Raw genomic sequence first — 72,089 nt, 5'->3', positions numbered from 1 at the left:
ACATGCCTGCCCGCCATATGCTCTTTTAAAATATGTCATTTAATAAAGAGCTGCGGCCATTTCATCCAAGTACTGCGTCATTGTTTGTTGTGGTATTTATAAGAAAATATCTTAAAATAACTGTTTACATAAATATTCAAATTGGAAATGGGTTTTTGGTGAACCTGTCTATTCAGTTATTCCGAACACCAATATTAACGTAAATAGAGAAAGAGATAGGGGCCGGGTGGGGAGAGGGAATGCTTGAGAGAGGAGGGGCCAGGGAGGAAGATAGGGTGAAGAGATAGGGAGACAGAGGCAGAGAAAACCCTAGCAGAAATTATAGCACAATAAAATGTTTATCTTTTTGGACAGTGCAGTTACCAACTTGAATGAGCTTAAATGGCTTTGTGATCTGATTTTAATACGTAATACCAATGTGTTAACCACCAGTTACAATGAATAAAGAACAGTTCATAGCCTAAAGTAATTTGTTCTGTTTTGTGTTCTTCTTATCTTCTCTCAGTGACATCAACCAGTTTGTCTGGATCCAGGATCATGTGTTCAATGATGTTGAAGTTTCTGGCAATGTCATGTATTCTGTGAGTGACGTCGACACAGCGCTGGACTGTTCGATGTAATGCAGTCAAAACCCAGACTGTCTGTCGTTTTCTTACAACGCTGATCTCACATGTCGTCTGCATTATGTGAGACTTGCGTATTATGTCAGTTCTATCCCTTCTTTAGGATCGCGCCACTACTACCTTTTCGCAGGTAACCCATTAGTTTTCCGTCTTATAACCGGAGCACACTGCTTACAAAACGTGTTGTACTGAAAACGAAAATTGATGTTGTAGCTGTGATAAATGTAAGGCGAGGAAGAAACGTTTTAACGACAACCCAACACATAATCAACTAGGTTCTGTTGAATTAAATCAGTTCCCATTGCAGATAATGTTAACATTTTATAACAAAAGTGATATAAGCAGCGTATCAGCACATAAATAAAACGTGTGACACCTCACATTTAGTATGTTTGCATTTACATTGTTCTCCCTCTATAGCTCGATCCAGCCAGTGTTCCACGACTGGTATATCAAAAGCCGTGGTATGTGCTATCCTGTCTGCGGGATAGTGCATATACAAGATACCTTGCTACTAATGCAACATTTTTTTTTTTTAAATTGCTGGTTTCCTCTCTAAGACTATAATATATGTCAAAATTACCGAATATTTGGTATACAATAGCCGATGATTAATAAGTCAGTGTGCTCCCGTGGTGTTGTTAAATAAAACAAACTTTAACTTTTTCTCTCCCTCTGGTTACCCTAGTGATTAATAAATGTAAATATACATATGTTAGACCTATCTGATAATTTTAATATCAAGCAAATTATTAACAAGCAAATGCCGATGATCAGAAGCATATTGAATATTTAGATAATTAGTGTCTCAAGTAAGTTAAAGGCATATTGTCACAGACAACTCACAATGGTCTAACAAAGTATTACCTGAACAAAAATAATTTGATTTGTCCCTAAATGTACTTTATTCAACCGTCTTCATAGCCACCATACTCCATTTATTAATGACATTTTGTAAAAATAATCGAATTATGGCAATGGTCCATAATTTGTAAACTAAAATTGCCGAGAGGGATGACATGGATTTGACTCCATCATGGTTCAGTTAAGGCGATGCGATAGCTAGATTTGGTTTCAAACAATTAATGTAATTTTTATTTATTATCCATTTTTTAGAGAAACGACAGTATGCCTTTAATGTAATTATGAAGTACATTATGACAATGTACCCGAAAACGTACTTAATATGCAATTTTGGTAGTTAAGATAATTTTCAGCCGAAAACGTATTACATGGGGCAAGGGAGTTAAGATGGTTCTATGAATGACAAAACAGACTTTTAAAAACTTAAAGTGACAAATCTTTAAAAAATGAATGTATTTTGAAATTAATAGTAACACAGGTAACTTTATTGACAGGCGACTGTCCAATTAAAAACGGGTACGAACTGTTTCAAGATCTCAACTTGTGCTTCAATGTGAATCTGATACAGCAAACATGGCACCAGTCACGTGACCTTTGCAACCAATCGGGCTCCAGGTTGATTGTCTTGGACACGGAAGAGAAACATACGGCTGTCAGGGAATACATCAACGCTAATTTCGGTAAATCTGAATGAAAGACCGTTACCGTATATATTATTATTATATCTTTTTTATATTGATATTCACATATTTTTGTACGAGTCATTCATTGATTTCAACTTATTTTCTTGCTTATATCCAATTAAGGTTCAAGCACGCTGTCCTGGGCACACCTCAGCTATCTGGCCTGTCTGTCCAGGACTGTGGGTTAGTTGTTAGTGGTTAGTGGTTAGCGAGTGAGAAGGTGTAGTGGTCTTATGCCTACCCACTGAGTAGTTATAACTCGCTCTGGGTGAGAGCCGGTACCGGGCTGAAAACTCTGTACCTAGCAGTCTTATGTCCGATGACTTAACCACAACACCACCAAGGCCGGTCATTATGATAAATTACGTTTGATTCGGCAGGTTTTGGTTTTGGTCGGAAGAATTTGTAGATTGCCGAACCAAATATCTGGCGGGAATTTCAGCCAGGAAATAGATATTCAGCTGTCTAATACAACAACCCGGACGGTAGTGATAGCACCGAGAGATATGATCTGCGAGCTGCAACCAGTCACTATTGAAGACGAAGCTTTAGAAGAATTTAGTCCTGATGCATCACATCTTTCTAAAGTTACTTTGTCGACTGACATTTCCAAAGATCAACTGGAAGAAGGAAGACAACTCATATTACAGTATAAAGATATGTTTTCCAGGGGTGATGATGACATTGGATTCTGTCCACATGTTAAACACTTAAAACAACTTCTGGCTTGTGGAATAATTAGAAGGTCCTTTGGTCCCTGGGCTTCACCTGTGGTCATAGCCAGGAAACCTGATGGTAGTCTACGCATGTGTGTAGATTATAGGATGTTCAACCAACGCTCTATCAAGGATGCATATGCTTTGCCAAGAACAGAGGAAATTTGTTATCGGTTGACAGGTTCAAAGATGTTTTCTGTCTTTGACATGAAGAGTGGTTACCACCAGGTTGATATTTTGGAAGAGCACAAGCCTCGTACTGCTTTCACCGTTGGACCTTTGGGATTTTCTGAATATAACCAAATGGGATTTGGATTAACCAACAGCCCAGCTACCTATCAACGGTTGATGGAAGACTACCTAGGGGATTTGCATTTTGATATTTGCATGATTTTCATAGATGATTTGATTATTTTTTCAAACACCTACGAGGAACATATTACCAGATTGAAACGTGTATTTCAAAGGCTTCGTGAGAATGGTTTAAAACTGTCTCCGAAGAAATGCAAACTCTTTCAGTCTGAGGTAAATATCTAGGACACATCATCTCTGGTGATGGTATTAAGCCAGATCCTTCCAAGGTGGACAAAGTTTTGAACTGGACTCAGCCAGAAAGCCCTGAACAGGTCAGACATCTCTTTGGCTTTGCCGGCTATTATAGGAAGTTTATTCCAAATTGTTCTAAGATCTGTCGACCACTGACTGATCTGTTACCACCGACAACAAAGAAAGACAGGAGAATCAAGAAGACGAAGCCTGATGTCAGATTTTGTTGGGGAACAGATCAGCAGCGGGCTTTTGAGTTACTCAAGAAGACTTTAACAACACAACCTGTACTGGGGTATCCAGATTACTCACGGCCCTTTGAAGTACACACAGATACCTGTCACCAAGGTCTTGGAGCCATTTTGTACCAAGAACAACAGAATGGTAAAAGGGTGATAGCCTATGCAAGCCGAGGATTAAGCAAGACAGAACGGAACTATCCAGCTCACAAGTTGGAATTTTTAGCACTAAAGTGGGCAGTGACTGAAAAATTCCACGATTACCTTTATGGACATAGTTTTACTGTTCTTACCGACAATAAACCAATCACATGTGTTAACCACAGCTAAACTCGATGCTACGGATCATAGGTGTTTAGCTGCTTTGTTTGCGTATGATTTTGTAATAAAATACATACCAGGTAAAGCTAACACTGATGCTGACGTGTTGTCACGACTGCCAGTAAGGTCATCAGAAGACAATGATTCAATTAAGGCGATTTCTTTAGGTTTACAAGTGCCGAGTCTGGTGGAAAGTAACTGCATGTCTTCTGTGGTTGCAGATGCTGTAGATGCAGATGAAGCTGGTGATCTGAAACAGATGACTTTCCGGGAGTGGTGACACGCTCAGATGAGAGACCCTAGCATTAGTCCCATCCTTAGGGATATTGCCCAATGTAAACGACCAAGAAGAAAGATGTTTCTTTATCAGTGCATTTGGCTCTGTTGAAGGAATTTGATCATCTGTTTATCCACAGAGGTGTTCTCCATAGGAAAACAGTGGTCAATGGTCTTGAGAAGAGACAACTAGTCCTTCCCACAGCGTTTGTCAACACTGTTCTTCCAGGTCTGCATAAGGACACAGGACACCTGGGTAAAGAACGAACCCTAACTTTGGTTAGGGATAGGTTTTATTTTCCAGGCATGGGGAAAGCTGTGGATGCTTGGATCAATGGATGCGACAGATGCCTGAGGAGAAAATCTCCAACCAATATTCGAGCACTTTTGGTGAACATCCGAACAAACCAGCCGCTGGAATTGCTGTGCATGGATTATTTAAAGTCTTCGAAAGGTGGTTTCCAAAATATTTAGGTTTCCACTGACCATTTCACCAGATATGCACAGGCTTTTCCAACAAAGAACCAGACTGCCAAGACAACAGCTGATATGCTATTTAATCAGTTTACTGTACATTACGGTTTTCCTCAGCGGATCCATACAGACCAAGGCGCCAATTCTCAAAGTCAGCTTATGAAGGAATTGTACCAGATATCCAGGATAGACCGATCCAGAACCACACCCTATCATCCAATGGGAAATGGGATGTGTGAAAGATTTAATCGGACACTACTGGATATGTTGGGGACTTTGATGCCAGACAAGAAGGTCAACTGGAAAGCACATGTTGCACCATTTGCCCATGCATACAATAGTACAAGACATGAATCAACATGAACATCGCCTTTCTTTTTAATGTTCGGTAGGCATCCACGTCTTCCACTGGACATTGCTCTTGGCTTGGATAGCAATGATGATCGTCAAAATCATACTGAGTTCATCAAGTCTTTGCGGAAACGCCTGGAAGACTCGTACAGACTTGCCAGTGAGGCTGCTGATCACAGTCGAACTCGGCAGAAGAAGCAGTACGATTCCAGAGTCCGCGGGGCGGTTCTTCAGGTTGGAGATCGGGTACTTGTCCAAACATTAGCCTTTGATGGAAAGCATAAGTTGGCAGACAGATGGGAGGAGGATGTTTATGTGGTGCAAAATCAACCAAGCATAGATGTTTCAGTGTTTGTGGTCAAGAAAGAGAAAGGATCTGGAAAGTCACGGACTTTGCATCGAAATCTCCTTCTTCCCGTCAGTTCACTGCCAATTCCCGCCAAAGGTGATATTAAGCCTGTACCGCCACCACGAATCACCAGGCCAGCGACACCCGTAAAGATACAAACTGCCACAGATCAGCAAGATGGATCAGCTCCATCTGAAGATGACGAGTCGTTAGATGCTGATTCTGTGCAGTTTATGGAATCTGGACAGAAGGTAGTTTCAGCAGGTTTCGGTGCTCCTATAGCAACCGATGTTATGCCTGTTGAGGAAGTTGCACAGGAGGACACTGCTCCAGTTTCTGAGAACATTGCTCTTGAACTTCGAGACACTCCTGTTCAAGAAGATCCTTTACCAGAGGGGGACACCACGGAGGGATCACATGATTCAGACAATGAGGTACAGGAGAACCGTGCGGATGTTCTCAACGTCGATAGAATACCTCCAAGACCACCACCAAGAAGATCACTGAGGGATAGGAAACCACCTGAGTGGATACGGTCAAGCGACTTTTCTATGTCTCAGTCTGCACAAGTCCAATCATCTAATCGTAGACCAGACTGGAAAGAGAGGGCAACATTTCTAACGTCTCTAGCAGCCACTGGTGTTCTTAGCAGTATGCCTGACAGTGCTCGAGAAGCACTGTTGTCATTAGTGCTTAAGAACTAGTAAATAACGAGGACGTTATTTTAATTAGTGTGTGTGTGGGGGGGGGGGGGGGGGGGCGCGAAGGAGAATGTAACCATGTGGGTTTTATTGTTTTAATGATTTTAGTATGCACAAAACACATGCACCTAAACCTTTGGCTAGGAGCTGTAGGGACATGCATTTACCTGTCTAAATATCTGACCTCTGACCAGGGACAGTGACGATCAACCAATAGACTGGCCAGCTGTGTTTGACCCAGCTGGTGGCTATTAATTGTCACTCACCTGACATTCTTTCACCTATCACGAACTGCACAAGCTAGCCACTCTCTATCTGAATTTAATCTACACAGTGATAATTTGTGAGTTATATTTCTACTTTTCTAATTCACTTTACTATTTTACTAACATATATAAAGTACAGTTTATAAATTACAAATAAGGTTTAAATAAATAACTACTTCAATTAATATTTACTTTGATAAAGAAGTAAACTGAATTAATGTAAGTATTAGAATTTGGGCGTGGCACTTACGCTGTAACAATAATGGGTATTCCTATAGCCAAGCTACAATTAAATGAGTCGTTATTGTTTTAGAAATGTTTGTGAATAGTGTGTATGTGTGTATATTAAATTAGAATAGTATTAGTTTTATTTTACTTGTTTCTTGTAGACGTTTTGATGGTTTTCATGATGTTACCGCCAGGTAATGGTATTTCAGTGTCTAGGTAAACCGTATCACCTATGAGGATAATGTTTTGTGTACCTTACTTTTATTTTATTAAACTATATATCGCCATGTGTGCAATTGTTTGCTGTAAATAGTGATTTAAGATTATCGACGATTGATTAATGTTCAGTCGTTTAATGTACGGTAATTCTGTACTGTGTATTATGCCTATATTTAATGCTTACTGTAGCGATGTTAAATATTGCTCAGTGTATGATTGTATATTTGGTTTAAGCGATTTGCTATTATCTATAGATAGTAACTGAGGTCAGGTCAGGTCATAGGGTTTTACGTGCACGTTCAGAACAAGCTGTTGTAGCGCACGCCTGTCGTAGGCACAAGAGCCGGCCTTGGCCAGCTCCTCCGTCCATGACAGGAAAGTTAGTAACGTACCGTAGCGTAAATTCTATTAACATGCCTATATCCAATTAAGATTCAGACACGTCTCTCCCACACCCAGTCTCTGTTATTAACTGGACTGCAGAGTTTATTTATATATATTTTAATGCGTTTTAATATGGTGTTTTAAGACTGTTTATGTATAGTTGTGAATGTATTTTAATAATGCTATTTTTGCTTATAGGGTTTGTTTGACTATTTATCCGTATTCTCTGGAATAAAGAACCCTATAAAACCATCTTTACCGAGTCCAGTTATCTGTTCGGGGGTAGTAACAATTCTTTTAATTTTCGACAGTTGTAAACGATGTCAGTAATGTGGGTTGAATGGCACTATATTTGGCAGCGGTTGACTCTTAACTAGCAGAATTGCAGTGGCGTGACGTCACTAATGATATGTTTAACGCTGAAACAAACACAGTGACGTAACAAAATATTGTCTTGTGATTACAGTTTGACCAATTAAGATTATAAGAAGCGATATCTCCAGCGGAGAATATTGCAGGAGATATCACAAAGTATAGTGCTAGCGATATTTCCTACCAAAGCCTTTAATGGGTGATAAATATATATACTCCGCTTCACTATTGAAGGGTAACTCATATTGTTAGTACTACACATGCTAACCATGCCCGTCCAACACACTAATTAAGAAAGAAGAAATATGTGGCCTTCGTGGATTAGACCCAGAGTGAGGTTTCCTAAGTAGCATTTGGATTTCAGTATGAGTAATGGTACTTCCGGTTAGAGGCCACAACAAAATGATAACATTTATGCACACAAATATACCTACTATCACCCCAACAAATGGGTTGTCTCAACACATCCATGTCTGAAATATTGTATGTTGTGCCCGTGCAGTGCGTTCTCAGCATGGATATAAAAGTGGGCATGATTGTCATCCACATTTTCACGCACACTTCAGTTGAAAATGAAGCAGCACACTTTAAAAAACATTATCTTTTACAAAGACACAGCTATGCAAAGTGACAGGTTGAGATTGCCACTGAAAATTCCCAACCCCACTTTCTTTAATGCAAGTGCGTATTCCGTACAGCAAGGTCAACAGAAAAACCAAAACGATTTCTTCCATAATCTATAACTAGACTAATTTAAGTGTGGACTATTATTTTCGTCTGGGTTTTGCTGTGATTTAATATAATATCCGTGTCTAGAGTATCACTCCACGCCACGTGTACATACATTTAAATTTTAATTACATCACTGATGGATATTACACAGATCTGATTACGATTGAGGTATATAAATAATATGTTTAAATATAACCAATATGTGCCTTACTGTACAGAGACGTGTCATGCGAATTAAATATTCCTAGTCTTCTTCATAATTTATAAGCGGTATATAAATGTTGGTTTTTTTTCATACTTTTGTTTTTGTCCAACCGTGATATTACACTTTATGTATACATAATGAGTGTGTCTGTGTATGTATACATGTAGATATATTATTATTATTATTATTATTATTATTACTATTATAGGTATATAAACCAAATAACTTCTGGCTGGGTCAAGGTTCGAGGTGCAACCAATTTTTGATAGAGAAGTGAACACCATAAGTCCTGTGATTGATGATAAATGTGAGTGTGTTGGTTGTAAAAAAATAGTTTCATCTGGGCAAAACATGTATGCAATCTTATTTCATCTAGTACCACTGTGTCAAGTAGCCTTGTGCTTGAAACGTGTGGTGTACCTGTAAAAAAAACGTACTAAAAATGTGTGCAGAACTAGGGTAATAATAGGTATCTCAGAAATGAGCAGCTTGACCCGCATGTTTTCTGATTCACTTTAAGGGAGCAAGATGGTATTATTTATATCCGTGGCGTTTATGCTGCAGGTAGGAGTTTTAGCCACATATGTTACTATTGTCGTCTATGGGATTTGATTTGGTAGTATACACCCTCTAGAATTATTCATGTAACCAGTATTAATGTGTTTGGTTGTTGTTGCTTTTTGTTGCAGTTGTTATTTTGTTTTCTTTTTCTTTGTTGGGATTTTTTCTTTTCTTTTGTTTTTGGAGGTGGTAATTCTTGTTGGTTGGTTTGTTCATTTATTTAATTTTTTGTGAGGTCTTTGTTGTTGTTATTGTTTTGTTTGTTTGTTTGTTTTTTTACAGAGGCTGTTATGTTAAGTTGTTTACGAACGATTGTTCGCAAAAAGATTGGTCATGCAGACATTGGTATATATTCTAAACAGAAAAATGTGTTTAATATGTAACTTTAGCTTCCAAAAAGGCTCTTTTAGTCGAAAACATGTTACAACGGTGCAAACTCAGGACAGTATCGTTCAGCCATGGGGCAGGACGTAGCCCCGTGGTAAAGCGCTCGCTCGATCTGGGATCGATCCCCGTCGGTGGTCCAATTGGGCTATTTCTCGTTCCAACCAGTGAACCACGACTGGTATATCAAAGGCCGTGGCATGTACTACCATGTCTGTAGGATGGTGCATATAAAACAAACTTGCTGCTAATCGAAAAGAGTAGCCCATGAATTGGCGACAGTAGGTTTCCTCTCTCTCTATCTATGTGATCCGTAACCATATGTCTGACGCCATATAACCGTAAATAAAATGTGTTGAGTGTGTCGTTAAATAAAACATTTCTTTCTTTCAGCCATATTTATTCTGCAAAAGGATCCTCCACCTCAGTGTGAGGACTGTCGGTGTTCTCTGACGGTAGAGTGCAATCATCTGGGACAAAAACTAGAAAATATGTATTTGGTAGAAGAAATGTGATGGAATTATTTCGATTCCATCCAGAACTAATACTGCAATTTCTTCGTCATACAGCATTTTATTATACATTTTAATTTTACTTACTTGTGATATTTGCATTTTTTGCACAGGTCTTTACACTGTGTTTTAATTTAACTCTTGAATTTTTATATTGATTTTTATATCACTTCATTTTTGCATTTACCGTAGTTTGACATTAGACATTTATTCATTCATTATTTCTTTAAAGGGACATTCCTGAGTTTGCTGCATTGTATGATGTTTCCGACTAATAAAATATTTCTACGATTAAACTTTGATATTCTAAACAAGAAAATACATTGAATATTTGTGTCTATATATTCAAGGTGTTTTTGGTTGTCTTAAAGGGACATTCCTGACTTTGTTGCAATGCTATAAAGTTTTCGGCTAATAAAACCTTTTTTAATTGTTAGAATGACAATTTACTTACATTTCCTTGTCCAGAATATCTATATCTGTATATTCAATGTGTTTTTGGTCCCCCAAATGTTCTTAGTTGCACAATATGCATTTTTGCCAAATATTTTTTCGTACGTATCAATTTATTTTCCCCTTCAACCGTCAAATAAAGTCTATTTTTAGACGGCGGATTCCCTTCGACTTGTCATGCATTTGAAGCGCATCACGTGACCTTTTTGTGACGTAGAGCACATGTAAATACCATGCTGCCTGGTCATTTCGTACCCTAGTCATTTCGTACCATTGCAAAAAGTCATTTCGTACCTTAGTTATTTCGTACGATTGTGAGAAGTCTTTCCATACCATAGTCATTTCATACCAGTATATAAAAAACGAATCGACCATAGCATAAAAGCAGTGTTTTTTGGTTTTGTTTTTTAAATTTACTTTGACAGTTTGAAAATCAGAACACATTATTGTGCAGCATATCGTTATTGATTTACCATAACACCTGTCAACTGTTATTTCCATTTTACCTGACATGAGCCGTATTTGGTATGTACTACTAACGGCCAAGTTCGATGTTTTCTGAAATTGGCTCCAATTGACCAAAGTGTGCTTTTTTTTACATTCATAATTAATAAATATGCTAATAATAATAAATAAATAAATAAATATGAACAATTTTTTTCAGTTACCAGCTGAAATGGTCGAATATTACTTATTATTACTTATTATCTTATTTGTTTAAGAAATAAACAATAACAACCACTGAAAACATTGACTACCCTATCGATTACCAAATCAGCCAATTGCTCATGTTTATTACTTATACACAATGACAATATTTTTTATTTTTTTTTGCTGATCAGAAACGCCCTTAAATTAACAACAAATTTGTTTCAGTGTATGGTACGAAATGACTTGATCTTATTTTAGGGACAAAATTAAATATTTAATGATTTATAAAGTCAGTTGCAGGTGGTGTTTGCATCTTATATACGTAATTAGATTGGGTACGATATGACTTTCAATTTTGCAATGGTACGAAAGGACCAAATTAGGTACGAAATGAATATGGTACAAAAGAACCAAGCTACGAAATGACTATGGTACGAAAGGACCAAGGTACCAAGTGACTAGCAACCGGCCGAAACGACAAGATACCCATAAAATTGCACCATCACAGTATTATGAGTATAATGCTTGGGTTGGGGCGAGTTGACTAATGGACAAAGTTCCGATCTTTCCAACATCTATAGATCTCTATAGCTATAAGTACAAGTGACCCCCTAACCCTAAATGCTAGAACGATCAGAAGGCTTGCCAAGCCGAAGGCAATAGAAAAGAGACAAGATCAAAAAGTTGTTGAAGTTGAAAAAAAAGAAGAAAAAAAAGAACATTATTATGAAATCTTGGAATTGTTATCGGCATCATTTCTACTTGTTTCTTTTAAAATGCGTCCATTCGTATCGCTTAGTTTAACGAAAAAAAAAAATTGTAATACTACTTACTGCAAAACGTCAATATTAAAAAATAAATAACATTAAAAACGTGCTTTCCATACGGTTCGTCCACTGGACAATTCGTCCACGGACGATTGGTCCACTCAATGACTGCATTTTTTTCATACATATTAATAGTTATTTCTTTGACATTGTAATCGTTTCTTAACATTATTTTGTGGTATACTATAACCAAAAAAGTAAAATAGAGTTAGGTGTAAATCTGAAAGCAGATGAATTTTACTTGTAGAATGCAGGAAATTGCATTTCAATATATCTAGTTTTCAAATGTTTACGGGGGAGCATACCTCCGAACCTTTGCTCCCTCGATGTTAGTCAGTCCCCCACCGCCACCACCACTCCCTCCAATGTCTACTAAGTAACTTGCTTCCGCCGTGCCTGCAGGATCGTGTTCACCATGGTTGTTTTTTCACAAGGGCACCACGTATAGTGTATGTATATAGTGTAGGACCTCGTAAGTTGTCAAACTTGGGCCCGATTCCGTTGTTCTTTGTACAATGATATATGTTTTCAATCACTCGGTCACGGGCTCCACCATGGTTGTTTTTCACAGATGTATTTGTGTCTGGCACCACAAGATATGTCGTACCACGTCGCCTTCCACGGCGTTAGCAGCACACAGTCCTCACCGTCGAGGGCGTCGTTGGGCTCCCACTTATCCCACTTCTTGAACACAGCGGTGTTGCCGTCCTCCCACACGAACACGTTCTCGGTGACCACGTCTCTCAGGCCAATGAAATATTCGCCTGGATCTGAAATATAATCAAATTAAATTCTACCACCAGTTCAAGATAAGCATTACCTAGGTATGAGTTATAATCCAATCACCAGTTTAAGATAAACATTACTCGGGTATGATTTATGCCGCAAGTCTTAAGCTTTACAGTGGTGTAGGAAGGTTCCTACGCCAGTGTCTTACGCAGATGAGAGCTATCAGCTTAGCAAAACGTTACTTGAGACCTTTTACTCAGCTGTTAGCTCATAACAATTTCACCGCACTCGATCAGCTAGTAGTCTAGGGACTTATGTTCATTTTCTGAAGGTTGCATTTTTTTTTTTTGCTCAGGTTAATAAAATTTGGGTCATATGTTCCCATGACCTACCTGAACTAGAAATCCATTGGTAGCATTTTTTTTTTACCACTATCATGTCAGCCATCTTGAACTTCAAAATGGCCGTAATTTTCATATAATTTCTTTATATTATATCTCTACTCCCATTTAACATAGAAACATATATTTGGGGTCTAGTTAAACATAGTATGTAGTGAATTAATTTTGTTTTATTATTATTATTCATCTCACATGGCATACCATCTTGAAATTCAAAATGGACGTCATTTCATTATATTTTTTTCTCTATCTTTTCTCCCATTAAACACAGAAAAATTATTTTGGTGTCAGCTCAGATAATTATTTTTTGAAAAAGGAAAATTGTTGTCTGATCTTGGCAGCCATCTTGAAATTCAAAATGGCAAACACTTTAATATATTTTTCAAATATCTCGACTCCCGGTTAACGTGGAAGCATAATGTTTTGTCCATGTACATTTCTGTATTCCATGCATTGGATGGTATTCATTTATATGGTCACTGGATCATGAAAACAATCTTGAAATTCAATATGGCTGCCATTTTAATACATTTGTCTTATGTTTCAACTTATGGTTAACGGAGAAGCACAATTTTATTGTCTAGATGTATATTTCAGTGGTCAGTTAATCTAATTCATTAGATTTATAGTCATCAAATTATGGCAAACATCTTAAACTTCAAAATGGCAGCCATATGTAATCATTTGGCAAATACTTGTTTTCCTAGTCTACATACAAATGCAACTTTTGTACATTTGTAGGTCAAATAATTATAATATTGCATACTAATGACACTAATGAAATAGAGGAACATACCAACTGTAAATTGTAATTCATAGTGGCATATTAGGCATCTACTTCATCTGTAATAGTTTGCATATTGCAGCAGTCCACATCAGTTTCATGCTTGCAACGCTCTGTGCATTGAAGGTTGTGTCGCTTACACTAAATTACAGTACATCTATCTGAACACTTACTGGCACCACAATTGCATCTTATCATTTTTACCACAGCTTCTGGTGCAGCTTGCACCTCCAACAGCAGTCACAAATATACCAACCCCCTTGACCCAACCAGGTTTGCGTGGATCAAGAATGTCCAGATGTAGCATGGTATCTTGAGCTCAGAAATGTGCTTGGAGATGTGCTTTTTGGGTATGCTGTTTTCATACCCCAAAGGTAGGTGGCAGTGTTTCCACACTTTGTTTTGGTAATGATTTCTTGAACTTCTTTCATCTTAGAGTAGCTGAATCAGTTGTAGAAATTACCCTTGTGCTTGGTTCCATGCAGTAAAATCTTCACATTTTCCACTGACCTCTTTGCATGGTTCATCACCGATTCCAACCTAACTTTGGTGTTACTTATAGGTGGAGCTTTCGTGAATACATTGAATTATTTTTATTGATGTCCACCATCACCAATTGCCGTGTTGTTTCATATTCAGTTACAGCATGAACATCTGGTAATCCGAGTATATCTCTGGATACTGTTCATTATACAATGTTTGCAGGTTGATCTGGTTGTGATTTACATATAATTATGTGTGTAACCTAATGGTGATAAAAGCCCAACAGTCTGTGTCTTTCATGTAGAAATCCACCGCATTGCCTGGTCTGATTACTTCACGAGTAAGAGGAATCGTGATCATGTCTGCTTCTTCTTGTGTCCTGACACCTGTGGTAGGATGATATTTTAGTACATGTTTTGTTGTGTTTGTGACTGTAACTAGCGTTTTACATCAGTAAATAACTTTATATGCCTTTATATAACTTTTATCAGATGATCATGTGTATATCTAATTGATGTCATTGGTAGGAGTAGGCTTTCACATGTGTCATTGTCACATCATAGCCTGCAATAGTTTTCGATATTGTAGCGCTCATTTGTCATAAATATGGTGGTAAAAAATAAACCTTACACCCATGTAACCATCTAATAGTGAATCAAAGCATGCAGGAAATGCTTCCGATCACTGACAACATATATGACAGATTAGAAGTGAATTTCTGCACGAGACACAGACTTAGTCCTTATCCTGAGAAGATCACACACACTGATTCCAATAATTATCGGTACAGACGTAAGTCGCAACCAGATCAACATGCAACTAATTGATGATGAACTGGGTTCAGAAAGAAAATCAACATTGCCAGTGTTGTATGTAGTGACTGGATGTGGCACAACAGAACAAATTGATGGTATATGCAAACAAATGTTATTGAATGTATTCGGAAAATCTTCACTGGCTATATCTGAAGCTCTTAGCCAGCTTGGAATTACTGATGAATCATACAAAGAGGTCAGTACTCCATGGTACTAAGCTCAAGGTGCAATTGACGCAGCTATTCTGAGAGGATAGAAGTTCAAGACACCATCACTAAACCAAAGTGTGGAAACACTGCCAAATATCTAATAACAGCATACCCAAAGAGCATGTCTCCAAGCAAATATCCTAGCTTAGGATTCCATGCTACATCCAGTGATTTAGACCCATGGTTGGATCAAGGAGGATATATGTGTAAATGTGGTTGAAGGTGCAAGCTGTACCAGAGGCTGTGATAGAACTGATCAGATGCAACTGTGGTATCAGTAAGTGTTCAGGTAGATGAACCTGTAAGGAATACAATCTGCCATGTACAGAACTCTAAAGTGGTGATGGTTGCTGCAGTACACATGCCACTACAGACGAAGTAGATGCCTAATCAGCGGTCACACTGGAAAATAATTAGTTTTAGCCAATTTTCAGATACATGTATATAGGATATTTCTTTAGAAATTATTAAAAAGTGGCTAATTTAAAAACATTCTATTAGCCAGATACTAAATGTTGTAGCCACTTTGTATATATATATATATATAAAAAAAGCAATTGGCTAATTTGGCAAGAGCAGGGCGAGCCCTGCTAATGTGTCATTGTGAATTATAGTTTACAATTGGTCTGTTCCTCTATTTCATTAGTTTAAAATGTAGAACATGAAAGTCATTAGTAATGCAATATTTTAATTATTTGACATAAAATGTATGTGGACTAACAGGAAAAGTATTTGCCAATTGATAAAATAGGTGGTCATTTTTAAATCTCCATATGGCTTCCATTTTGAATTTTAACATGGTTCCATGACTGGAGGATGGTTATAAAAATGTCGCCCTTTAGTTCATTGATCCTACAAATGTACAGACAAAAATAATTGTGCTTCTGCCTTAACCGGAAATTACGATATATGAAAAATGCCACGATTGGATGACTATAAAAATATTATCAATAAATTCATGGCTACGTAAATGTACATACAGACAAAAGATATTGTGTTTCTATGTTAACTGAGAGTTGAGATATATGGTAAAATATATTAAAATGGTGTCCATTTTGAATTTCAAGATGGATGCTTAGGTCAGACAACAATTTTCGTTTTTACAACATCATTCACTGAGCTCATAAATATAAACAGATACCTAAATAGTTGTTGTGGGTCAACTGTGAGTATATATATATATATATATATATCTATATCTGTGTGCGTGTGTGTGTGTGTGTGTGTGTGTGTGTGTGTGTGTGTGTGTGTATTTAATTGGCGGCCTTTTTGACCCCCCCCCCCCCCCTGCATAATGTCCAGCGCACATCCCTGCTTACGTTTACACTTCTTTGTGAAATGCTCTTCAGTCGTAGATTTACGTTTACGTGCAAAACGTAGCTTACGATGTTTAGTGAAATTGGCTCCCTCGACCACAACTAGTCGCACACGTAAATTGCTACATCCACTTCGATAATTCATAAAATGGTCACACTTGATTTTTGTAAAGTGTTTAACAAATTAACTCCCTTTATTAATCCAGTGTTAGTCAGTTTTGTTACCTGTGTCATTTGATCCACTTAGGGCGGGATTTAACCCAGTCGGTTGAGTGCTCGCTTGAGGTACCAGCGTCACAGGATCGAACCACCTCGGTGGATCCATTCAACTGATTTTTTTTCTGGTTCCAACCAGTGCATCACAGCTGGTCAAAGGCCGTGGTATGTGCTTTCCTGTCTGTAGGAAAGCGGATATAAAAGATCCCTTGCAGCATTAGGAAACAAATGTAGCGGGTCAACTCCAACAACTACTTGTCAGAATTACCAAATATTTGACATCGAATAGCCGATGAATAATAAATCAATGTGTTTTAGTGGTGTCGTTAAACAAAAGCTATATATATATATATATATATTTTAATCCACTCAATTTAAAAAAAAAAAAAATTCAAATAGGCTGACAGCGTTCTATTAAGACGAGTCTGCATATTTTTTGATATATGCAAATGTATGCAGCAAAAAACCCCAGACGATATTTCCCCCCAGTACCTATTGCCTGTACCAGTTCCCATTAAACGCAGGGCCGTACCGTGGTCTAGACATGGGGGTGTGGTAAACTGTCCTGAATACGCGTCTATTCTTGTCTTCATTACGAATACTTCGGACCTCGGCTCATTTGCCTTGCACAAACTCAACTTGCTCCTATTACAATTCTGTGACACCCCTCTCCCCTTTACAAATGTCTAGATCCGCCCCTGCTATCAAATGTATTATTTTAAAACTTATATTTGACGCACTATACCATGTTTTACTTTCATCTTTTTAAAATTCAACATCATATTTTCTCTACAATTTAGAAATAAAAGATATATCCATGCACAAATGACTGCCTGGTCAACTGACTATTATTTTGATTGGGGTGAAAAGAAAAAAAGAAACCCACCCATAATACACCCGAACAGTGGCGTAGCGTGGGCGGGGCCACTGGGGCGGTCGCCCTGGGCGCAAAATTCTGGACTGGTGGAAGGGACTCGGGGAGTGCTAACGGTCCACTGGTTAGGGAGCGCAATACTTGTCTTGCCCCGGGCGCTGGCAACCCACGCTACGCCACTGTACCCAAACGTCATCTTGCATTTTGCCTACACAAATAATAAACTCGTTTATGACCTGGGCAAATTTTAGTTTCGGATCCATGGGGTGGACATGCCTTTTTTTTTTTTATTATTCTTTTTTTTAATGCAGACCCTTTTTGCAGTATATCTACTACTTTGTATGAAAACACGAATTGAAATCATCATAATTTTTTTTTTTTTTAAAGTGCATATCGACTTGTCCAAATCAGGCCAGTAGGAACCGAAGGGGGCCTGGGGGTACGTCCCCCTCACCCCCCCCCCCACACACACACACACTTGTGAGACTTTTTTTTATCACATTAATTTTTACCATTGTAACCCAAAATCTGATATAGAGTTTTGTACCCGATCCATCAGTGCCCCCCCCCCCCCCCCCCCCACACACACACACTCCTAAAGCAAATATAGGGAATTGACCCATAATATAGTATTTTTAACTACATAGGTTAACATTGTCACCTATAGAAATTTATTTGGTACAGTACAACCGTTGTGTTGGTATACCGGAAACGGTTGTTTCCAAACTTTATCAAGTTTATTCGTTCTTTCTTTTAAAAGTTATAAGTTTGTTCTGTTGAACGACAGTACTAGAGCACATTGATTTATTAATAATCGGCTTTAGATGTCAAATTTATGCTAAATGAGCTGCAAAAGAAAACAGACGTAGATTTACGTGCAAAGTAAGTTAGTAGTATTTCTACGACCGGCTTCGTGAAACGGAGTAAACGTACACGTAGAGGTAGACGTACGGCAGGTGTAACTTTTACACGTAAACGTAAATTTACGATGTTTAGTGAAATAGGCTCCTGGACTATAGTGCTGACCTAGTTTGCTTATGACTGTCACAATGATGTCACTCTGAAGCAATGTTCGTGTTTCCACAATCTGATTAAAATTAGCTCTACTGGGTCTACCAGTAGATCTAACAGCATTGCGTGGACTCCCATGTCCAGGTGACATTTCATCTATAAATAACAATTTAAATATCGACCAATTACAATTCGCCTTTTATAGCATTATTCGGGAGCATACAAATCAGTCTATATGAGCATTAAGACAATCTATATGAGCCGTAAGTCTATATGAGCCTTAACATAGTCTATATAAGTCTTAAGACAGTCTATATGAGCCGCAAGACAGTCTATATAAGCTGTAAGACCGTCTATATGAGCATTAAGACCATCTATATGAGCCTTAAGTCTATATGAGCCTTAAGATAGTCTATATGAGTCTTAAGACAGTGTATATGAGCCATAAGTCAGTCTATATGAGCCTTAAGACAGTCTATATAAGCCCTAAAACAGTCTATATGAGCCTTAAGACAGTCTATATGAGCCTTAAGTCTATATGAGCCTTAACATAGTCAATATGAGTCTTAAGACAGTCTATATGAGCCGTAAGACAGTCTATATAAGCTGTAAGACAGTCTATATGAGCATTAAGACCATCTATATGAGCCTTAAGTCTATATAAGCCTTAAGATAGTCTATATGGGTCTTAAGACAGTCTATATGAGCCATAAGTCAGTCTATATGAGCCTTAAGACAGTCTATATACGCCCTAAAACAGTCTATATGAGCCTTAAGACAGTATATGAGCCTTAAGTCTATATGAGCCTTAACATAGTCTATACGAGTCCTAAGTCAGTCTATATGAGCCATACGACAGTCTATATGAGTCTTAAGACAGTCTATATGAACCATAAGATAGTCTCTATGAGCCATAAGACAGTCTGTATGAGCTTTAAGGCAGTCTATATGGGGCTTAAGTCTATATGAGCCTTAAGTATCTATGAGCCTTAAGACAGTCTATATGAGCCATAAGACAGTCTCTATGAGCCATAAGATAGTCTATATATATAAGTTTTAAGACATTAGTCTTAACAGTCTGTATGAGACTTAAGTCTCTATGAGCCTTAAGACAGTCTATATGAGCCATACGGCAGTCTATATGAGCTATAAGACAGTCTCTATGAGCCATAAGACAGTCTCTATGAGCCTTAAGACAGTCTATATGAGCCATACGGCAGTCTATATGAGCCTTAAGACAGTCTCTATGAGCCATAAGACAGTCTGTATGAGCTTTAAGGTAGTCTATATGAGGCTTAAGACAGTCTGTATGAGCCTTTAAGACAGTCTATATGAGCCATAAGACAGTCTCTATGAGCCTTAAGACAGTCTCTATGAGCCATAAGACAGTCTGTATGAGCTTTAAGGCAGTCTATATGAGGCGTAAGTCTATATGAGCCTTAAGTCTCTATGAGCCTTAAGACAGTATATATGAGCCTTAAAACAGTCTCTATGAGCCTTAAGACAGTCTATATGGGTCTTAAGTCAGTCTATATGAGCCATAAGACAGTCTATATGGGTCTTAAGATAGTCTATATGAGCCATAAGATAGTCTATATGAGCTATGAGATAGTCTCTATGAGCCATAAGACAGTATATATGAGCCTTAAGATAGTCTATATAAGTCTTAAGACAATCTATATGAGCTATACGGCAATCTATATGAGTCTTAAGTCAGTCTATATGAGCCATAAGACAGTCTATATGGGTCTTAAGATAGTCTATATGAGCCATAAGATAGTATATATAAGCTTTAAGACAGTCTATATGAGCCTTAAGACAAACAGTGCCTATCCTATGTTTGCTTTCCACCAACCTTCTAAAACAAATATGTCTGTTTTCTACAACCAAACATAAGCATTACCCGCTTCATTCTAAGATAGTCAAACATTAATTACCTGGACTTCTGGATACATTGATATGACTGGTGACAGCTGTGTTTTTCGCTTCCGTGTCTAGGACAATCAGCCTGGCGCAGGATTGGCTGCAAATGTTACGTGCTTGTTCAAACGATTTTTTGTCGGTGGACGCCTTCAAACATAAGTTTAACCTGTCAATCAGCACATACCCGTGTTCAACTGGACAATAACCTGCAAATATAATTATGTTATATGTATTATTCCCTTTATCATCATCATTATCAACATCACCAATAGCAGAAGCAGCAGAATCATCAATATTATCATCAGTAGTATCATCATCATCAATATCGTCATCAAGATCATCATCATCACCAATAACATCATCATCATTGTCATCATCATCATCACCAATAACATCATCATCAATGTCATCATCAGTAGTATCATCAATTTCATCATCATCAATATTATCATCAGTAGTAGCATCATCATCAATATCATCATCAATGTCATCATCAATATCATCATCACCAATATCATCATCATCAATATCATCAGTATCATCACCAGTAGTATCATCATCATTATCAATACCATCATCATCATCAATACCATCATCATCAATATCATCAGTAGTATCATCATCAATATCATCACCAATATCATCATCATCAATATCTTCAGTAGTATCATCGTTATCAATGTCATCATCAATATCACCGTCAGTAGTATCATCATCAATATCATCATCATCATCATCAATATCGTCATCGCTATAACAACGCATTAAAATTAATCAACATTTTGTTTTTAATCTAGAACCTACAGACGCCATTTAAGGTAGCAGTAATCCAAATAACTGGGTTAAAGTTCGAGGTGCATCGAACGTTTAATAGAGAAAATAACACCACAAGTCCTGTGACTGGTTATAAAAGTGAGTCTGTTGGTTGTAAAAAAGAAAACACTTTCATTTGGGCTAAAAATGTATGTAAATTTATTTCCTCTAGGTTGCATAGTACCAAAGAAGAGAGTACCGTGTCAAGGTTCGACGTGCACCGTCAAATATTTACGGAGTAAAAGCAGCTGTGGGTGTGATTGGTAGTAATATTTGTGCAAATACTATTATCCATTGACAATAAATAAATACCAGAGGTTGAAACTAACGCGGGGTACCCCCAAAAATGGAACTGCAATTTTCAGCAAAAATGACGGTTGCTATTAAAAACATAAATTAAATCTCTTAAATGATACGTGACCCCCCATTTTCTTGCAGCTAGATTAGATGTGAGGTGCCACACTTCCTATTGCTGTACTTCCTGGGTGTGTTGAAACGCTGCTTATATCAGTTTTATTAGTAAACGTTAACATTATCGGCAATAGGAATTGATTTGGTCTAATGGAACCTATAGTACCACTGTGTCAAGTAGCCTTGTGCTTGAAACATGTATGAGTGTCACGGGGATCCTATAATACCCGTAACTGAATAAAACACGATTATCCAAATATCTCTTCTAACTGTATATCTATTTAATCTCTCTGTATCGGGCAGTCCAATACCCGAGTGGCTCGGCTCTAGGTCTATCAGAGATAAGATCTTATATAAATATATATATATATATATATATCTATCTATATATATATATATCTATCTATCTATATCTATCTATCTATCTATCTATCTATCTATCTATCTATCTATCTATATATATATATATATATAGCACGTTTAGTTCACTAGAAAACACAACAAAACACAATACACTTTGGAATCTGTATTAACACTACGCTGGCAAATGTTATTGCCGCAGTAGTTAATTAGCATTCTTATTTTTAATTGGCTATTTTCCGTGGTTCATTCTCTGTGTTTATTTCAATTTAATTTCGTACTCATTTCTAATGAAGGTTCCAGCATGCTGTCCTTGGCACACATATTAGCTATTTTTGGCTATCAATGGGTCAGTGGTGGGTGGAAAAGAAGTCGGTGCAATGGTCTCGCACCTCTCCAATTAGCCATTACATTTGTGTGGGGACCGTTCTGGGATGCGTCCGGTTTACTCCAATAATAATAAATACATTGAAAATGTACAGATGGTTGCTGCAGAGTTCGTATTTGTTTGCATGTTTGTTTGAACCTTAATTCCATATAAATATTTATTACGGTCTGTAGTCGGGTGCGCAGTTCGATAATAATCAACGGGCACGGTTGAAGCAAGTAAACATTGGGGGCTGACTGAGATCGAGGACGCAAAGCCAAGTTTCTAGGGGGTTCGGGGATGGGCTCCCGTTTAAAATTCTGAAAACTATATGTCCTGAAATACAATTTCCTGCATCCTAGAAATACAATCCATGTCTGCCTTACGATTTGCTACCAATAATATTTTTTATTCCGAATTATTGGTTACCTGGGTTGGGATAATAGTAACGCCATCCTAACGAAGGGAGATGGTTGGCGCTGTTCTCAAACTTGACAGAATGCAGACGGCACGTGCCATCACCATTGAAGGAAAACGAGACACAGTAACGGTTCTGCTGACACTCCAGTGCACATGTCAGTTTCGTTCTGACGTCACTCAGAGAGGATATGACGTCGTCAGTGATTGTGACATCATCAAACGAGACATTTCTGATCCATCTGGATTGTTTGAAGCCATCATTACAGCTGGAAGAGATAACATGTTATGTTTGAATGATACGACAGGTGGAAGAGAAATATGTCCCGTTTGAAAAATACAATCACAGTTCTACAGTTTTAGTTATTAGTATTTAGGGTGTTATCTCCATCATCGGTTATTATTCACAGTCTTCCTACAATGTACATGTCCGTTCGCATAGTTCTCTTAATAATGTGTGACTCAAAACAACTGAAATAGGCGTCTACCATCGGTTCTCAAATGAAAAGCAGAAGCGGACCCAGGGAGCGGGTCCAGGGTCCTTTTTTTAAAAACCGACCATAACTTTTAAGGGGAAACGTGATTATATTAACTGTTCTGTGTAAAAGGAGAGATGAGTCATCACATTTGGAAATCCTGCATCTGCGCCTGAAACTGACGCCATATAACCGTAAATAAAATGTGTTGAGTGCGTCGTTAAATAAAATATTTCCTTCCTTCCTTCCGTGCCTGAAAAATAATATTTTTTTCTAGCTGTATAGTTATAACGACTATAGGCAAACAATATCAAATAATGGCAACCAGGCATTAAAAGCTAATTTTGTTTTGTTTCACGACACCACTAGAGCACATTGATTTATTAATCATCGGCTATTGGATGTCAAATATTTGGTAATTCTTACATATAGTCTTGGAGAGGAAACCCGCTACATGTTGCCATTAGTAGCAAGGGCTCTTTTATATGCACAATCCCACAGACAGGATAGAACGTACCACGGCATTTGACACACCAGTGGTGGTGCACTGGCTGGTCCGAGTATTAAATGGGCCCATTGACGGGGATCAAACCTAGACCGACCGCGCAACAGGCGAACGCTATACCACTGGACTACGACCTGCCCTCTTCGACATTAAGAAGATAGTTTACAAAGAAAACAGTATCATCTAAATTATAGCGTGTGCCAAAGTGTCACATGAAGACACCATATCGGGCTCGTATAGGGAACCAAGAACACGCCAGGTGTATTTGCATTTTACAGTAATATAAATGTATATCTCAAATGTTATTGAGGGGCGGAATCGGTAAATCGTTCGCCCAGGCTGTTTGCGTCGTAGGATCGAATCACCTCAGTGGACCCATTCTCTGTTAGGGGGATTTCACATCCCCGAGTCGAGTCATTTTATTTACGTGCCTATATCTAAACTAGGTTCATGCACATTTCGTCCCAAACAGTGAACCACTGGTATATCAAAGGCCGTGGTATTTACTGCCCTGTCTGTGTGAAAGTGCATATAATAGAAATATGGAATGGTTTCCTTTCTAAGACTATATGTAAGAATTACCAAATATTTGACATCCAATAGCCGATGGCTAATAAAACACGTGCTCTAGTGGTGTCGTTAAATAAAACTAATTTTAACTTATGTCGCTGAATAGGGCAATTCTAAAGAGTCAAAATAATTTCAGCAATATTACTGTAAACTGACATCCGTTGGAATATTATATTGAAATCCGCATGCGCATTCACACAACCGGAAGCTGCTGTAGAAGGAGTTTTGGAGCCTGGGCTGATGCGAGGCTCTATAAAGTGGCAGTCCTCTTATAGACGGATTTGGAACCATATATTGTAGTCAAGATCAGCTGTGCTCTCTAGGCAAAGCACCTGACAGTGATTCATGACCGCATAGACCCTCAGGACTCATAATTTATACTGAAATCAGTGTTGGGTAGAGTTACTATAATCGTCATGAATGTTTATGGTGGTTTTTTGTTTAACGACACCACTAGAGCACATTGATTTATTAATCATCGGCTATTGGATGTGAAACATTTGGTAATTTGACATATAGTCTTAGAGAGGAGATTAGGAGATGCAGCAAGATACCTTTTAGATGCATTATCCCACATACCGAATAGAACATACCACGGCCTTTGATATATACCAGTCGCGGTGCACTGACTGGAACGAGAAATAGCCGAACAGGCCCACTAACGGGGTTCGATCATAGACCTACAGCGCATCAAGCGAGCGCTTTACCACTGTGCTATGTCCTTCCCTGAATGTTATGACTTCTATTACATACTTGTTTAATTAATATTGTTTTCGTGTATTACTAGACAGTAGATTATTGATATATTGTATGTATGTCGAGGTTGACTGTTACATACATAGATATTAACGCACTGGCGCAGGGGATAATTAAATCCTTTCTGGCCTCACAAATTGTCCCATGCCGTTGCTGGGACTCGAACCTGTGGCACCGAATCGCCCGCAAATTGCAAGACTAACCACGATGCGCTCTGAGCTCTGTATGTATGTATGTATGTATGTATGTATGTATGTATGTATGTATGTATGTATGCATGTATGTGATTACACCTCTGATGATCTCTGAACTAACACAAACACATACACACAAACACATACACACATACCTCAGCATTACTCTAATACAACACAGGGTCACCGCCAGCAGCCGCATACTCGTGCCTGGTGAGTACTGCATGTCCCGATAAGAAACCTGTCCTTGTACAAACTAGTATTAACGCACAGACAGACCGTCTGGATCAGGATATAAAGGCGACTATATATATTATCTATATGTATATGTCAGTCCTAACGATTGATTATATTAGTCATATGTTAACTAGCGGAAGAAACACTAGTGGAGATTTTAATAAATTGCATTGCAGTTAACACCGTCTAGCCATAATAAAAAACACAACGTTATGAAATATTTAACAAGTGTATTAAATATCTCGCTCGTCTTAAACTAATTTGATGTCGCTTATCTCATTGCATGATTAAAAAAGCTAATTGATTTTTTAATACGATTTAATGTCATGTAGAACTCATGATTAAAGTTAGAAGATGTTTTGTTTAACGACACCACTAGAGCTCATTGATTAATTATTTATCGGCAACTGGATGTCAAACAATTGGTAATTTGTACTCGTGGTCATTAGAGGAAACCTACATTTTTCCTAATGCAGCTTGGGTTCTTTTATACGCACTTTTCCACAGACAGGAGAGCACATACCACGGCCTTTGATCAGTTGTCGTACACTGGTTGGAGCGAGAAAAAACAACAAGTCAGATGAATAGATCCACCGAGGAACTCAAGAGTAATCAAGTTCTCTACAATATGTTGAACTAAAATGTTTAATTAAGAAACAACATAAATATATGTTAAAATTAAAATTAACATCCCTATATTCATAATAGATGTTCTACGTTACGAAATGAAGTTCCATAAACCTGGGACTAATAATTAGTTTATTTTGATAAATGAATGTACTAGCGAAAACACTGAGCTAACATCAAACGCATTTTGATTACAAATTAAAACTGCAAGCAGTAATGATACAGAATCAAAACAAGAATTCCACATTTTTAAAACGTGTCATTTAGAATTCAGCATCCCACTCTATCACAAAAAGGAAACCTATGAAGAAGAAAGGAAATGTTTTATTTAACGACGCACTCAACACATTTTATTTACGGATATATGGTTAAGGACCACAGAGATATATTGAGACATGGGCTACTCTTTTCGATTAGCAGCAAGGGATCTTTTATATGCACCATCCCACAGACAGGATAGTACATACCACGGCCTTTGTTACACCAGCTGTAGAGCACTAACAGGAAGGAAACCTATGAAGCACCCTTGTATTAAAACATGATATGTAAAATGGAATGGTATGATATTTTGGAGTAGCAAGGACAGTTTTGTTTACATATGTGCGTAGCCCGAGTACTTTGCCGTTCGAGAGCTATACGAGCATTTGGACGGTTATGGTAACTCTCTCAGCAAGAGAGAACTGTAGAGCGTAAACAGGTTTCTTCCTGTAGTGTGTGTATTAGTGGTTACTATGTGAAATATTTGTAATCGGAGAACTTGGAAATTATCAATGTAAAGGTATTTAGTGTCAAACTTTGGATTATTGTTGTATTAGAGCGGAACTATTTGCCTACCGTGTAGTAGGCAGCCATTCCGTGTTTTCGCTATAGAGATATCTCTGACTGAGAGAGCGATCGGAACCGTCCAAATGTCCGTCTAGCTTTCGAATGGCAGAGTATTCGGGCTAATGTGTGCGGTACACGAAAGTTAAAAGAAAAACAAAGTGATCTGTTTTTCAAAATATAACCAGACTAATTTAAGTATGGACTATTATTTTCGTCTGGGTTTTCATTGGTTTAGTATTACACCATGTCATTAAAGTATCACTCCATACCAAGAGTACATAAATTTAAACTTTAATTGCATGACTCATGAAAACGTTATAGTTACCTGATCCTTTTACGGGAGATTCGTCTAGTTAGACTGCGGTTATTGCGGCCTTTGAGTGACGGGTGTAATGATCGAGTGCGTAGTTAGAGAGTATCTCATCGCTGTTGGTTCTGCATAAATGTAGTCGAGCATACAAACATTAGGGTATGTAGTAATTAAACCAGAAAACCAATGTTCGACTTTCTACCGTACAAGAAGTGAGACACCTTAGTGGTATTATTCTTCTGCTTCTGCTAATCGCAATATCAAGTTCACCACCTGGAGTTTGAAATACCACCACTCGTTACCTCGAGGGATCTGAAAAGGGAACAAACTCCAGGGACCTAGCTTCCATATACGCAGGTACGCAGCTGCGAACTACCTGAGATTACAGTTTAAAAAAAAGAAGAAGAAAAAAGACATGATGTAAATGCGTGTATGCTCTATGTACTTACTCGCCGAAAAGTCTGCGTACCACCTAAAAATCCCAAGCTAGGCGCCTGAACTCTCGTTAAACAATCAGTATACAGACACCACACAACATGATAAAGGTCTCACTACACAGATGTCATCTGCCATTGAAACCCATGTTAAATTGCCCAACTTCGAATGAAGATTGCCAACAGAACGGTTCTCGTTGGCACTAACAGCATACACCATTGCGAACATACATTATATAAGCATTTATTTTCACTCCAAAATCGAGAACATTTCCGTCTCAATTTTTAATTTTTTTTGTATATATTACCGCATCTGGCTCCATATTCATAAACATACTTAAGTCAATGTATGATACTTATCTATGTACTTTAAGTATGTATTTAGGTATCATACATTCATTTAAGTACGTTTATGAATAAGGAGCCTGACTTAGTACCGGTCCGAACAGGTAGTTCATTAACCGATTCACCCCGGCTGTCGTTTGCGCTATACACCCATGTCCCAAAAGGCTAATGCACAATATTACAAAATAACATGGGCAAAATACAGCCAGAAGACTTACCATTAAACATACATATTGTTTTAATTCTTCACCATTTTCTAGAAGTGAATATGTGAACCATAACATGTGTCACAATTAGGAACTATAGTGGATGAACTCTCACCCGGAAGTGAACTGTGTAGTGAGACCATAGCATTAAGTTTTAGATGCAGAAATCAAATGGGAGTTGTCCGCCTGTAAACACTGCGTAAGTTAAGTGAAGTCAGTTCTGATTCCAACAAAGTCTACTAAGCAAAAGGGTGATTCTTAACAACGTAACTATAATATTCGTTCTACCGCTGATTGCATGGGCGTACATAGGATTTTGAAAAGGGGGGTTCCAATACATAGGATTTTGAAAAGGGGGGTTCCAAAATAGATTGCAGAGATATTGGGCATATATTTCTATGTTGAGTAAATATAATAATGTCAGATATGAATGTCAGATATATTAAATTATAAAAAAAGCGATTTCAGAGGGGGGGGGGGTGTTCGGTCGAACCCATCGAACCCCCCATGTACGCCCATGGATTGGCTTCATTAGTGTGTGATTCCCTCTGCGCATGATTCATAGTTACACCAATATACAGACTTTCATTTTGTTGTGCACGTTAGGGCTGGCTCACGCCCGTTTGCCTTGCCTTGCTTTATTTTCCGTTGTCGTGCTTTGCCTTCCACTGCTCTACCCTGCCCTGCCCTGCCCCGCCCCGCCCCGCCCTGCCCCGCCGTGTTAGCCTTGTCTTGGTTTGGCTAGCAGCCAATTGCAAACGTCCGACGAAGACACATATTTTGAGTTGCTGACGTTGCCGGTCAACAATCCCCGTATCTCTCACACCGACGGAGAATACCACACTCGGTGGAGGGGGGGGGGGGGGGATTCTTATTTCTAACACCCTTAAAAAGTAACGATACACGCAGAACGTAGGTATTCTGTGTAATTGTGTTTGTAATGTCTCACAATCTTTAAGAACACCAAAAAAAAATGCAAAATGTAATTTTCACGACAAAGAATTATAGTTTATTGCAGCAATGTTTATTAAATACCTTAGCATTAAATATAAATATGGAAACCTACATGCATGGTACACAACTGAATGGCTCACAAATGTCTGTCGTCAGTTTTCCGTTATTTAATGTTGATTACAAGCAATAAACAACAATTGAAAAAGGTTGTTTTATTTAACGACGCCACTAGAACACATAGATTTTTTATCTTATCATCGGCTATTGGACGTCAAACATATGGTCATTCTGGTTATAGATAACTGGTCGGTGTAAGTGGTTTACACCTACCCACTGAGCCTTGCGGGGCACTCACTCAGGGTTTGGAGTCGGTATCTGGATTAAAAATCCCATGCCTCGACTGGGATCCGAACCCAGTACCTACCAGCCTGTAGACCGATGGCCTAACCACGACGCCACAGAGGCCGGTAAATTTTTAAAAATAATTACACAATAATATACATGTAGTTTTCATGATTAAAATATCAGTTTATGATGTTTGTAGTATTAGTAGTAGCTCAAACTTAATTTTTCTTTATAATTTGTTATTATTGGGAGGTAAAATCCAGTTTAATTTACTACAGAAACACGTGCTGGTGGCCTATATTATAAACAAGACAATTATCTATTGGTCGGTAACAAACAAAAGACTGTACTAGTCACAAACACCTTAACAAAGCTATCAAACTGTTTCTGTACTTCAGTAACTCTTTTCCATTTTCTTTGTTCAGAAAACCGGGGCGGGACGTAGTCCAGTGGTAAAGTGCTCGCTTGATGTGTGGTTTGTTTGGGATCGATCCCCGTCGGTGAAACCGTTGGGCTATTTCTCGTTCCAGTAAGTGCACGACTGGTATATGATAGGCTGTGGTATGTACCATCCTGTCTGTGTGATGTATGTAACAGATCCCTTTCTACTACTTAAAAACAAAATGTAGCGGGTTTCCTCTTTAAAACTGTCAAAATTACAAAATGTTTGACGTCCGATGATTAATAAACCAATGTGCTCTAGTGGTGTCGTTAAACAAAACAAACTTTAACTTTGTTCAGAAAACCAAGTCTACTGTGTGCTCATGCACTGCGTTGCTATGTTATCTTCAACTAAGAAGATTGGATACTCTTGTAAATTTTAGTTTTGTTTAGCATTTACGCTAACACGAGGACGAGGGCCTTGAGTCGGCTGATGGTAAGGTACTGCCTATGGTTGCGTTTCACAGATGTATTCACTCCAGGCACTACAAGTACAGTCGTTCCACTTGCCCTGCTCTGGTATTAGCAGCACGCAGTCTTCGACCCCTTCAATGTTGCTGGGCTCATAAATATCCCAGTTCATGAACCCAGCTATGGTCCCGTCCTCCCACACGTACTCGCCCTCGGTGACCTTGTCTGTCAGACCAATGAAATAGACATGTACTCCTGAAACATAATAAAATAAAAGTCTAGATCACTAAACAATAACAAAACATTTTGGTACTAAACATTGTGCTAGCTTCAACCTTTTACTAGCACAAATCCCATGATGGCATTAACGTTTCACTAAATGCGAATTTCTTGCTAGCACTAACCTGTTTTTTTTTAGCACAAAGTTCAAACCATTCATTATGGCCAACACCGATGATGCGGTCCACTGTGTTACTATACGCCACTGCATTGCTTTGTACCGCCCGTTTAAGGAACACTTTACACATGATTTCTTTCTACCGCGCCTATAAGGAAAACGTTACACATGATTTCTTTCTACCGCCAGTCTAAGATCAACGTACATGTTTGTTTTTTACCGCCTGTTTAAGACAAACAGAAGACACGTTTGCTTTCTATATCCCTTTTAATACAAACATTACACATTTTCTTTACACAGCACGTTTAAGACAAACATTACATGTTTGTTTTGGGGTGTCTTTATTTTTGAGGGGAGGGTTTATTTCTTCTAGATCTGGCAACTTCTCATATCTTTCAACTTCTTTCGCCGCCTACCTCCACATCCCAGTCCTTTTTCTCTCCAACCGCGACAGGTGCTTGTCTCTTGTGGCTATCTGTGCCACACACACCTGCCATTCCCCATCAGCGTGTAGCTGTGGGCTTAGGCTGACCACTTCGCGGAGTGTTCAGTAGTTACTTCTGGCATTATTAAGAGGCACTTGTAACCACCTACTATACACCCGTACTACCGGCGGTCGTTAGTTAGTGCCGTGGGTCAGATCAGCTTTATTAGCGGCAGAGGACGAGGATGCCACGTGGGTGTAGGGAAGTAAACAGAGACTGCACCCGTGGAGGAAGGTGAGACAGGTAGGCGATTGTATGGACAGCTCAGAAAGAAAGAAGTGTTTTATTTAACGACGCACTCAACACATTTTATTTACGGTTATATGGCATCAGACATATGGTTAAGGACCACACAGAATTTTTTAGAGGAAACCCGCTGTCGCCACATAGGCTACTCTTGTTACGACAGGCAGCAAGGGATCTTTTATTTGCGCTTCCCACAGGCAGGATAACACAAACCATGGCCTTTGTTGAACCAGTTATGGATCACTGGTCGGTGCAAGTGGTTTACACCTACCCACTGAGCCTTGCGGAGCACTCACTCAGGGTTTGGAGTCGGTATCTGGATTAAAAATTCGACTGGGATCCGAACCCAATACCTACCAGCCTGTAGACCGATGGCCTGCCACGACGCCACCGAGGCCGGTTTCGGACAGCTCAGAAGACAGTCACAGGAAATATGTATGTTTGTACTGCAGCTAGTCTAACACAATCATTACACGTTTGCTTTCTATCGCCAGTTTAAGATAAACATTACACGTGTTTGCTTTCTATGGCCAGTTTAAGATAAACATTACACGTGTTTGCTTTCTATCACCAGTTTAAGATAAACATTACACATGTTTACTTTCTACCGCCAGTTTAAGATAAACATTACACGTGTTTGCTTTCTATCGCCAGTTTAAGATAAACATTACACGTGTTTGCTTTCTACCGCCAGTCTAAGACAAACATTGCCTATATGAATTTTGACTTGCTAACGTTGGTATAATACAAACATTACAGGTCTACATATATGTTTTTCTACCGCCAGTCTACGACAAATGTTACCTGTTTACTTTAAACCGTCTGTTTCAGGCAAACATTACCCATGTTTGTTTTTCTTACCGCTAGTGTAACACAGATACCCATGTTTTCTTTCTAGCAAATGTTTAAAACAAATATTATTTATGTTTACTGTCTGCCACGAAAGTCAGGCGTTGCCTGGCCACGCTTTGCCATCTGACTAAAATATGACGAACATTACTTGCATGTGTTTTTGCTTTTTGTCGCCAATTTCAGACACTATGGTCCTCTTTCTACCGCCATTCTAAGACAAATATTAACCATGTTTCCTTTCTACCGCCAGTCTAAGACGAATATCACGTGTCCTTTTTACTACCAGAGTAAAGAAATTATTACGTCTGATTTCTACTTTGATATCTACCACCAATGTAAAGCAAATATGACATGTTTTGTTTCTGCCACCGCAAACAGACATTACCTATGTTTTCTTTCTACCACCGCAAACAGACATTACCTATGTTTTCTTTCTACCATGACAAACAGACATCACATATGTTTTCTTTTTACCACCCTGTTTTCTTTCTGTCGCCACAAAGATACATTACCTATGTTTTCTTTCTACCACCGCAAACAGACATTACCTATGTTTTCTTTCTACCATGACAAACAGACATCACATATGTTTTCTTTTTACCACCCTGTTTTCTTTCTGTCGCCACAAACATACATTACCTATGTTTTCTTTCTATCACCACAGACAGACATCACCTATTTTTTTTTCTACCATCACAAACAGACATTACATATGTTTTTTTCCTACTATCACAAACAGACATTACCTATGTTTTTTTTCTACCGCCACAAACAGACATTACCTATGTTTTCTTTCTACCATCACAAAGAGTCATTACCTATGTTTTCCCTGATATAGCTACTGACAGCTGTGTTTTTCTCCTCGGTGTCCAGGACAATCAGTCTGGCACCTGATTCGCTGCAAATGTCACGTGCCTCGTCAAACAATTTCATGGTGGTGGACACTTTAAAACATAAGTTCAGCTTGTCAATCAGTATATACCCATCTTCGACTGGACAATGACCTGCAAATATAATTCCACTTAGTATCTGTATTATTTATTTATTTAGCTATTGATGTTGATGTTGCTTCTGTTGCTGTTGTTGTTGTTTTTGTTGTTGTTGTTGTTGTTGTTGTTGTTAAAACTAGTTTGTGTCGCCGAACTCATTAAAGGGACATTCCTGAGTTTGCTGCACATTTTAAGATGTTATCGAATAACAAAGACTTTTTAACGATTGTAATTACATAACAAATATATTTTTCGGCATACAATATAAGTGGCTGTATATTAAGCGTGTTTCTGATCGTTCTAATATTTGTACTAGGTTAAATTTAATTTTATTTCCAAAAATATATTTTTTCATACCTACGAAATTATTTGAAGACAAAATCCAGTTTGGGCTTCTTACAAAGGTGACCAAAAAGACATTGAATATACAGACACTGATATTCTAAACCAGAAAATATATTTCATATGTAAGTTTAATCGTAGAAATATTTTATTAGTCGGAAACATCTTACAAAGCAGCAAACTCAGGAATGTTCCTTTCAAAAAATCTAGAATAATAGTTTCTGGCACGAGTCCTTTTGTAGATGTTTTTCTGACACAAGTCTCAAGAAAATCAAGGAAACGAGCTCCAGGCATTGGTTTTCTTGAGACGATTGTCAGAAAAACCATCTACAAAAGGACGAGTGTCAGAAATATTTTCTAATTCTATGATTCTTATAGTTTTAGTGTAATTATTATAAAATTCACTGCATTTTATGTTTGTTTGGTGACGACACTCCTCTCAGCTGATATATGTTCGGTCACTGAAAGGAATGGGTGCAGCATTACGTATTGCGTGATGTCCGGTACTATCTTTAATTGGAGAATGACGTAATCAACAGGTAGCACCGGCCATCTATCTCCTAAACGACGAGTACGATTGGCCAATGAAAAGGGCGCACTACCGTCATGGGGACGTGTGCTAGACGGTTTTTCTAGTACGACTTTCTGTTCTGGCACCTTTTTACTGGAGGGCGGGACGTAGCCCAGTGGTAAAGCGTTCGCTTGATGCGCGGTCGGTCTGCGATCGATCCCCGTCGATGGGCCCATTGGGCTAGTTCTCGCTTTAGCCAGTGCACCACGACTGGTATATCAAATGCCGTGGTATGTGTTATCCTGTCTGTGGGATGGTGCATATAAAGGATCTCTTGCTATTAATCGATAAGAGTAGCCCATAAAATGGCGACAGAGGGTTTCCTGTCTCAATATCTGTGTGGTCCATAACCATATGTCCGACGCCATATAACCGTAAATAAAATGTGTTGAGTGCGTCGTTAAATAAAACATTTTCTTCCTTTCTACTGGTTGATTGAACTAGAATCTTGAGTCTAAAGACGCCAATGAAAGCACAGACCTGTAGCGACGCAATTGGCTGGATGCCGTGCCTCCTATGTATTCATTCCAAGTTATTTTTATGTTCATATCTAATCAGGTGATTAAAACATCGTTCAACTTTTGAAGTTGAGTAGCGGGAAAAGTATGCAATGCGCAATGTAGAACAGTGACATTTTACACAAAGCGAGTTTATTATGTTTTGTATTGATGGCACATTTTTCATTTTGATATACAAATACAGAACTTCACATACGTTCTTTCGTTTCCTATTTATTTTGCACAATAATATACCCTTCACAAAAGTAGAGGAACTGTAATAAGAATTTACAATTGCCAAAATTGTAAGGTATATTAGCTGTGTGGAATGGTTTTATGATAATAGTGAATTAATTGGACAAACATTACAACCAGTAGTTCAGTATTACAGTAAGTTTTATGTCCACCAAAGATCTTGAAGGATGATTAGGGTCAGAAGTGAAATTTGAAAGTTGACGTTGTTTTATAAGTAAATCACAAATTCAAACAATAAAAATGACTAAAAACAAAATAATAACAACTGTATGATTCTACAGAAAGAAAAAGATTGTACAGAAATAATATTCCACTGATTAATCGACCTTCCTGTAAATGATCAAAATCGAGAATAACACCCCACGCACGTGTACGGGGCAACTGCGTGATGCACGTGCAAACTATGGAATGTGTTTCGGTGTGTTGATAAACAGACCAGGGCCCGTGCTTCTAAAACGTTTAGAGTCCAGACTCAATCTCTAATTACGTCATATGCATACAATTTGTATGGCGTAGCCACGACGTTCACCTCGCAGACTTTATTAGAGTCTCGAGTCTAGACTCTAAGAGAAGTAGGGGGGCCTGTATGGGGTCATGACCTACTTTTCCGTGATCACGTGACCTTGGTAGGAAACAATGGCCTTTGTATATATTGGTACAGGTGTGTGACCTGGGTAGGAAACAATGACCTTTGTGTAGGAGACAATGACACAATGGTCTTTGTGTAGGAAACAATGGTACAATGACCTTTGTGTAGGAGACAATGGCACAGTGGCCATTGTGTAGGAAACAATGGTACAATGACCTTTGTGTAGGAGACAATGGGCTTGGTACAGGTGTCTGACCTGGGTAGGAAACAATGGCCTTTGTATAGGAGACAATGGCCATGGAGGAAACAATGGCCTTTGTGTAGGAGACAATTACCTTGGTGCAGGTGTGCGATCATGGTGTATTCAATTCAATGTATTGCATATTACCAAACAAACTGGTGACAGCAAACAAATAAAAGCAAAGAAACAACAGCAATTAATAATAACAATATGTACAGGCCAGGTATAAGTCTGACGTTGGTTTTGGCTTCATTGTATAACGTCTATTGTGTTGTTGTATTTTTGTATTCACGGTGGACATAGACGTGTGTTGAGGCCCATTTTGTAATAAACGACCCATTTTGTAATATGTACCCATTTTGTTTTTTCACAGTGTTTTATTCTAGACACCCAAATTAATAGCCGTTAAAATATGTCTCGTGGGGAAGGACTGTAGCTGTTTGCTGACTGTTTGGTCTAAAGTGAGGCTTTCATGTCGCCAGACAAAATGCGTGTGTGATGATTTTATTCATTTGTATTTCTTTAGTACATTGTCGACGTTTTCTTTGTTGTCGTCATTCAGCCATTCATTCATTCGCTTTATAATAGAGGAGTACTTTATCAGACCTCTTCATCAGCCCTCATACAAAGGCATTTTATTACGCCTCTCCGAGTGTTTATGAAACCAGGTGAACTGCAAAAGACATACCGACGCGTGCCCGTCTTAAGTAGCAGAATAAATTTGTTATGGTATGCACACTGACCGTCAAAGTTTGTTTGTGTTTAGCGACATCACTAGAGGACATTGATTTATAAATCATCGGTTATTGGATGAAAAACATAATTTTGACAGTTTTAGAGAGGAAACCCGCTACAGTTTTTCCATAAGTAGCAAGGGATCTTTTATATATACAATCTCATATCCCTTATGGGGCCAGTATTTCAAGATTAAATACAAACTTGTGTGTGTCTGTGTGTGCGTGTGCTGGTGTTGACTGAATTAGGTCAAACGCGAAGGTGGTAACTAGTGTGTGTGTGTGTGTGTGTGTGTGTGTGTGTGTGTGTGTGTGTCTGAAACACTCCCAGCCCATTGCTATGGAGAAAGAACGCGTGTCTGCAACTCAGCTTTCTTAGTTATGTCCTGCGTCCATGAGTGTGTCTCTGGATGTGTCCCTATGGTGGTGACACTGGTAAAGGGTAATATGTTGGTAACGATGTTTTTTGGGAGCTCGCACGATCTAATTTGTGCCTGGGAGGAGGGGCACTGGTCATAGGTATCACACACATTCAAACATTCCTGTACCATATCTTTATGCGTCATAAGGTATATATGTAAAATAGTTTTGGAAAACTCGTCATTTGAGGTAGAACCTTTAAAGGAGCAGTACAAGTTATATGTACACGACGTGGATAAGTGGACCCGTTTCTATAAACTGCAGGCAGAAGGTAAACTTCAACCTCATTTTCCAGTGCAACGTGGTGGGAAAAGTCAGATGATGTACAGTGTAGATCGATGTCTAGAACTGTATTACCCTACATGGAAAAAAGAAAAAGAGGAACAGAACAAGCCTCCGACACCCAAAGTCGTCATGGTGTCCCCAACACAACAGGTGGTAGAGCAAGCCAAGGTCGATCTGAAACGGAAACAACAACAACAACAACAAAGTGGTACGGGCTGGAAAGCCCCAAAACTGCAGAAGCATTTCTAAATAAACTATAAAAGGAACTATGTGGGTCAGATATCGTCATTTCATTTAGAGTTGTCATGCCGAGCACATGTTCAGAATGAGGTTTTACATTCTCGCGCAGAGACGCCATGTTAAGACATTTTCAACAAAAACATGCTAAAGGTCTACCACCACCACCACCACCACCACAGCAGCCGCCACCACCACAACCACCACCACATCAGCAGCAGCCACCACCACAGCAGCCACCACCACCACAACAGCAGCAGCATCCCCTAAGATTGCTACATCCCTTCACCATGATCGTGTCGGGACCCACGTCGTGTGGAAAGACATTTTTGGTATACAAATTGTTGAGGGATGGTAAAATCCAGCCGCCTCCTCAGCGCATCATCTGGCTCTACAAACGATGGCAACCCCTCTATGATACGATAAAAATGGTTGCTCGAATGAAATTTGTTCAAGGCATACCCGAGAATTTGGAAAAGGATCATTATTTGGATCCCAGAGTCAGAAATCTCATCGTGTTGGACGACCTGATGTGTATGGCTAACAAAGACCCAAGAATCACCGACCTGTTCACAGAAGGAAGTCATCACAGAAACTTATCCGTCATCGCCATCAACCAGAACCTGTATCACAGCAAGGATCCGACACAGAGAAGAAACTGCCATTATGTAGCGCTGTTCAATAACCCCATCGACAAGCAGCAAGTTCTGACGTTGGCACGGCAGATGTATCCGGAAAACACTCGTCATTTCATGCATCGGTTTGAGGAAGCTACCCACAGGCCCTACGGACATCTCTTGGTGGACTTGAAACCGACCACGCCCGAACATTGGCGTCTTCGACCTAATGGTTTAGAGACGTGGCCGTCCGAATGGTATAAAAGCACGAGCGTAACGGCGAATGTCTCAGAAGACGTGCAACCACCGTCGAAAATAGAGCTCTACGTGCAAATCATGCAAAGGGACGCATTCAAGAGAAAACTACCAGGCATACCCGCCTACGAAAGTGACGACGAAGAAGATGATGAGATAGAACCCTATCTGAAAAAAGTCAAGAGGATGCAGTTTTGTAATACGTGTGGTCTGGTCTTTAAAGGCGGAAGCGACTTGCAGCGACACGTGAAAACGTGCGAGGAGGGAAATGAAGAGTCGTCGCCCGACTTGGAAAACGAAGGCATTCGTCTCATGGTGAAACGTGAATTCGACATCAATCATGATTATCTCCAAAGCAAGAGGAAACGCTACGAAGATAAAAACAGGTCCCAAGATGCCATCGAAAGAAACATGAAGACATTGCAATGGAAGTTATTTAAAGACACGTACTCTCGCTTTCTGACCTATATGCATTACTCTGACAAAGGTCCCAACACCAGGAAAATTCTTCAGTTTGTGAATCCAGATAGAGATGTGAAACCTCAGATTCGTTCTAAATTAAATCAGTATCGTTCCTGGATCGGCGAATATTTGGATGAACAAGACGACAACGATACCGACGATGAGGAGGATGACGAAGATGAAGAGAAATGAACACTCATATTATTCACATGTCGCCCTTAAGGCCTCTCGATGTAACCCAATGTGTGTCCATTGCATGTGTAGTTGTCTGTAGTGATTGTAATTTAGAAATAAATGAAAAACCAAACCATTGCGGTTGGTTTTTTTGTTTTATTCCATGACTAGATTTGTGATTGGATATTTCTACCCCGCTACTTTATAGTAGCAAGAGCTGTGTGCACAAGACAGAACATACAACGGCCTTTGATATACCAGACATAATACACTGGTTGGCTATAGCTTAATAGGCCACCGACGGGGATCGATCCTAGATCGACCACTGTATTTACCCATTTGGTAATTAAAAAGCCCCGTAAGAAGGCTAGTAGAGAAATTTTCTGTTTAAAAATGCAGTTATTTCCCTTTGGTCAACACGTACTACTTGTTAAATCCATGGCGGCGCGCATGTCGCCGACTTACACTAATGGATTAATCACGTGTGACATCTCTCTCTCTCTCTCTCTCTCTCTCTCTCTCTCTCTCTCTCTCTCTCTCTGTCTCTTTCTCTCTGTCTATCTCTGTCTCTCTCTCTCTCAACCATTGCGTTTGTTTTTTGTGTATTCTACTCTATAACTAGATTTATGATTGAATATTTCTACCGCTACTCTATAGTAGCAAGAGTTGTGTGTACAAGACAGCACATACCACGGCCTTTGATGTACCAGACATAATACACTGGTTATAAAGGCTTGTAGTCTAGGGAAATACTCGTGTTTAAAATGCAGTTAAAAGAGCATAGGTTAGGTTGGAGCGTTCTTTTTTCATAGCAATGAGCTGGAGTGTTTCACACACACACACACACACACACACACACACACACACACACACACACACACACACACACACACTAGTTACCACCTTCGCGTTTGACCTAATTCAGTCAACACCAGCACACGCACACGCACACACACACACTAGTTACCACCTTCGCGTTTGACCTAATTCAGTCAACACCAGCGCACGCACACACACACACACACACACACACACACACACACACACACACAAAAGTTTGTATTTAATTATGAAATACAGGCCCCATAAGGGGTATGAGATTGTATATATAAAAGATCCCTTGCTACTTATGGAAAATATGTAGCGGGTTTCCTGTCAAAATTATGTTTTTCATCCAATAATCGATGATTCATAAATCAATGTCCTCTAGTGATGTCGCTAAACACAAACAAAATTTGACGGTCAGTGTGCATACCATAACAAATTTATTCTGCTACTTAAGACGGGCACGCTTCGGTATGTCTTTTGCAGTTCATCTGGTTTCATAAACACTCGGAGAGGCGTAGTAATAAAATGCCTTTGTATGAGGGCTGATGAAGAGGTCTGATAAAGTACTCCTCTATTATAAAGCGAATAAATGAGTGGCTGAATGACGACAACAAAGAAAACGTCGACAATGTGCTAAAGAAATACAAATGAATGAAAATCATCACACACGCATTTTGTCTGGCGACACGACACTTTAGACCAAACAGTCAGCAAACAGCTACAGTCCTTCCCCACGAGACATATTTTAACGGCTATTATTTTGGGTGTCTAGAATAAAACACTGTGAAAAAACATTCACGTCTATGTCCACCGTGAATACAAAAATACAACAACACAATAGACGTTATACAATGAAGCCAAAACTAACGTCAGACTTACACCTGGCCTGTACATATTGTTATTATTAATTGTTGTTGTTTCTTTGCTTTTATTTGTTAGCTGATACCAGTTTGTTTGGTAATATGCAATACATTGAATTGAATACACCATGATCGCACACCTGCACCAAGGTCATTGTCTCCTACACAAAGGCCATTGTTTTCTCCATGGCCATTGTCTCCTATACAAAGGCCATTGTTTCCTACCCAGGTCAGACACCTGTACCAAGCCCATTGTCTCCTACACAAAGGTCATTGTACCATTGTTTCCTACACAATTGCCATTGTGCCATTGTCTCCTACATAAAGGTCACTGTACCATTGTTTCCTACACAAAGACCATTGTGTCATTGTCTCCTACACAAAGGTCATTGTTTCCTACCCAGGTCACACACCTGTACCAATCTATACAAAGGCCATTGTTTCCTACCAAGGTCACGTGATCACGGGAAAGTAGGTCATGACCCCATACAGGCCCCCTTACTACTTCTAAGTTTTATAAGCACCAGGCCTGAACGTTCTTTACTAGGATGTCTGTGGTCAAAATGTATGTTCGGTATAATAGTTGATACTAACATTATTTCAGGATACCATACGTTTTTGAAGAATATCTATATACCACGAGACCGCGGTATGTTCTGAACAAAATAAACGAGTGTAGTAAGCAGGAAGCGAAAACAACGAATGTGGAGTTCTCTATTATATACCTTCTTTTATTTTTATACAAAGACGGTTTTAATTCAACGTCATAATTACACTTTGTTAAATCTATGATCAAGACTGCTTTAATGGATTTACTTAACGTTAACAATCATACGCTGTGGTAATCTTGTGTAATAGTAGCAGTATACAGTTAGCTCCCGTGTGTACCCGGGCATATAAAGAGTTCGCTTGTTGCTTTTTCAGAGATCCATGTTTGAAGGCTAATTATTTGGAATAGGAATTAAATTCTTATGGTTAGTGATAGCCAAGGTGTTCATTTTAAAAATGACAATTGGTTAATCACCAGCAGTGAAAACGGTTTAGTTGTAATGAGGCTTGGTTTTCATACACCGGGTTTTCCTTGTGACATAAGTGGTGCGTGATCATTTTGGGTAATTTTCAAACAAGCTGATTTTGTGAAACATTGAATGAGGCTTTTTTGTAAGGTTTGATGAGCAAAATTTCCATAAATATATGTGTGATATCCGCCACCTCCCACTTGAGTGCGGTTTGTATGGGTGTGAACATTGTCAAAAGTGGGCCAAAATCATGCAGTTTGTACACATTATGATGAAAGTAATAACACAAACATTTAACTAAACATATTTAAAATAAGTCCTCTTTATAATTATGACCCGTTTTGTAATTTCCTTGAGACTGTTAATACATGTATCTTACTTTATTTTTAATCCATAGGTGGGCATTTAGGATGGCATGGGCTGGTATGCATAAATCGGAGCTGAAGATTCACAAATAACGATGTTATATGTAAATCGGACAATCCCTCATTTACAAGTTCCAGTCTAGATCACACATATGTGTGATAAAATATAAACTGATCACATGTTTTCAAAATGTCTTTATCACTATAGTAAGACTGAATAAGTATGTAATAAAAAAACGTGATGTTAAAACAATTGATCAATGGTTGGTTCGCCAATCCGTTTTCTGTTCTTACAGCCCATAGTATTTTGTTACAGGATTAAATACATGTCCTTGTTTCTTAGAGAAGTTGTCGAGATTTCCTTTTAGTCTTCTTGTACAGTTATCAGTATTATAGAGAGAATACTACATAAGTGGCTGTTAGATACAATTTATCTTACGAGTTGTTTTAAAATGTATTTAACGAGCGAAAGCGAGTTGGATATTGAGCATACTACATTCATTTTACAAATGGTTTTAAAACGTATCTAACAAGCGAAATCTAATTGCATACGTTTTTAAACTATGAGCTGTAAGATAAATGATATCTAACGGACACGAATGTAGTATTCTAATTTCTAATTCTTACATATCATTAAAAAACCAGTTTGAAACTTTTTTGTTTAAAACGCCTTTGTCCAACTAAAACCTATTTACGGCTCTAGCGCTTGCAGTTAAACGTGTGCGTTACAAACAAGTCTTTTTCAGGTTAACCTCTATGTCACAGAGTGATTGATTTCGATCGTGTGTTTGTTCATTAGATGGATTGGCGTTGGCGACTTAGGAACACCCTGTCGTATGTCTTTTAATTGTTATCGCACGTATGTGTTAACAGTTTGGTTTGTGTTATTAAAAACAACGAATGGTGTTCTCACCAACGGGTGTGTATGAAACGTTTTCAAACAACGAGATATAATATAAATCGTACCGAACGCACACGAAGTGTAGGGGACTATTTCTTAAAAGGGACATTCCTGAGTTTGCTGCAGTGTTTAAGATGTTATCGACTATCAGAGATTTTTAACGATTGTAATTACATATCAAATATATTTTTCTGCATAAAATATTAGTGGCTGTATATTAAACATGTTTCTGATCGTTCTAATATTTTTACTAGGTTAAATTTAATTTTATTTCCTAACATATATTTTTGATTTGAAAACAAAATCCAGTTTGGGCTTCTTACAAATATTAAGACGACCAGAAACTCATTGAAACACTGGTATTCTAAAAAAGAAAATATATTTAATATGTAAGTTTAATTGTAGAAATAGTTTATTTTTCGGAAACATCTTACAATGCAGCAAACTCGGGAATATCCCTTTAATATATCGCAAACAACTAGGTTTTAAACAAATTTAAATGTCTTTTCCAAGTAAAACGTATTTACAGCCCTTTCGCTTGTAGCTACCTTATGCGTCACAGACTAATCAGTTTTAGGTTAACCCATACCTCACATATCAATCAATTTAAATGGTGCTTTGTTTTTCCATTGGATGACATGGCTTTCACGACCGCGTCATCTCTAGTAGCCAGTCGTATGTCTTTAAATTGTTATCACACGTATGTGTATAAGTAGTGTAAATAATGAATGGTGTTCTCTGCAACGGGCGTGTATGAAAACCGGTTTATTGTGTGTGTGTTGGGGGGGGGGGGGGGGGTAAATCAATCGTTTTAAATTATCAAATATAATTACGATCTCTTCTGGTATCAACGTTCAAAGGTTTTACAAAGTTCTGGCCACTGCAGTAGTAAAAACAAATTCAGCAGCAGAGTTCGTGCGTGCGTGCGTGCGTGTAATATGGTTACCTGGGTTGAGATAGTAGTAACGCCATCCTGACGAAGGGAGATAACTTGAGTTATTTGCAAATTTCAGAGAATGCAGACGGCACGTGTGATCATCATTGTAGGAAAACGACACACAGTTACGTTTCTGTTGACATTCCCATGCACATGCCAGTTGTGTTGTGACATCACTCAGAGAGGATATGACGTTGTCGGCGATTGCGACGTCATCAAACGACACATTTCTGATCCATCTAGATTGTTTGAAGTCCTCATTGCAGCTGAAAGAGACAGAATATTGTGTTTGAGAAAAATAATCACACAGTTCTACAGCTTTAATTAATGTTGATGGTATATTCTAAATGGTTAAATTATGCATATAAACTTCGTGATTTCTGCTTTAATATGCATTCACTTAAAACGACAGTCTCAAAGTTGCCTAATAACCAATAATATGTGGCGACAAGAAAATATACAATGTGTGGAGAAAAGATGTGTGATTGTGTGTGTGTGTGTGGGGGGGGGGGGGGGGGGGGGGGGGGTGGGGGGGTTGGGGGGTGGGGGGGGGTGGGGGGTGGTGATAAAGCACTGCCCCCGTGACCCCCTTGTGGATACGCCAGTGAACAGAAATACATCCAAATAATTTCATTTAAATTTCTTTCTTAATTTGTATTATTGAAACGCCCGGTTAATATGTGACGATACATTTTGAATTTGAGAGAAAAATAAGCGACAAAAACAACAACAAGTAGCTGCCATTTTAATGCATAAATATGTTTTATGTACTTTATATTATTTGCATAATGAATCCTACTGTTGAATTACCAATTATATTATTGTTTGACATTCAACAGCCGATTATTAATTAATCAACGTGATCTAGTGGTGTAGTTAAAAAAATCTTTAACTTTTCAATGACATTTCGACATTTTCCGTTAAGTTGTCAGAAATGTTACCACAGAAATGTCAACAGTCCCTTGACGTGACGTCAACAATGCTTTTCCCGTTTTAATATGCGATGTCAAAGCAATAATACCTACGTACATTCTTGTGACTCTCGTTTTAACTTCAAACATGGTCCAACAGAATTGCTGTTTCTCATTTAATAATCATATTTATATTAAATATGTACAAATGTAAAATATCTGTGCATGGATCTAATACTATCCATGTTCTGTTGCAATGTTTTTTTTTACAAGTGTTGAGTGGATATCAATGTCCGTGTTTGATTTGTTTATCAGGGCCGTTGGAAGTCGGAGTTGGGGTGCGTAGACATTGATGTAGCGGAGGTTTTATATCGAGGGGCCACCCACATTGTTTGCACGAGTATGGGTGTGTGTGACTGAGGAGTGCCATGATCCCTCCCATGCTCCATGCTGGCTACTCCAAAGACTGTACAAGAAATGTTCGCGTGGTTAACTCAGTTCAATTTATTTCATTAATTTAATCGTAAGATCTGCCCTCGAGGGTGTTGCAGGTTTTCAACCCTTCAAAATTAGAAGTGCCTTGAAAAATCCAGTGTTTAGCAGATACACATAATGCATTTATTGGTTTTGAGTGTGGAACATGTTTACAATGGTCAGCTTGATATTTCTGTGGAAGATTGCTAACATTGTTAGTGTACTTCTGAATACTATTAGTAGGTGTCAGTATCTTTGAAGCACTGCACCTCATCCCTAAAATCAATCCAGTATCTGCCCCTATCTGTTGTGACGATATATAATATATATATATATATATATATATATATATATATATTGTTTTAAAAATGCAATATTACTCCAACCCACCCGCCAGCTTCACAGCCTCTGTCTGACCCCTGCTCCATTTAACACTAGATCCGCCACCGGTACCGGTTCCCACCCAGAACGAGTTTTAACTATTTAAATGGGTAGATAGAGGCGGGACATAGCCCAGTGGTAAAGCGCCTGTCAGATGCGCGGTCGGTGTGGGATCGATGCCCGTCGGTGGGCCCACTGAGCTATTTCTGGTTCCAGCCAGTGCACCACGACTGGTATATCAAAGATCGTTGTATGTGCCATCCTATCTTTAGGATGGTGCATACAAAAGATCCCTTGCTACTAATGAAAAAAATGTAGGGGTTTCCTGTCTAAGACTATATCAAAGTTACCAAAGGTTTGAAATCCAATAGCCGATGATTAATAAATTAATGTGTTCTAGTGGTGTCGTTAAATAAAACAAACACACAAAATAATGGGTAGATGTAAGGCCACTACACACTCTAAGGCCAGATAGATGAGAAGTGTGCCCAGGACAGCGTGTTGTAACTTAGTTAGATATAAGCATGAAAATAAGTATAAACAAATAAACAAATATCGGTCACCTGCATTGAATTTTGCATCAATGCAAATGTTACATCTTATGTTGTTGGATACAGCAGAGCGAAGTAAGGTAATTTCAGTTCAGGTATTTAACAATAGATCTCTAATAAAGCTGTATTTATATGTACAGAAGTTTCTCGTATAAAATTGCATGTGTCAGTTGGCATAAGTAAGCAAGACTAACTTTTCTATGCGTCCCCATGATCTTTACAAAACTTGTGTATCTAATTGTTAACAAAATCAATATTACTCGATTTTGCACCTATTTCGCGATGTGGCGCATCACTGATTCAATTAAATTATTCATGATGAGCTCCATGGGTGGGGATATATGTGCTCAGATTATCCTAAACACTGAAACAAACCCACTGATGATTGAGTGTTCGCAATTACGAATGTGTGTAGATATACTACTCCAAGAGGTAGATGGCTTAATAAGAATGTTTGGTAAGGCGGGTTTGACAAGCCTCCATAATGTAAAACATGGTGTTGATTTTAAAAAAAAATACCAAGAGACAACCATTTTCAGGCTATGAACCGGTCACTGCCATCTCAGATTCCATATGTACCGCCTGAAATTGGCAGACACTGATGAATGTCCATGTTAACCAGGACCACAGTCCCCAGAGCACATCCTGCAATGCTGCCCCCTCTACGATGAAGCCAGGATAAAGCACTGGCCGCACGGAGCAACACTGGCTGTCAAGCCTCGGGGTTTCAAAGAAGACTTGACAGAGAGAGCGTTTTTTATCACCACAACCGGACTCCAAAACTAAAACATGATCAGAAGATTCCAAAAATAGCAATCTTATTGATCCTACTTATGACAAACGTGCCATTTCGGCCAAAATCAGCTAAATATACCGACAGTCTAGTACTGTATACAATACGCTTCTAAATGTGTTACGGTACTATTTTGCGATCAGGTTCTTTTCAAAGAATAACAATCTCATCAATACGATCAGCTTTTGGCCTGATTTAGCCAATATCAGTTATTTTCCACAGGGATAGTAAAGGCATTGTATTCGATATGAATAGAAGTAAAACTTCATGAATAAATCAAATTTATGAAGCCAAATTCAATTTTAACCAAAATAATGTGCAAAGAGTACACATAACAATATTATGGAGTACATCATCATCATCATGCCTACCATCGTGATTACCACCACCACACATTTGACATCAGATTGCTGGTATGTCCTAAACAATTTAAATATGCCCTAAAGTTGTTTATTATTTTTATTATTATTAATATAAGTAATTCGGTACCTATTGTAATACAAAAACAGTTAATTTGTCTTCAATATCAGTGTCTTCTCTATAAAACAGCTGTACTGAGATATGTAGAACGCAATGGGGAACCCAAGTATGTAGTGTCACATGCAGGGGCTGTACTATATTAGTGTGCTGTCAACAACAACGCCAGGACATAATGCTTTTGATATTATAGTCGTCCTGTATTAATTACACAGTTGAACATCAGTATGTGGATGCACTTCTGATATTTGCGATATCATTACAATAGAAAACTATAGGTAGCTTGGTCCAGTTGTTTGCAATTTATTGCCAGATTTTGATAATCTGACGGTGTGACTACATGCCAATTTCTTCATTCGTCAGAAAGAAAAAGATGTATGACTCTGTAGTCATGGAGAAGACGCTATCTTTGTTGGTGGCAAATTAAGAGATGGTGATGATGATGATGATGATGATGATGATTATGATTATGATGATAATTATTAAGATGATTATGCTAGCAGTACTGATGTTCATTCAAACACTCATTCATTGCACAACTAAACCAGTTGTTTTAACATGTTTTACTTTGACATATAGGATTTGTTTACTTACTGTACATGGAAGTTATTTTGAATAATCTATTCACATTATGTTGGTTAAATTTCAACACTGATAGTAAAATGTCAGATCATAACTTTTATTTGTATTTGGCTTCATATATTTTATTGTTCATGCGATGTTACATGCTATTCATATCGAGTACAATATACTAGTAATTAATATTTCTATGGCAAATAACCATTGGCCAACACATTGGCTAAATGGGTCCACAAATTGATGAACTTGTTATTATTTGGCGATATCTAGAACACAATATAGCACTATAAAATATTCAGAGGCTTATTAGATACAATATGGTAACACCAGACCAATCATATAACAAATATGTGATTTGGCCAATTTGGGCAATTTTGTTTTGAGTGGGGTCAATAAGACTGCCATTTTTATCAGGACAATTTTTTTCACATAAAGTAGGCTTGTCAAACCTTCCTTAACATGTTCCTGGACAATTTCTTTATTGCTTTAACTTATACGTAGTTGCTGTGGCAAGTGTCATGGATGAATGTGAAATGTTGTTAGCCTTTGGGCATGGAACGAAGTTTAGGTATATTGCTACTCACACGATCTCCTTTGATGCTAACCACTCATGGAAACGTCTGTTCATGCATGCTATCTCAGGATGCGATATCGCCTGCCTTGTGCGGAAATGAAAACAAAGCCTGCCTTGGATATGTGGAAATCGCTGTCAAACTTGACGCAAGTGGAAATAACAGATAATGACATGGATGACATACAGAGGTTTGCTGTTCTATATAGTAGAACATTTCAAAAAGAGGTAAGGAAGCCGGTCATATCTGCAGACACGGTGAAGCCGGGGTGGGGCTGGGGGTCTCTAGCCCCCTCCCCCACCCCAATTATTATGAATCAATAATATTATTCGTAGGAAATCTTAAGGCAGAGATGAATTTTACTTTTAGAATACAGGAAATTGCATTTCAAGACATCTAGTTTTCAACATTTTACGGGGGAGCATACCCTCCCCCCCCCCGAACTCCCTAGACACTTTGCTTTGCGCCCGCGATCTCAGTCACCCCCCAATGTCAACTTGCTTCCGCCATGCCTGATCTGGGGTCAGATCCAAATTGCTAACCCCAAACTTCTGTCACTTGCAGACTGGGTATGGATAAGAGATGAGGATGTTGACTGGTGTCCATTTTGGTCAGTGATGACAGAGGCATATAAAGGGTGTTGTGAGTTGATCAAATGCAAGTGACAAAAGCAATGTTTTGGACAGTGCAAATGTTTTACCGCAAATCTTCAATGCACGAAACTATGTTATTGTTAAGGAAAATATTTTTGTTATCAACATGATCACGCATGATCAACAAGTTCAAGTGATGAGAAGACAAGCCATTGAGAAGTAAAGTGGGCTATCCATCATGTTGGGCAAAAATTAGTTAGATATACCACAGAGTGTATTGAGAGTCTATGCATCTTTTAATCATATTGTCATTTTCAGTATTGTAATATGCTGCCATATATTAGTATTGGTAATATAGAAAACCATTCTCAACATTTGCAGTTTAAACTTTACATTTGTGGGATAATCCTCTTCCATATTATAGCCATGAAGGCCATTTTGATGTTGAATATGGCCCTCAAATATATTTTGCGCATTCGAATTAAGATTCCTTGTCCCAGGAAATGTGTGGTTAGCTGTCAAAATACACCCCCGGCGTGGTTCAGAAGCCGATATAAGCAATTAATATTTTGTCATGACGGCGGCCATCTTTGAATTCAAGATGATGGCTAACCAGCCGGTCAGACTTCTCGAATCCATCAATTTAGCTTTTACCTAACCAACATACCCCTATATACCAAATTCCAATCTCCTATGTGGTTCAGATGCCGAAATTTGAGGAATTGATAGTTTGTCATTGCGGCCATCTTTAAATTCAAGATGGCTGCTAATCAGCTTGTCACACTTCTTGGATCAATCAATTTGTGAAATTGGCAAACCAAAATACCCCATTATACCAAATGCCAATCTCCTGTGTGGTTAAAAAGCCGAAATATGAGCAATTGGTATTTGGTCATGGTGGCCATATTTAAATTCAAGATGGCAGCTAATCAGCCTGTCAGACTTTTTGGATCAATCAGTTTTTTTAATTTAGTAGACCAAAATTCCCCTATATACGAAATTTCACACTTTCTGTCAGAAGTGAAACTATTTTTCACATATCTGCTCCACTAATACTTTCTGATCGTGAGAACTGGCGACCAGGTTTTCAAATATTAAACAGATACAAAACGCAGATTTATTGACTTCCATCATATGCAATAAAACAATTGAACTGAACTACAGTCAGCACCGTCTAGCTACAATAAAAAAGGTATAAAATATTTAGTATGTGGAAAGAAGGAAATGTATATGCACGTGTATATATGTTTGTATGCCAGTACACAAATAAAAATAAAGAATTATTTAAAATTTGTTTTTATGCTGATCAGTTGATATATTTAAATTATATTAGAAGCCGAGTAAATATTTATATTTTTGAACAGTTGATATTATTTCAGTTATATTTGGAGCAGAATAAATGTTTACCTGTTCTGAATGGTCGCATGCTCTGACAATTCCGTAGAATGTATTTACAATGAAAACAATCTCGATAAAATTACAGCGTACGTTAAACGATCGTATAAATATATTGTCTCGAGCTTTCATATATATTAGGTGAACCAAGAACACATGAATCACTTATCAATCACCTATATTGGGTTTTTGTAATGCGACTTTAATATCTTTATGTCACTGGACACGGCAGAGTTCATTACAATTAGAGTCAATTGACAATTTCTGTACAAAGCGCTATTCGTAAGCACAATGTTTACTTTAGCACAATTGCATGCGTGTCGGTTTGCATACAGAATGAAAAGGTAAATATGCGTTCCCGTGATCTTTACAAAACTGTTGTATCTAATTCTGAGACAATCCATATCACTGGATTTCAAAGCTATTTCGCGATATGACGCATCAATGGCTCAAATTATATTTGATACAATATATATATATATATATATATATATATATATATATATATATATATATATATATATATGTATATTTATATATATATATATTTCTCCCATCGCTAGCCATGCAAGACAGGCGTATTGCATGACGTAAGCCCATGCGGAATAAATCGGTCTTGCATGACCACGTGACTTCTATAGTTTCAGCTGATATTAAAGATACAGCCTCTGGTTACCATATTATAACATCATGTACAAATATGAAATACAAGCTCAAATGCACTTTAAAAAACCTCGTGTGTGTTCGCTATCAACGGAGATCGTCAAAAGTATACGCTCGATTCGTCGCCTGTGCTGCCATTGCTCGGCAAAGCACAAACTACAGCCTGTTGTCAGTTTCAGTTAACACGTGCGTTTGCCGATTTCAAATTGTAGGGTTCGTCTCAAAAATGAAATGAGAAATCTTGCGCTGTACGAAGAACGTTCGGTTGAGGATACGGTACTAGAGTCTTTCGTTAAAACCGGTTTGATCTTGACAACGTATTATCGACAATAGTACCTTCCTATTACAGAATTAATATTTTATAAAGTGTTAGTAGAACTTTTAAAGTTTAGTTTGTATACTAGTAACACGTTGATCATGTATATATTTTTAAATAAAATATACTAAAGTAGACAATGAACGTTTTCACTTTTTAATTTTACGTGTGTTAAAATCAACAAATTCAAATAAATATTATTTCGTTTGAAAAGAGTAAAGATAGGTGGGGGTTTTTGTTTAACGACATCAGTGTTAGAGCATATTAATTTAATAATCATCTGCTATTGGATGTCAAAGATTTGGTAACTTTGACATATAATCTTAGAGAGGAATCGGGTGCATGTGCAGGGGGGGGGGGGGGGGATTGGAGGTCGAAACCCTTACCTGCCCAAGCTTAACAAAATTGAAATATATTATCTGGGGGAGCATGGCCCCATATAAACTTCGCTCAACACAGTCTATAACCCCAACACCGTTGAAATCCCTGCACACGCGCCTTGGAAACCCGCTACATTGTTTTTAGCAAGGGGTCGTTTATATGTACCATCCCACAGACAGGATATCACATACCATGGCCTTTTATATACCCGCCGATGGGGATCGATCCTAGACTGACCGCGCATATCCAAAAAACACATAAAAATAACATATAGTCTTGACAAATGTTACGTAAATCGAACACAACACCCTCTTCCTCCACCCCTAGAGCGTTACGTAATTATTAACACCCCTTACATGTAACGTGTATGCCAACCGCTGGCCACTGTCAAAATTTCAAGGCAAATACTCCACCGACCCCTGGAAAGGTGCTGCACCATACCTCTATGGATATAAATATGTTTTGGAGATATGAGACGACCCCTCAATCAAGACAGTTAAATTTGTTTAAAATCACGTGAGAAGCTCAGCGCCTGCGCAAATCACGTAAAGTCACGCAAATGAAGAAAAACAAAGCTGGACGTTGCGTTAATAGTTGACCTAGATCATGTAGATAAGCGAGCAACTGTAGCGATGTGGTGGACCTTTTATGTACCTAACAGAACTGAATCATCTATTCTATATGCTTAAATAATACAAATATTCCAGGGACTGCAGCTTTAACATTGGGTGACGTCACGTAAACGGCAAAAGAACGCAAGAAATGCTTTTTATATTTCATAAAAACAAAGAAACCTGCTGTCATAATGAAATTATACTATCATTTTCGGTTTATACTTTGAGTATAAACTATTTCTGGGTACGATCTTTTCAATGGTTATGATTATTTTATTGTAAGATAAAAAATAAAAATGTAGGTTTTTCACGTTTTCCCAAAATACCTGTTTTTCATCAACTGGATGAGAGAAAATTAATCCTCCATTATGTATCCACGTGGGACAGGGCTATTCCACCCTCGGGTACATAATATGATGTGAGGGACTCGGGAAAACCTCGTCCCTGACAACAAATTATAAATGTACCCTCGGGGGGAATAGCCCTGTCCAACATGGACACATATGAAGGATTCTTTTAATATAGAAAGGTTATAGAGTGTTTTACGGTATCGTCAATATCATATATTAGGAATAAAAATTGTATTATGCGAACACGTTCGATTCGCATAAACGTAGCCATAGTCAACGTTTGTACTGAAACGCAAAAGTGCAACCCTCACAGAAGCACGTGCATCATGAAGAATGCATAACGACACTGTTGGTAACGCAATAATGCTAAGATTGACGTCAGCTCAACGCAGTAATGCCATTGGCAGACTGCAAGCAGTGGCCACTCAACAAGCTGTGGCAAGGCACTTTGGCGTCTCCAAACAGACCATCTCTGCTTTGTGGGCACGGTACAGCACCACTCAAAGTGTTAATGACAGCCCAATGTCAGGTCGTCTCAGAGTAACCACCGCTGCTCAAGATCGATTCATCCGGGTGTGTCATTTTCGAAATCGAACCACAACAGCAACAACTACAGCGACACAAATCCCTGGACTACACAGATTTTTTGACCAGACAGTTCGTAATCGGCCGAGGGACGCAGAAATGTTCCCTAGACGACCAGTGCGACGTAACGTTTTAACCCCACGTCACTTAGCGGAGCGTCTGCAGTGGTGTCAGTGGTGTCTATAGAAGTCTAGGGGAACGTTATTCGCCAAACTGCGTGCAACAAGTCGACCGTTTTGGTGGTGGCAGTGTCATGGTGTGGGCAGGAATCCATCATGGTGCTAGGACGTCTCTTGTACATGTGGTAGGTGCACTGACGGGCATCATATATCGAGACGAGATCCTGCAGCATCATGTCATTCCGCACATCAACGTCAACGATGGAATGTTTCAGCATGATAATGCCAGACCACATGTTGCACGTATCAGTCGGGAGATTCTGCAGCGCCTAAACGTCCAGACATTACCTTGGCCTGCCCGTTCGCCGGATTTAAACCCAATAGAACATGTATGGGATGCACCGGATCAACGTGTGCGACGGAGGAATCCACCACTCCAGACACTTCCGCAACGTTTTATGGCACTGCAGCATGAGTGACAGAACATTCCATAACGTGTTGTGCAACATTTGATTGCTTCCATGCGTCGCCGTTGCCAAGCTGTCATCAGGGCTCGTGGTGATGCTGACATTTCCCCCAGAGATACTGTTTCGGACATGCACAGAGTAATCCCCATTACATGGCGTCTTGATCTTTGGTTGCTTGTATCATGTCTACCAGTTGTTGTTTTTAGGGCTTTTTTTTTATTAAACTTTAAAAATCAGTGTCAAGTTTCTTTTTTTAGGACTATACTATGTAACACAAATGAATCAAATTACATGGTTACATACCAGGTAATGCTTTTTTTAACAGTATATATACTCGCGGAAAAAGTTCCTCTGCACCACATAATTGCATATAGAATATAATTTACTTGATATCTGGTCATAAACATTTCAGTAAATGAACGTCGATATTCCTGCGGTGTCCATTCAATTGCTTGAACTATTCATGCTTTGTGACCACAAGTTGCATTACTATTGTTACGTGCTCCTGTTTGACGTCATTTTTCTTATTATTGGACTTTAAAACTATTGTATGGATTCTCATCACTCAGAAAAACATTTTTGTTGGTATCTGATCGTCGTCAGTGTGATGCCACGCCTCCCCAAAATTGGACTCCTTCGAACGATGGGTATGATTGAGGTTAGAATGGTACAAACGCTGTTGCTAGTAATTGTGGTATTCATTGGTGTTCATCAGAACACTATGCAATATCTGCGGAGATGTTCTCGACAGTTTAGGGGTACTAGGGATCTTCCATGTTTAGGGAGTCGACACGTGACACCACGTCAGCAAATCGTCAGTATTAAGCGGGTACACATGGAATCATTTGGAAATGATACATTTAACATCCTAATGCATCTCTGAGTTAAGGCCAATCAGTGGAAGAACTGAACGCAACCGATTAGGTGATAACAAAGTACGACCAGGACTGTACATCAGTACGTTGTTCTGTTATACCGGCCTCGGTGGCGTCGTGGTTAGGCCATCGGTCTACAGACTGGTAGGTACTGGGTTCGGATCCCAGTTGAGGCATAGGATTTTTAATCCAGATTAAATCCAGATTTGATCCAGATAAAACCACTCCCGTCGATATTCCTGCGGTGTCGTGTCAATTGCTTGAACTATTGCATTACTAGCATTCTTTGTCACGTGCTCCTGTTTGAAGTCATTTTTCTTATTATTGGACTTTAAAACTATTGTATGGATTCTCATCACTCAGAAAAACATTTTGTTGATACCAGAGTGTTTTTTGGTATCGTCAGTATCATATATTAGGAATAAAAATTGTATTATGTGAAACACACAATGGTAATAATCTCTTTATCATATAATCTCAAGCCTAACACAACGTGTTCTTTTATAAACTATACACGCAACTTTAATTCCAGTCCGCGATTATTAGATATTCAAATGACGTAAGGTCTCACTACACAGATGTCATCTGCCATTGAAACCCATGTTAAACTGCCCAACTTCAATCGAAGATTGCCCATAGAACGGGTTCTCGTTGGCACTAACAACATACACCATTGCGAACATACATTATATAAGCATTTATATTCACTCCAAAATTGTGAACATTTCCGTCTCAGTTTTTGGCTATATGACCGCATCTGGCTGTAGTACCGGTCCGAACAGGTGGTTCATTAACCGATTCACTCCGGCTGTCACTTGCGCTGTATACCCATGTCCCAAAAGGTCGATGCACAATATTACAAAATAACATGGGCAAAATACAGCCAGAAGGCTTACCATTAAACATACCTATTGTTTTAATTCTTCACCATTTCCTAGAAGTGAATATGTGAACCATAACATGTGCCACAATTAGGAACTATAGTGGACCGTGATGAATGAACTCTCACCTGGAAGTGATCTGTGTAGTGAGACCTAAGAATATGTGGCGCGGTGTCTTTTTGAATGGAAATGACGTCAAACTTACATCGACATAAACTAGTGCGTAACGCTTTTTGTTTTCTGAATGCTGGACAGCTTTCAGTGTAAAAATGCTATTCAAATGTTTTTTATTTGATGACTATGAATGCATACGTCAATTATGGAGTGTCACCCTGGTACGCTTGCTTAAATGTCAATAAACCTATTGCTGTGACCTCGATTAATTTACATCTAATTTGCAAAGTTACCACTTTCGTAAATTATGTGATCTGAAAAATATCACATACTTTGATTGCACTGAAAATGTAAGATATTATATGATATATGTATGTATGTATACATGTATATACATTATCAATACCAAAAAATATATATTATGTGAGCGTCTGGTGAGCATAATACATTATTTGCATTCCCAATACTGTATATGGTATTGACGATACTGAAACGTACGAGGGTAATAATCTCTTTATCATATAATCTCAAGCTTATTAAAACGCAACTTTAATTCTTAGTCAGGGATTACTCGATATTCAAATGACGTAAGAATATGTGACACGGTGTCATTTTGAAAGAAAATTAAAGACTTGAATGATGTAATTTTGGATATCCTTAATATAACAATAAACCAGTGGTTAATGTTGAGGGTTTTTTTTCTGAACGGTTGGTAGCTTTCAGTGTAAAGTTGCTATTTAAATATTTTTGTTTGATGACTATAAATGCATAACTCAGTTATGTAGTGTCACCGTAGTACGTTTGTGTAAATGTCAATAAACGAGTTGACGTGTTGTCTTTTAATTTACATCTAATTTGAAAAATTATCAAATTCTGAAAGTATGTGATTTAACAAATATCACATACTTTGATTGCACTGAATATGCTAGCTATGATATGATATGATATGATATATACATCATGAAATGGCCTCTGGGTGTCTACCATAAAACAAATATTTACGGCGTTCAGGATTTCTTGGGAGCTATAACCCTGATCAAACCAATTCTTTACCAGAACGGCATGTCGGTCTTTAAAGTCGGGTTATGATCAACATACTTTAAGATATCTCACAAGTTGCGAAATATAGACACCAAAAGCTGGAGCAGAAGGACTACTGAAGGGGACATGGAGGGAAATGACTATTAAATTTGAAAAGCTTAAGTCATCCCTTTTATTATAAAGCTGTGTATGAAGGCCAACGTCATTCTGGACGTCTATGTATGGATCAAAGTATGAAACAGATTATACACTTTATTTCTGACTCTAGTTTGTAAATTAATGAATGATTATTATTGAATGATATAAGATCATACATATATCGAAAGACTCTTGTTTTAATTTAGCCAGATTAGTTACAAACACTTATTCATATGCATAGAGAAACAAATCGACGAGACATGACGGACAGTTGGTGCCCATGGGGATACCTACTTCCAGTCTCTATGTCCTATCTCCAAATTCGACATATATATTGTCAAAAAGGAAGTCCAGCATTTCACATATGTTTGTCTCGGTATACGTTTGTGTTGAATTACATTCAGTCTTAACACATTATCCAGATCCACTGAAGATAGCTATACATTTGTATCTCAGTTCATCAGACACTGGTGATTGAGTGTATACCATCATAATCATTTCCTAGGTTAGAACAATGATATACACAATAAATGCACATTTGTAAACATCACAATTCACAAACAGCACTAGGCGTAAAATGTGCAATTTTTGTGTTTCTGTATACTTTGTTTTGATCATGAGTATTGATAATCAAACAGAGTATATCAATACGTTTTTCGATATACTAAAACAAAAACAGAAGTTTATGAAAGTGTTGCATTTCTAAAATATAAACATTTGGCGATATACGAACACTGATATACACAGTCATTACCATCAATTGTGAACATCACAGTGGAATTATAGCTAAGCATAAAGTTTACAAAATGACGTTGTTTTCAGTTTGAGATCATATAATAAAGACATTATTACCGATGTGTCTTTCCGTGTCAGCAATATTATTATAAAAATGTATTATGCTCGCCAGAGGCTGGAAGGATAAATGTGTTTACCCTAATATATGACACATGTATATACGATATCGAAGCATATGAGGGTAATAATAATAATAATAATAATAATAATAATACTGATACTTATATACATATACCTATATACACTGGGCTACGTCCCGTCTCTATACATATTTATAGATACATACATACATACATTATCTATCTATCTATCTATCTATCTATCTATCTATCTATCTATATATTAAACAAACCCTATACGAAGGGGGTATAATACATACCTCAGCGTGATGCTAATACAACACATGACGAACTCTAGCAACAGCGTACATCTGACTTTCGCGCCCTGCATCTCTCGATAACAGACCTGACCTCGTACAAACCACATGTAATATTAAGACACAAACAAACCGATAAACTGAATATAATGTGATTGATCACAGCGATAGTTTGAATCACTTCACCCAGTCGCGTTAGGCTTGATATATATGTATATTGAACGGTTAAATGGGAAATGGGAAAAACAACATCGGTGACGATTTTAATTACTTCTCGTTCCAATCACATACACTAAACCAATTGAACTGAATTACAAACAACACCGTGTAGCTATAATAAAAACAAATGTATGAAATATTTCGCATGCTGATACAAAAGAATTCCACTGAGGTAAATGGCTCGTCTGTCATAAACTAATTTGTTGTTGCTAATCACGGGACATTTAATGAATATTTTTGTCACTTATTTTACAACAGAATACATGTTTTGTCATGTAGAATTTACAATTACTTGACTTCTTTAAAAAAGAAAAGTTTAAAATAAAATATTTGTTAAAATAAAATTTGCATCCATATGTGCGACTATAGGCCAAGTTTAATTAACTTAGGTTTTGTAATTTGTATATTTAGACAGATGGAGATAAAGTATGATATTTGGACGAGTAGAAGATTATTTTTACCATTTCCAGATTTTATAGCTGGTTTTTCCATCGCAAAGATCGATGACACGGATTATTTTGTATTCACATGCTTAATATTTATTTAAAAGACTCAACTGAGGAGAACACAAATTGTTATGGTCTGACCCAACGTTCTCTCCCTTGTAGTAATATTAGGTCAGCCTTTCCTTTTATAACCTACTACTTTGTTTTATCCGTGATGAATTCAGTAGATTATCGTCCATATCCTCCAATTGAAGGACAGATATATTATGATGAAGATCTAAGTATATTTAAGCAGTCAAACCTTCTGGAACAGTTTGTTTATTCCACTGCCACTTCCGATGATAGGTCATTGTTGAAAGAGTCGTCTTTTGTGATAGCGAAAGGGTTTGAACACTTTGACTGGTGAACCTAAAACTGTTAAGAAATTGAGGAATTGCTCATTGTCGGTTGAATGTTCAACAGAGACTCATTCCAGAAATCTTCTTAAATCAAAAATGCTATGCAACGTTTCCATCAGTGTTAGTCCTCCTGCTACTCTAAATTCATCTAAAGAATTAGTTCGGTCGACAGAATTGATAGGAGTTAGTGAGGTTGAGATTTACGAAAATCTCTTTTCACAAGGTGTAGTGTCAGTCAAGCGCATAAACGTTCGTCGGAATTACGAACTTGTTCCGACGAATATGTTGATCCTAGTATTTAACACGCTTAACCGTCCGGACTATAAAGGCATGGAATTTGAATATACATATTGTCCCATATATTCCCGAAACGATATGATCTTTCAGAGGTCAAACGTTTGGACATGGACAGAATACATGTCGCAACATATTGACATGTGCTCGTTGTGATCAGTTTGATCATGACAGTAAGACATGTCAAAATGATGTGATATATATATGCCATGGCTTCGACGGTTTCTATAACCAGTGTAGCTATTATAACTGACTTGACTTGGCCTTAGAGTGAGAATAAATTTAAGAAGATTTCTGGTTTTGAAAGAGTAAAAAAGCAAGCTGCAAAAGCTGCTAGTAACAAAGTTTCAAAATCTGCCCATCTTTGTATTCTGGTTTATCTTCTGAGGAGTTAGATCCCAGCAAGTCTGCCAGGAAAAGGAAGGAAGGAAGGGAATGATTTATTTAACGACGTACTCAACACATTTTGTTTACAGTTATATGGCATCAGACATATGGTTAAGGACCACACAGATATTGAAACGGGAAATCCGCTTATCGCCACTTCATGGGCTACTCTTTCCGATTAACAGCAAGGAATATTTTATAGGCACCATCCCACAGACAGGAGAGCACATACCACGGCCTTTGGTACACCAGTTGTGGAGCACTCTGCCAGCATAAGATCCTAAAAAACCCACAATAAGGATTGTTGCTCGAAACGACTGAAGAAATAAGAAAAACAGTTGGTTCCGACCAACAATCCTTTTGAAGCTTTGGCTGATGTGGATGATCATATGAATATAGTGCCAGATGATCGTCCACAACCAAAAATATATCATAAGCCAAAGATAACTCCCGTACTGGTCCCTAATTACTAATTCAGTCATACAGAGGAACTGTCGTCGGCTTAGGCCCAATTTTGATGAATTTAGTATTTTAATTTAAAAACATAATCCTCTTGCAGTGTATTTAGGAAACATTCCTTAACGACACTGATCATATTACAATTTAACAATTTACAATTTAACCTCAATAATAAATATAGAGGTGTTTCCATTCTTGTTAATGAAACAATTCCTCATAGTAAAATAACATTAACTACTACTTTACAAGCTGTGGCTGTACAAGTTACAGCTCATAAAACTTTTACCCTGTGTTCCGTTTATTTACCTCATCAAAACCATTTTAATTTTAATCCTAGAGATTTTCACAATCGTATTGACCAGCTCCCTACTCCCTTTATTCTTATGGGAGATTTTAATGGTCACCACACTTCGTGAGGATGTGATAATGTAAATATTAGAGGTAAACAATATGAAGACTTCATTCTCAAACATGATATACTGTTATTTAATGATAGAGTCCTATATATTTTCATTCCGCAAATGGCTCTTTCACTTCCATATATTTAACCCTTTGTAGTCCATCAACTGTTCATTTCTCCTGGAAAGGTTATGCTTCGTCTGTATAGATCTCTTGTGAGGTTCAAACTTCATTATGGATGTATTGTGTATGAGCAGGCACGCAAGCCTTACTTGCAGATGCTAGATCCTAGGGTCCAAAAGGGACCGAAATGTACCGAAAAGGACCGAAATGGATTAACGAAACACCGAAAGGGACTGAAATGGATCGACGAAACACCGAAATGGATCAAAAGTTTATCCAGAAGTTGTATCCACTTCTTCGAGTCTCTTAACATCGTTTATTAAAGAAAAAAATTCTTTAATAAATTAAGAGACTCGAAGAAGTGGATACAACTTCTGGATAAACTTAAAGTATATCTAACCTCGGGATGGTTGTCCAAAAATAAAACAACGCCTGGTGGATTCACATTGTTACAAGTTGTTTATTCATTCCGTTCCATCAAACCTAAAAACAAGAATATATCCATCATAAAAAATAGGGAAAAATACTGAAGTTATCTCAAGCGATAACTTCTTAAGCGATAACTGCCGACATGATTAAATAGCGGTGGTATAAGCAAATACATGTATACATTATTATATTTATAATGTTACTCACCAGCAACATCTCAAAGTGGTTTTCACCAACCCCGAAAAACACAGCCTGTAGCTAAGTTGACCGTATACAAAAGATGTCTCCCTCTCTCTGAGATCTTGGGAAGTGCAAGGAGCAGAAAAAGCATGCATGACCCCGGTCAGTCAGGTGGTTACTGTCAGGTCATGTCATGTCATACTTGTATGTCAACTTAGAGTTAACCAAACTATAATAATATGACTACTTCGGATTATCAATAAAACTAATTAAGTTAATAAATTAAGGGGTTTCTGTAAACAATTGTTAAGTTAATAATATGATATACTGAACACAATGTATATGTTTAGTTCAATAATAACTTTTACCCTGAATAATTAAACTGAAAATATACAATTAGTTAAACTGCTAGATAAACACCTGGTTATATATATATATATATATATATATATATATATATATATATATATATATATATATATATATATATATATATATATACTAGGTGGCAATAAAAACGCAATCTCGGAAATGATCATGGTTTATTTTATTATACGAGATCCCACAAAAATTAAACTGATACCACCAGTGAGACCAACCACTGGCCCATCTGACTGGCACTGTCAGCCGCCAACAGTGAATCGCACATAACGTCTCTGGCGATGTCAACGTCATGGGGGTCAGTATTTCGTGTGACCTCCATGTGCTGCGATGCACGCCTGCAGCCTCCTAGGCATGGACATGTACAGGCGCCTCACCACACGTCGTGGGATGGCTGTCCAGTGATGCTGCAATGCCTGCTGCAGCTCAGCGAAGTTCTGTGGTGGATTTGGTTGGTTTTGAACACGACGTCCCAGCTCGTCCCACATGTGCTCTATTGGGTTCATGTCCGGGGAAACTGCTGGCCAGTCCAACACAGTGACATGGTGGGCACGAAGAAACGCCTGTGTACGCCTGGCAGTGTGCGGCCGAGCGTTGTCTTGCTGGAAGACGAGCCTGTTTCCGCCATGCCGTCTCATCAATGGGAGGAGGACCGGCCGCAGGATGTTGTCGACGTAGTGTTGCGCATTAAGGTTTCCCTGTACCACCACGAGTTCGGACCGGAAGTCAGCATTGATGGCGCCCCAAACCATAACTCCGCCGCCCCCGTAGCGGTCCCTCTCCAGAACACAGGCCTGCGCGACACGTTCTCCACGACGGCGGTAAATGCAACGACGTCTGTCCGTGACACTCACGTTAAATCTCGATTCATCCGAGAAGATGACATCTCGCCATCTCCTGGGTCGCAAATGCCCACCATTCCTGGCCCATAAGAGTCTTGCTTGACGATGTCTGTGCAGGAGGATAAGGCCACGGTAGGGTCGGTGGCAATGCAGTCGTGCTGCGGCAAGACGTCTCCGGACAGTTCGGGCGCTGATGAGTCGTCCCCTGGTTCCCACTTCAGTCCTGGCAGTGCTTGCGGCTGTCAAAAACCGAATGCGCAGGTGCCGCAACCGTATGTTCCGGTCCTGTCTATTGGTCGTTACGCGTGGTGTGCCCGAACGACGACGGTCATTGACGGTCCCTGTCGTCTGATATCGGTTGAGGAGCCGATTAATGGTTGACGGGTGCACGTGGAACCGTTGTGCTACCCGCAATTGCGAGTTTTCCGGCATTCAACAAGCCAATGGCTTGATTCCGATCGGCGTTGTTCAACCGAGGCATCGTGTAGGAGTGAGATACTCATTGCCACCCGCGTGTTCTGAGTGTGCCCGGGTATCAGGAAATGCACGTGCAAAGTGTTATTTCGCCAAGTGGTTGCGTGTGCGCGATTTACCGGATAATGCGTTTTTAGCGTTGTTCCCCTTATGTTGGGAACAGGCCGGAAGTCGACCTTTACATGCTGCTGAAATAATGTGTACCACTGTACCATGTACATTGACGAATAGCGTCAACGAAGTCCAACCGGAACGTATATTATTTTGACAAAAGGAAATTGCGTTATTAATGCCGGCTAGTGTATATATATATATATATATATATATATATATATACATCGGTGTTTCCCCCAGACTGGTTAGAGGGGCAGGGTGGAGGAATATAGTGACAGGGTGGTGATCTTAAGAGGCAAGGTGCTGATCAATAATGGCAAGGTTGCATTTCAGAATTCTCAAACACGAATTTTAATAAAATATACAAAAACGCGAGTGTTTTGTCATTTATATTTCATATAAATTATTACCTCAACATTAAAAGTATAACGAAGCTTAATTACAAGAACAAGTGTGCAGGGAATGAGCCGGATAGTCTTAAAGCGGAGTCAGTGTCGGGCAGAAAAAAAAGAGTTTTAACGTCAGCGTGGCGTCAGTCAGTCGAGGCAGTGGTCGAGAACTAAAGCGGCAGCAGGGTGTCGCTGTAAAGAACTAAATGGGCTACAGGGTGGTCGATGTTTGCCGCGGGTCGGACCGCCCTTCCATTCCGTATTATATATGTGTATCTGTCTATCTATCTATTTTATATATCTATATGTTTTATATATTTTATATATATTATACAAATATTATATATATTTTACATATATTATATGTAATACTGAACTACCGGTTGTAATGTTTGCCCAATTATCATATAACCATTTCCCTTACAATTTTGACAATTGTAAATTCTTATTAGAGTTCCCCTACTTTTTTGAAGAATATATATATATATATATATATATATATATATATATATATATATATATATATATATATGTATATGTATGTGTGTGTGTGTGTGTGTGTGTGTGTGTGTGTGTGTGTGTGTGTGTGTGTGTGTGTGTGTGTGTGTGTGTGTGTGTGTGTGACGGGGATCCTATAATACCCGTAACTGAATAAAACACGATTATCCAAATATCTCTCCTAACTGTATATCTATTAGATCTCTCTGTATCGGGCAGTCTAATACCCGAGTGGCTCGGCTCTAGGTATATCAGAGATAAGATCTTATATAAATATATATATATATATATATATATATATATATATATATATATATAGCACGTTTAGTTCACTAGAAAACACAACAAAACACAATACACTTTGGAATCTGTATTAACACTACGCTGACAAATGTGCTTGCCGCAGTAGTTAATTAACAACAACAATATAATAACAACCCAGAACTAATCACTTAATTAGTTAATCACTAGGTGTCTAGTTTACACAATATTCTAATCACTTCACCGTGATACAACACACACACGTGTGATAATTGAGAAACGCTGCCAGGGGAACTTAATTAATAAAGGAATTACAACTCTATTCCTAACTGGTTAATTTTTAATTAACCCTTAACTACTCATTCAGTAACCTTGTACTACAGAATTAATACTGGTACATATCACAATAAAGACAATAACCTACAGTTTACCTAGGTCCTCTAGGATGACCGGCTAAGCTTTATCTTACCAAATACTCGTATAAAAATATTAGAACAGTGAAGTCTACAATTTACTTCGTCAGATTACCGAAGACACTGTCTAAAGAATATTGGTATAATACAGTATTAAAATATTTAAAGTCACATCAATCACATCAAGGTTATACAACAGAGCAAAAATATATATTTACCAAGTCCAGTCGGACTACGTTCCCCGGGAGCCTTCCAATGATTCTCCCCGATATATCTAAAATCCTAGCTATTTATTCAAAATTCTCAGAGACAGGAAATATCGCCTGGGGGCACAACGCGGTACCTCACCTATCATGTGATATTCCCACAACTCCCAGAGACGGTATTTTTTCTTAAATGGTCAGACTTACTGTCGCCAGTTCGCTAGAAATACCCGGTCGTAAACCGCACTATCTGAGGTATTACGTAACTACTGGCGACATGGCCTCCACAACTGATCTAAGTGCATATTGGAACCGCAGCTCTACCACCGTCGCGCGGGGTATTACGTAACCAAGCTGCACATGGTCCTCTAGAACAATTAACATCGCCGCAGGCGAAAAGATAAGAGCATGTTCCGTCACAGTGCGTGTGTGTGTATGTGTGTGTGTGTGGAGAGAGAGAGAGAGAGAGAGAGAGAGAGAGAGAGAGAGAGAGAGAGAGAGAGAGAGAGAGAGAGAGAGAGAGAGAGAGAGAGAGAGAGAGAGAGAGAGTATGTGTGTGTGTGTGTAGAAAAGCGATCCATTTTTGATATATATTTCAAAGATTATTTCAATGTAATGTACTGCAATGAAATGATATTGGAAAATTGCGTCTGACGGGTAGAAATATGACTAATCTGTTCTAAGTAATAAATGGATCTGTGGATTGTTAGTTGGATGAATGGATGTATATGCGTGTGGCTGGATAGAAAGGAAGAAAAAAAAGAGGTTTATTTAACGACATACCAAGCACATTGTATTTATTGTTATATTGGCTGAGGACGAAATGGCTAATCCTAGCAAAAAGGAGCATGAGATTTTTAAATGCCCTTTCCCTCTGACAAAACAGTACATTGCACGGTCTTTGGGGCATTGGATGGGGCGGGAAAATTACCAGTGGCAAACATTCAGAGATGATGTTCTATCCAGCCGCCCATTCATCCATCCATCTATCCACACATCCTTCAACGCATACATATATCCATATATACACATACCAAATTGGTTTGGTGGTATATAATTCAGTCCAGAGATTGCCTGTGTGTGCGTGTGCGTGTGCGTATGTGTCGATCTGCCTCTCTCCCGCTCTATCTTCTGTCTGACTCCCTTTTTTTCAATCAGTGTGTATTTCAGTCTCTCTCTCTCTCTCAGGAATTTTACGACAATGAATGTTCCATAATAGTGTTGACGCGATATCGTATTGCCTGTTCACAAATGGTTTAAGCTTCCTTTACAACATGTATGTGGTATTTTTTATGTTTTAATGGCTGCATTGATCTTGTTTATATCACCGACGCTAGTTGTTACATAGTATAAGTTATAATCGACATTACAGAACAGAATCTAATAGTTTTCAACTGTCGGGTACACCTAGCGAGATAAATATTATTTTGTTTTGTTTTTAAATCACCATCAAAGAGTCGTGGGATACAAACACAAAGATATCATATGATGGTTATACTTGTGGGCCCTATCACAAACTGTTCATGTAGTGTATCCAGAATGCATATCACAGATAACCGTGACAAAAACGGATTCCTGACATAATTTGACATTTTTAGTGATGTATTTTGTCTCGAAGATATTTTACCGCCCATTTAAGGGAGACTTTACACGTTTTCTTTCTACTGCCAGTCTAAGATCAACGTTACATGTTTGTGTTTTTCCTACCGCCCGTTTAAGACAAACAGTACACATGTTTGCGTTCCACATCCATTTTAATACAAACATTACACGTTTTCTTTGCACCGGCTGTTTAAGACAAACAGTACATGTTTGTTTGTACTTTCAAATTCATTTATTTGCCAAACCAATTGCCTATAGCCATAAACATAATTTTACATAATAGGATTTATTAATTTAAAAAATAAATCTGGTTATGGGCGCAACTAATGTTGATAGGATTTAGATTTTCAGGACATGATTTATCTGTTCCAGATATGAATCCACATTTTGTATATACTAACGACTTAATTCTTCATTGATGAAAAACCAATCTTTCTTTCAGCGCAGTGGTCAACGATGGATGTTCGAAGAAAACAAGCGGTCATATAATTATTAAAAAAACATTTTCAGAGTTATTGACAGCCGCCCACCCGACCCCTAGAATACGTGGGTATCCCCATCTTTAGACCACATATTTCTGTCATTTTGATTGTAATTTTTCAGAAACAGGCGATGAATTGGAGCTACTGGAGTCAATTCAGCAAATGACCAAGAAAAATATCTCCAGGGGAACAGCGAACTTCGTCACGGCAGGAAAACTATGGAATGAATGAATGAATGTTTAACGACACCCCAGCACAAAAATACACATCGGCTATTGGGTGTCACAAATGGTAAGTATATGACAATATTATTAATATATATTTATGTAAAACCACAGTGTAAGGAGGTGTGGGTGAAAAGTATAATACAATACATAAAATCAAGTTAAGTATATTTTAAAATTTTGTATAGAAATCAAAGTGTTTTAAAAACTTTACAATTAATTCTGGATGGAATTTAAAAGATTCCAAAACATTTCTGTTGCCACATATATCATTTCTCGTCGGCTTGAGATGATCACACTCCACCAAAATGTGGTGCACAGTCAGTGTACACTGACAATGTTCACACTGAGTGGGAGGGTCCTTCTTTAAAATAAATGAATGCGTCAAATATGTATGACCGATGCGGGCACGGTACAAGACTACTTCATCCTTCCTGCATCGCTTACGGAATAAACCCCTGGACCAACCTTCATTACCGATCAATGCAAACAGCTGTCACGGTCACTTTTTTACGTGCTAATATGCCACTAGAGCTTCACGCACGCCTGTCACGGGCTTAATCTCAGACTTTCGCCCCCCCCCCCCCCCCGAGTCGCCCTTGCCGACTTTGTCTTCTCCTGAGAAGCAGAAGGGACCGCCCCTGGCGGTTGAGCCGCCCGTTTTGGTTCCCCCTGAGAGGCCATGGTACATCGTCTCCTTTATTGGATGACCGCCGCTGTCCACTGTCACCGTAGTACAGTCACAATGGCCGCGTTTCCTTCATGTTGAATTTTGTACTTGACCAAACGGCCAAGTTCACTGATCAACGCCCCTAGGGTGGGGGTGGGGGAGAAAGCTGCCCGTTTGTAGAAATCAACTGCATAGCTTGCAACTTCGTCACTGGCGAAAGTCAGACATTAAGTCCGTGTATATATATATATATATATATATATATATATGTGTGTGTGTGTGTGTGTGTGTGTGTGTGTGTGTGTGTGTTAACTGAATTGATTTTGGAATTGGGGGCTGCTGTTCTTAGAGCCCTCAGTTGATATTAATTATGATTTGATTTGCACCACCAGGTTGGATTTTTTGCGTCCACGTCATTTCTCCGGCTGAGTATGTCGACTGTTTTTTCGTGACTCGTATGACGGCCATTCTGCAGAACGCCACGGTTGTTCGCGTTTAGTCTCTACATGTCCGAGCCTGTCCTAGCAGCACTGGAAGATTGCCCGCCCCACTCTAAGAAGAAATAGGAAGCGGGGTCGGCCCCTACTACTCTTTTCTAGACTTTACTTTGCTTTATAGTGATACCATCTCGTATCCTCCGGAGTCGGGCCCGTCCGCACAAACTATACCAACCCATGACGACTGAACTATACCCTAGTCTGATACTCTCTCTCGTTCAGACGGATCCGGCTTCTCAAGATCTGTATTTCAGCACAGCACTACACCTTCAACCTCTAATGACTGTCAATCTAGGGGTTTTCTTGACGGGATGCAACCCATCTCGTCCCTATAAGCTGTGCACCCAAACAGCCTTAACAAGGCAACTCACGTGGACATATCGATCGGACTTTAAACTTTTAGATCTGCGTTCAAAATTTTATGTCGAAATTACTTTTTTCTTTTTTTTTAATATTATTAAATAGTGCGATCCTCTCTTCTTTCTCTCATTTAATTTTGGACTGTCCTTCTAAAATGCTCCAAATTATATAAATATTCGGCCGAGCAGTCAATTCTTTTTTTTTTGGCTTGTAACCTTTTTCTTTTTTTGTAAATGTTTATTCTATTAACTTTTTACTAATTGCTATTTTAAAAATTCTGCCCATTTTCAACTCTACCCCCCCCCCCCCCCCCCCTCCCCCTCCATCCCGAGTCAGGCCACCGATCTTATCGGAGGTCGGACTCGGGATGGGCGTGTTCGAAACCCTAGTGGTATATGGGCACGTTAAACTAGTTATCATCATCATCATCAAAGATGATTCAGGTAAATGTTTGAATAACTGATAATGAATTTCATCCGGTCCTATTGAAGTATCATGGGCTCTACGAAGAGCATCCTGCAATTCCTCCATAGAAAAATGCCTATTGTATACTTCAGAATTTTCAGATGAAAAATTAATGGACTGCTTTTCAGCTTTAGTTCTGACAGATGTACAGCATCTGTACTGAAAGCAGAAAATAGATTATGAGAAAAGGAGTCTGCCAATGCATTTTCAAAGTCACGATGAAACGTAACATCCGTATCACTGACAGGCAAATGATGAACTGTATTACTGGATTCTTCACCTTCGATTTACGGATCCTATTCCAGACAGATTTCACTGATGTTTGGGAATTCAACATGGAGACTAAAGTTCTCCAAGATGATTTTTACTCTGTCTAATCTCTTTGCGAGCCTTAGCCTTAGCAATGCGATAAGCATCCAGGTTATCCCTAGTAGGTTCACATTTGAACCTATCTGGGAACCCGTTTCGCTCTTTAAGTGTATCCTTGCATGTATCAGTAAACCATGGTTTATTGAAACGCTTTGGCACTGCCGAAGTCTTAAGAATAGGTTCATTTGCAATGTCCTTCAAGATGGAAGTGAACAAATACATGGGATCATTAGCATCAGTAATGGCAACTTGTTGCAGACGAGTGCTGCACAGATGCTGAAACTGACCCTAATTTGCCTTCGTCAAGTTCCATGTTTGAACACTTTCAAGCGATGGAGGTCCATCATTCTCCAACATAATGGGAAAGTGGTCATTACCACAAGGGTCTGAACCAACTTTCCAGGAGAAATGAAGAAAAAATTAAGAACTACAAGGTGTTAAGTCTATAGAAGTGAAAAAACCATCTGCAGAATGAAAATAAGTATGACTTTTATCATTAAATAAAAGCAAGTAATTTTTGAGAATTAAGTCTTTCAATTGTTTACCTCTGATATTTACATCCTCACATCCCCACAAAGTGTAGTGATCATTAAAATCTCCCATAATAATAAAGGGAGTAGGGAGCTGGTCAATAAGATCTTGAAGATCCCTTGGATTAAAATTAAAATGATTACGAGGAGGTAAATAAACTGAACATAGAGTAATATTTTATGAGCCGTGACTTTTACAGCCACAGCTTGTAAATTAGTATTTAATGTCACTAATACTCTGAGAAATGTTTTCATTAACAAGAATGGAAACACCCCCAGATGTTCTATTTTCAGTTTCTTGAAACTTATGATAGAGGTTAAATCCTCTCATGGTAATATGATCAGTATCCTTCAAGAAAGTTTCCTGAAGACATGCTGAAACAGGATTGTATTTTTGAATTAAAAGACTTAATTCATCAAAATTGGGCTTAAACCCACGGCAGTTCCACTGTATGACTGAATTTTATTGGATGGCATGGCTGTCGCGACCGCGTCATCACTAGTGGTAGCTAACCGTATGTCTTTCAATTGTTATCACACATATGTGTATAATTAGTATGTGTTATTATAAATAACGAATAGGGTTCTCAACAAAGGGTGTGTAAGAAAATCTGTTTATTGGGGGATTAATACATCGTTTAAAATTATCATATATCTTGTATGAACGTTCCAAAATTTTACGGTTTCCTTCACTGCAGTAGTAAAATCAAATTCGTCGAAAAAAATAGCTGCGAGCAGCAGAGTTCGTTCGTGCGTGCGTGCGTGCATGTTTGTTAATTCCGTATAAGCATGAACAAAATAACCATCGCAATATTCTATAGTCAGTGGTGCAATTCGATACTCAATGGGCTTCTTAGCTCAGAACAGGGGAGATAATAAAACAGGTGGCGCTTCACTCGTCAGGGTCCAACAAACTCGGACAATAGCTGTATTTTTTCATTGCTTTGTCATTCTTTGTTATACCACGACCATAAGGGACCAAAACCTTATCGGCTCTGTACAGGACGTTCCTATACAGCACGGTTCTGCACAGAACGGTCTATAGTATACGCTGCAGTGAACGGTTACCAGTCGTTACCAGTTGACGTTTGTCTTTACGTGTACTGAGATACTGAGATATGGGGAGGGGGCGGGGGGGGGGGGGGGGGGGGAGTGAGTAATAATAAAGAAAATATATGTATATTGTGGATAATAGTATTAAAAAATATATATAGTGATGACGGCTCTGTACAGGACGTTCCTACACAGGGCGGTCTAGTATTTTATATACTTAGATATGG

At 38.5% G+C, this 72,089-nt stretch overlaps 1 protein-coding gene and 1 long non-coding RNA gene across 2 annotated transcripts; both read right to left on the bottom strand.

The window, feature by feature from the left end:
- Window positions 1–12,295: 12,295 nt before the first annotated feature.
- Window positions 12,296–23,198, bottom strand: LOC121388125. The gene is made up of 3 exons (XR_005959934.1): window positions 23,079–23,198; window positions 20,713–20,904; window positions 12,296–12,707 (listed from the first exon to the last, which is right to left on the bottom strand). It is a non-coding gene; the product is annotated as an uncharacterized LOC121388125 (long non-coding RNA).
- Window positions 23,199–30,471: 7,273 nt separating this feature from the next.
- LOC121389531 (macrophage mannose receptor 1-like) lies at window positions 30,472–58,800 on the bottom strand. Its single transcript, XM_041521195.1, has 4 exons — window positions 58,705–58,800; window positions 44,270–44,526; window positions 33,501–33,686; window positions 30,472–30,957 (listed from the first exon to the last, which is right to left on the bottom strand). Exons 1-4 carry the CDS (start codon window positions 58,773–58,775, stop codon window positions 30,740–30,742), a joined length of 732 nt encoding a protein of 243 aa, XP_041377129.1. The 5' UTR covers window positions 58,776–58,800; the 3' UTR covers window positions 30,472–30,739.
- Between the last annotated feature and the right edge of the window lie 13,289 nt (window positions 58,801–72,089).

This window comes from Gigantopelta aegis, chromosome 14 (genome assembly GCF_016097555.1).
Source record: "Gigantopelta aegis isolate Gae_Host chromosome 14, Gae_host_genome, whole genome shotgun sequence".
NCBI classification, from domain to species: Eukaryota; Metazoa; Mollusca; class Gastropoda; order Neomphalida; family Peltospiridae; genus Gigantopelta; species Gigantopelta aegis.
This window is presented reverse-complemented; position numbering and strand designations above follow the sequence as displayed.

Coding starts and splice junctions, on each gene's coding strand:
- LOC121389531 (XM_041521195.1), bottom strand. CDS start 58,775: ATGCAGGGCGCGAAAGTCAGATGTACGCTGTTGCTAGAGTTCGTCATG. Junction 44,527..58,704: donor TGTATTAGCATCACGCTGAG/GTATGTATTATA, acceptor TGTCTCTTTCAG/CTGCAATGAGGACTTCAAAC. Junction 30,958..33,500: donor CTATATCAGGGAAAACATAG/GTAATGACTCTT, acceptor ATTATGTTTCAG/GAGTACATGTCTATTTCATT.